The sequence below is a fragment of the Eumetopias jubatus genome, unplaced genomic scaffold (assembly GCF_037043125.1).
Source record: "Eumetopias jubatus isolate StellerSeaLion01/CBP00866 unplaced genomic scaffold, mEumJub1_p1.0 scaffold_13, whole genome shotgun sequence".
NCBI classification, from domain to species: domain Eukaryota; kingdom Metazoa; phylum Chordata; class Mammalia; order Carnivora; family Otariidae; genus Eumetopias; species Eumetopias jubatus.
This window is the reverse complement of record NW_028274819.1, coordinates 23,556,848-23,628,936: the sequence shown is the minus strand read 5'-3', so window position 1 is coordinate 23,628,936 and position 72,089 is coordinate 23,556,848. Positions and strand designations below refer to the sequence as shown.

The following is a 72,089-nucleotide window of genomic DNA, read 5'->3' as shown; positions in this document are numbered from 1 at the left end:
GACCATGGAGGTGTGGAAGAATATGAAAGAAAACAAAAAAAATCACTTGAAGGAAAAGCTAGTGAAAAATACTCACCCCTCCCAGACAGGATCACCAAGAGTTCCTTTCCCTCAGAAACAGCGATTGGGTTATCCACCTAATAACATTTACTTAAGAACTGGGGCACCTGGGTGGCTCAGTTGGTTAAGTGACTGCCTTCGGCTCAGGTCATGATCCTGGGATCCTGGGATCAAGTCCCACATTGGGCTCTCTGCTCAGCGGGGAGCCTGCATCTCCCTTTCCCTCTGCCTCTCTCCCCTGCTTGTGCTCTCTTGCTCTCTCTCGTTCAAATAAATAAATAAAATCTTTTAAAAAAGCAAACAACCAAAAAAAATTCACTTAAAAACAAAAAAAGGATGTTGATTATTGACTAGATAATGGTGGAGAAAAGTCCAAGTAAAAACTACCATGAAAACCCCATGACCATTTGCAGAAATGAAGAATATACCATTCACAGGGCACCTCGGTGGCCCAGTCATTAAGCGTCTGCCTTTGGCTCAGGTTATGATCTCAGGGTCCTGGGATCGAGCCCCGTATCAGGCTCCCTGCTCAGCGGGAAGCCTGCTTCTCCTTCTCCCACTCCCCCTGCTTGTGATCCTTCTCTCACTGTGTCTCTCTCTATCAAATAAATAAAATCTTAAAAAAAAAAAAAAGAATATACTGTTCACTTCTTTTTTCTTTTATTAAATATCACATGTATGGGTATACACTCATTGTTTAACTTTCCTTTTAATTTTTCCTCCATATTCTATTATGTATGTATTTTATTATAATTATAATTTATAATATACAATAAATAATTGAAGAATTATGACAGAAATAAAGTATGACTGTTATTTAAAAATCTGAGCTTGAAACTGAATTTTGTAATTTGTGGATGTTAGATTGTATCTCTGGGGGAGTGATTTGAGCGAGGGTTTGGTTGTACAAAGAATAGTCAAATTTATTTAGAAGGGTATTTTTATGTAAATATGAAAAGAGGGACATATTGGTTGGGAAAGTCATTGTGTGGACTCAAATATAAGTTTTCAGGCCATTAGATCTTTCCTACTTCAGTGAAAAGCAGAGGAATCCCTTCAACCACTGCAGCCAGTCCTATGGTTGTGGAGGAATTGGAAGACAGATGCTCTCTTTGTGCAGCTAAGGTGAACACATCATTCAAGCAAATCAAATAATACATCCTTCCCCCAGAATATGAATCATAAGGGAGTGAGGTAAAAGCCAAGGGTCAGTTACAGACTGTGTATAGCACATAGCTGAGAAAAATGCATAGTTGAGAGTGTCTGGGGTGCAAAGTGCAACCACATAGTGTAGGGAAGGAGAGGACTGGTGACATTATCTTCATTGGCCACGATCTGTGACCACTTGTTCCTGCCTATGCCCAGTTCCACAGCGTTTATGGCCATTAATACTATACCTGGGGCCAGTCTAATAAATTATTTTTATTCTAAATTATTTAAAAATTAGTTTGAGTAATTGGCAACTATAAAATATAGCTTGTACAGAGAACATTATATATTGGAGAGTGAATCCTTTGCAATGATGCCAGTCCTTTTAGCACATTAGAAATACTGTATTGTACAACTGAAACTAATATTACACTGTATATTCACTAACTGGAATTTAAATTAAAACTTAAAAAAAGAAATAACAGAAATTTTAAGTCAGTATTTAACTAAACTCTATAGAAGGAGGGAAAACAAAGAAGAAATTAAGTAGGAATTGAGAAGATAGCTGCAAGTTGCTAAGTGTCAAGAAAGGACCCATGGTGGAGTTTGCATAAGAATGGAATAAAGGAAGTTGATTTGGGCTCCATGCAAGTGCTGCCTAACACTAGAAAAGTTCAGAGGGCTTCCGTGCAATTACCATAACTTGCATTGCCACCATTTACATTATAGGTTTTGCTCTAGTGTGGGTCCCAAGAAAGAAGTTCATACAACTGTTCATCCAAATGGGAGTATTGTTAAGAATGAAAGCTGGCTCTGTTAATAATTACACTGTTGCAATAGCATCAACTAAGACTGTCCCTGGCAAACCAGTATACCAGGTCACCAGTTTCAATTTAGTAGTTCATCATCAGTATTTATTGGGTGCTCTTATGTCTAAATAATCGTGGGACTTGCAAAGGTTATACCTATCCTGGGAAAACATAATTTCTAACAGAGAAACCAAGCAAGTGAACAGCAGACTAATGGGAAAGGCAGAAATTGATCGAAATTATAAGAAAATTGAAATTTTTGGGGAAAAAACAAAATTTTAAAATTGACTTTTTATAACTGAAAACATATTATTAAAAAATTCACTCTTTATGGAAGAATATAGAAGGGAGGTAGCACATTTGAATGGTAAGGAGAGGGATTACAGGAGGGATTAATTGGTGAGATAGAGAGGTGAAGGCATCATTTGATCTGGACTTTGAAAGAAGTTGATGAGTATTTTGGTCATTTCCTATATCTGTCTTCCACCGCTTTTCACATGTTGCCTTTTTAAATATAGCTACATGAAAATCCATATAGGAAATCCACACAAGACACACTTTTATGCAATTTCTCACTTTTTAATCACACAGCACAGTTCTCTCTCTTGAACGCCTAAATAATTTCTGAATGACTGAATATTTCTTACAAAGCATCATGTACTCATGAAGTCATTCTAAATGCTCCTCCTAACACCTACTTGTTTGCTGCAGCTTCTTTTGCACTTCCCTAGTACCTTTTACAAGCCCTTTTCCCATGTATGTGTAATGACTAGAGTCGAAAGTTTCACACACACACATACACACACAAACTGGAAAGTGGCTTCCAAAAAAGATTATAGAAAAAAAGTGATTATTTACCTGGATTATTATGAATGAGAATAAGCTATAAAATATTTGTATCAATCAAAATGCAACAATGTATTTGTAGGAATCACATCCACATTTGTTAATCTATATAGAAGAAATATTTTAAAGTTTAAGAATAAATTGGTGCACTGCTGTGGATTCCCAAAGAAAATTGGATATAGAACTAATATTTATTTATTAATATATATAAATATATATGAAATATATATAAGTATACATATATTTATATTAGTGAGTATGAGCCATCCTCTCTTCATAATGTTAAGGGTATATAAGTGAATAAAAAGAAAAAAAACACAAAATCTTGTATTTTTCAAATAGTTTATATCCTATTGTAGGAGACAGATATTAATAAATGTGATAAATTCGATTGATATGGCAAGGGCTCTGGATAAGGAGAAACAATAGAACGGAGTGAGGGGGACTGAGAGTGTTGTCAGAAAGGGACTTTGAACCATTTAGTCACTTACGGATAAACCTCTGAGAAGTTGACGTGTGAGCAAAGACTTGAAGGAGCCAGGAGGTAGCTGGAAAGAGCAATTTTTAGAAGAGAAACTAGGCAGTGCAGAGCTCTGTGCCAGGAGCCCCGGTGGGATGTTTGAGAGCAGAAAGGAGGCCAGTGAGCTACCGCACAGCAGAAGAAGATGAGGTCAGAGAGTTTTTTAAAAGGGGGGAAACACACACACACACACACACACACACACACACACACACACACACACACACACAAGACCTTGTAGACCGTTAAAAGGATATTGGCTTTTGCCCTAAATAAAATGAAGAGCCACTGAAGGTTACTGAGCCGGGAAACATGACCCGACATACAGTCGGTAAGGTTGACTCTGTCTGTTGACTGCAGGGCTGGAGGGCAGAAGGAGGGAGACCTGATAGGAACCCTGGCCAGTGAGGGCCACCGTGCTGGCACTCTCCAGCGCATCTGTGCATCCATGTGGTTTGCACGTTTGTAGTCCAGGCCCAGAGCTTTGTGAATGGGTTCTGCAATGTCAGAATGCAGGGCCTATCTGCTGTGTTCTCTCCTTCTTTCTCCACTCCACCCCTTTCAGCTTTTCTTTTCCGTTGCTTTTCCCCTCTTTGCATCCACTTCTAACCGCGTCAGTGTCTTCTTCTCTCCTTCCTCCCAGTTCCTTCCCACAGCTTGTTTCTCTTCTTTCTTTGCCTTTCCAGGCATTTAAAAAGAGATCTGGCAAAGAGCAAGTTTCAGAGCGTCAGTATTCTCTGCTTGCCTTTCTGGCTACTTCTATTTCTTGTTTGTATGGGAATGTCTGAAATTATCTGCTCCCTTTACATGAGAGGATTTACATTTTTTAAAAAACAGTAAGACAGGGCGCCTGGGTGGCTCAGTCGTTAGGCGTCTGCCTTCAGCTCAGGTCATGATCCCAGAGTCCTGGGATCAAGCCCCGCATTGGGCTCCTTGCTCAGTGGGAAGCCTGCTTCTCCCTCTCCCACTCCCCCTGCTTGCGTTCCCGCTCTAGCTGTGTCTCTCTCTGTTAAATAAATAATAAAATCTTTAAAAAAATAAAAAATAAAAACAGTAAGACACATTATATAACTGTTGGTTTGATGCTTTCATAGCTCCATAAGGGCAATAAACCATAACGTATCGATCTTAATACCTCTCCTAATAATTGTGTGTTGACGCACTGTAGTTGCTCATTTAAGTAGATGAACACATGAAACACATATTTTATCTAATTATGCCCATCTTGTTTCAAACAACAAATTAAGGGTTTGTTCTCTACTTAAGATTATCTTGGTACTCTCAACATGGTGATCATTTCATAGATATAAAAGCATGGGGTTACCCTTATTATGTAAAACAAATTGGGAATAATTTAAAGCACATCTACTATAAAGAGATTTGAAGTTTAGGGGGGCAGAGCAAGATGGCGGAGGAGTAGGAGACCTGCATTTCGTCTGGTCTCAGGAATTCAGCTGAATAGGGATCAAACCATTCTGAACACCTACGAACTCAACAGGAGATCGAAGAGGAGAGTAGCAACAATTCTCTGAACAGAGAAGCGACCGCTTACTGGAAGGTAGGACATGCGGAGAAGTGAATCCGAGACGATATTCGGGAGGGTAGACGGCGGGGGAGGGGGCCTCTGTCGGCTGGTTCTGGTAAGTGAGAGAGCCGCGGAGCACAAAATCGGAACTTTTAGAAGTCGGCTCCGCTGAGGGACGTCGCTGCAGTGGCTAAGCGGGGGGTGGAACCCTCATGGGACAGTGTGGTCTCAGGACCCTTGGGGTCACAGAAAGACCAGGGGTGCCTGAGTGCGGCAGAGCTCCCAGGTATCAGAGTGGGGAAGCCAGCTGCAGAGACGGAGCCGAGGCACGGGCTCTCAGCTCGGGGTTGCCATAAACTGTGATCCGTGGCCCAGTCTGGCCACTACTCCTCCAGCAGGGACCCAACAAGCGGCAGAGCCGGAGAGACTCCCCTTCCTCCCTGGGAGGAGCGGCACGGGAGTGCACCACAGGGATCTGCTGGGTTTGGAGACTCCACACGAGGTTGGGTGCCAGAGATACAAACGCTCGGTCACAGGCCAGGTGAGCACGGAGTGCTTTTCTCTGGGGGCGCACATAGGAGCGGGGCCCCGAGTTCTCAGCTCCTCCGGGTGGAGATTGGGAGGCCACCATTTTCACCCTGGTCCTCCAAAGCTGTACCGAGAGCTTGCAGGGAACAAAAGCTCCTGAGAGCAAACCTGAGCAAGTTGCTTAGCTGGGACCGACAAGGGCGGGGCAATTCCGCCTCCGGCAAAGACATTTGGAAACCACGGTAACAGGCCCCTCCCCCAGAAGATCAGGAACAGCCAGCAAGCCAAGACCAAGTTTACCCATCAAGGAGAACGGGAGAACTCCAGCGCTAGGGGAATACTGCACATAGAATTCAAGGCTTTTTTTTACCATGATTCATTAGTTCATCAAAGTTAATTTTTTTAACTGTTCTTTTTTAATTTTTCTTTTTCCCTTTTTCAACCAACATCTTATCCCTTTTTTAAATTTTTTTTTTTTATTTTTCATTTTTAGAGTCATATTCTATCCCTTCATAGTAGTTAACCTTATTTTTGGCATATATATATACATATATATATATATATATAAGTTGTTCTCTCTTTAAAATTTTGAGATACAGTTTCTTCTAACAGATCAAAATATACCCTAAATCACTAGTGTATGGCATTGTTCTAGTCTCCTGACTGATCACATCCTCTCCCTTTTTTCTTTTTTTAATTGTCTTCTTTCTTTTATCAAACTTATTTTATCAATTCCTTTTATAAAATCTTTTATAATTTTCACCTTTACAGTCATCTTCCATCCCTTCATTGTATCAACCCTTATTTTGTACATATATGTCTTTCTTCCTTTAAAATTTTAGGAGGCACTTTTTTCTAACAGACCAAAATACGCCCAAAATCTAGTGTGTGGCACTGATCTATGCACTAGCCTGATCATATTTGATCATATTCTGCTTTTTTTGTATTGTTCTGTTTTTGTTTTTATCTTTTTCTTTCTTTCTTTTTTCTTTCTTTCCCTTTCTTTTCCCCTGGCTTCAGGTCTTTTCTGATTTGTATACAGTATATTTGCTGGGGACGTTGTTAACCTGTTAGCAATTTGTTCTCTCATTCATCTATTCTCCTCTGGACAAAATGACAAGACGAAAAAAATCACCTCAGCAAAGAGAACAAGAGGTGGTACCGTCAGCCAGGGACCTACTCAATACGGACATTAGTACGATGCCGGACCTAGAGTTCAGAATCATGACTTTAAAGATACTAGCTGGGCTTGAAAAAAGCGTGGAAGTTATTAGAGAAACCCTTTCTGGAGAAATAAAAGAACTAAAATCTAAGCAAGTCGAAATCAAAAAGGCTATTCATGAGGTGCAATAAAAAATGGGGACACTAACTGCTAGGACAAATGAGGCAGAAGAGAGACTCAGTGATATAGAAGACCAAATGATGGAAAATAAAGAGGCTGAGAAAAAGAGAGAGAAACAACTACAGGATCACGAGGGCAGAATTCGAGAGATAAGCGATACGATAACATGAAACAACATTAGAATAATTGGGATCCCAGAAGAAGAAGAAAGAGAGAGAGGGGCAGAAGGTATATTGGAGCAAATAATAGCAGAGAACTTCCCTAATGTGAGGAAGGAAACAGGCATCAAAATCCAGGAGGCACAGAGAACCCCTCTCAAAATCAATAATAATAGGTCAACACTCCGACATCTAATAGTAAAACTTATGAGTCTCAGAGACAAAGAGAAAATCCTGAAAGCAGCTCGGGAGAAGAGATATGCAACCTACAATGGTAGAAATATTAGATTGGCAACAGACCTATCCACAGAGACCTGGCAGGCCAGAAAGGACTGGCAAGATATCTTCAGAGGACTAAACGAGAAAAATATGCAGCCAAGAATACTATATCCAGCTAGGCTGTCATTGAAAATAGAAGGAGAGATAAAAACCTTCCAGGACAAACAAAAACTAAAGGAATTTGCAAACACAAAACCAGCCCTCCAAGAAATTTTGAAAGGGGTCCTCTAAGCAAAGAGAGAGCCTAAAAGCAGCATAGACCAGAAAGGAACACAGACAATATACAGTCACAGTCACCTTACAGGCAATACAATGGCACTAAATTCATACCTTTCAATAGTTACCCTGAATGTAAATGGGCTAAATGCCCGAATCAAAAGACACAGGCTATCAGATTGGATTAAAAAACAAGACCCATCAATATGCTGTCTGCAAGAGACTCATTTTAGACCCAAAGACACCCCCAGATTGAAATTGAGGGGGTGGAAAACCATTGACCATGCTAATGGACACCAAAAGAAAGCTGGGGTGGCAATCCTTATATCAGACGAATTAGATTTTAAAACAAAGACTGTAATAAGAGATGAGGAAGGACACTATATCCTACTGAAAGGGTCTATCCAAGAAGATCTAACAATTATAAATATCTATGCCCCGAACATGGGAGCAGCCAATTATATAAGGCAATTAATAACAAAAGCAAAGAAACACATCGGCAACAATACAATAATAGTGGGGGACTTTAACACCCCCTTCACTGAAATGGACAGATCATCTAAGCAAAAGATCAACAAGGAAATAAAGACTTTAAATGACACACTGGACCAAATGGACTTCACAGATATATTCAGAACATTCCATCCCAAAGCAACGGAATAGACATTCTTCTCTAGTGCCCATGGAACATTCTCCAGAATTGATCACATCCTAGGTCACAAATCAGGTCTCAACCAGTACCAAAAGATTGGGATCATTCCCTGCATATTTTCAGACCACAACGCTTTGAAACTAGAACTCAATCACAAGAGGAAATTCGGAAAGAACTCAAATACATGGAGGCTAAAGAGCATTCTACTAAAGAATGAATGGGTCAACCAGAAAATTAAAGAAGAATTTAAAAAATTCATGGAAACCAATGAAAATGAAAACACAACTGTTCAAAATCTTTGGGATACAGCAAAGGCAGTCCTGAGAGGAAAGTATATAGCAATACAAGCCTTTCTCAAGAAACAAGAAAGGTCTCAAATACACAACCTAACCCTACACCTAAAGGAGCTGGAGGAAGAACAGCAAATAAAGCCTAAACCCAGCAGGAGAAGAGAAATGATAAAGATCAGAGCAGAAATCAATGAACTAGAAACCAAAGAACAGTAAAACAGATCAATGAAACTAGGAGCTGGTTCTTTGAAAGAATTAACAAGATTGATAAACCCCTGGCCAGACATCAAAAAGAAAAGAGAAATGACCCAAATCAACAAAATCATGAAGGAAAGAGGAGAGATCACAACCAACACCAAAGAAATACAAACAATTATAAGAACATATTATGAGAAACTCTATGCCAGCAAATTAGATAACCTGGAAGAAATGGGTGCATTCCTAGAGATGTATCAACTACCAAAATTGAACCAGGAAGATAATAGAAAACCTGAACATACCTATAGCTACTAAGGAAATTTAAGCAGTCTTCAAAAATCTCCCAAGAAACAAAAGCCCAGGGCCAGATGGCTTCCCAGGGGAATTCTATCAGACATTTAAAGAAGAATTAATACCTATTCTCCTGAAACTGTTCCAAAAAATGGAAATGGAAGATAAACTTCCAAACTTAATTTATGAGGCAGCATTACCTTGATCCCAAAACCAGACAAAGACCCCATCAAAAAGGAGAATTACAGACCAATATCCTTGATGAACATGGATGCAAAAATTCTCACCAAAATACTAGCCAATAGGATCCAACAGTACATTAAAAGGATTATTCACCACGACCAAGTGGGATTTATCCCTGGGCTGCAAGGCTGGTTCAACATCCGCAAATAAATCAACGTGATACAACATATTAACAAAAGAAAGAACAAGAATCATATGATCCTCTCAATAGATGTAGAAAAAGCATTTGACAAACTACAGCATCCTTTCTTGATCAAAACTCTTCAGAGTATAGGGATAGAGGGTACATACTTCAATATCATAAAAGCCATCTATGAAAAACCTACAGCGAATATCATTCTCAATGGGGAAAAGCTGAGAGCCTTTCCCCTAAGGTCAGAAACGCAGCATGGATGTCCACTATCACCACTGCTATTGAACATAGTATTAGAGTCCTAGCCACAGCAATCAGACAACAAAAAGAAATCAAATCATCCAAATCGGCAAAGAGGAAGTCAAACTCTCACTCTTCGTAGATGATATGATACTGTATGTGGAAAACCCAAAAGACTCCACCCCAAAACTGCTGGAACTCATACAGGAATTCAGTAAAGTAGCAGGATATAAAATCAATGCACAGGAATCAGTGGCATTCCTATACACCAAAAACAAGACAGAAGAGAGACTAATCAAGGAGTCGATCCGATTTACAATTGCACCCAAAACCATAAGATACCTAGGCATAAATTTAACCAAAGATGCAAAGGATCTGTAATCAGAAAACTATAAAATACTCATGAAAGAAATTGAAGAAGACACAAAGAAATGGAAAAACGTTCCATGCTCATGGATTGGGAGAACCAACATTGTGAAGATGTCAATGCTACCTAGAGCCATCTATACATTCAATGCAATCCCCATCAAAATACCATCCACTTTTTTCAAAGAAATGGAACAAATAATCCTAAACTTTGTATGGAACCAGAAGAGACCCCTAATAGCCAGAGGAATCTTGAAAAAGAAAAGCAAAGCTGGCGGCATCACAATTCCGGACTTCCAGTTCTATTACAAAGCTGTCATCATCAAGACCGTATGGTACTGGCACAAAAACAGACACATAGATCAATGGAACAGAATAGAGAGCCCAGAAATGGACCCTCAACTCTATGGTCAACTTATCTTTGACAAAGCAGGAAAGAATGTCCAATGGAAAAAAGACAGTCTCTTCAACAAATGGTGTTGGGAGAATTGGACAGCCACATGCAGAAGAATGAAACTGGACCATTTCCTTACACCACACACAAAAATAGACTCCAAATGGTTGAAAGATCTAAAGGTGAGACAGGAGTCCATCAAAATCCTAACGGAGAACACAGGCAGCAACTTCTTCGACCTCAGCTGCAGCAACTTCTTCCTAGAAACATCGCCAAAGGCAAGGGAAGCAAGGGCAAAAATGAACTATTGGGATTTCATTAAGATAAAAAGCTTTTGCACAGCCAAAGAAACAGTCCACAAAACCAAAAGACAACCGACAGAATGGGAGATAATATTTGCAAATGACATATCAGATAAAGGGCTAGTATCCAAAATCTATAAAGAACTTATCAAACTCAACACCCAATGAACAAATAATCCAATCAAGAAATGGGCAGAAGACATGAACAGACATTTTTCCAAAGAATAGATACATGAAAAAGTGCTCAACATCGCTCAGCATCAGGGAAATCCAAATCAAAACCTCAATGAGATACCACCCCACACCAGTCAGAATGGCTAAAATTAACAAGTCAGGAAACGACAGATGTTGGCGGGGATGCGGAGAAAGGGGAACCCTCCTACACTGTTGGTGGGAGTGCAAGCTGGTGCAACTACTCTGGAAAACAGTATGGAGGTTCCTCAAACAGTTGAAAATAGAGCTACCATAGGATCCAGCATTGCACTACTGGGTATTCACCACAAAATACAAATGTAGGGATCCGAAGGGGTACGTGCACCCCAATGTTTATAGCAGCAATGTCCACAATAGCCAAACTGTGGAAAGAGCCAAGATGTCCATCGACAGATGAATGGATAAAGAAGAAGTGGTATATATACACAATGGAATATTATGCAGCCATCAAAAGGAATGAGTTCTTGCCATTTGCAATGATGTGGATGGAACTGGAGGGTGTTATGCTGAGTGAAATAAGTCAATCAGAGAAAGACATGTATCATATGACCTCACTGATATGAGGAATTCTTAATCTCAGGAAACAAACTGAGTGTTGCTGGAGTGGTCGGGGGTGGGAGGGATGGGGTGGCTGTGTGATAGACATTGGGTAGGGTATGTGCTATGGTGAGCACTGTGAATTGTGCAAGACTGTTGAATCACAGATCTGTACTTCTGAAACAAATAATGCAACCTATGAGCTCCAAAGCCAAGATTATATTCGTTTTTAACCAAAGGCTAGGACAGTATAGAATAACTGTTTTTGATATTTTTATAACGAGAAATGAATCACTAGCAAACACAAGTAAGATAAAAACAATTCCCTGACTCCTAAAAATACATATGTGGAAGCAGAAATAATAAACTAGCTAGAGTTTAAAAACTCAAGTCATTGTCCGCCCATTAATTTGCTCTGACTCTCTTCTTGAGGAATGGGGCTACCTTCTTTCTTGCATTAGTGCACATAAGAAATTCAGCTATTGGGGCGCCTGGGTGGCTCAGTTGTTTAAGTGACTGCCTTTGGCTCAGGTCATGATCCTGGAGTCCCGTGATTGAGTCTCGCGTCGGGCTCCCTGCTCAGTGGGGAGTCTGCTTCTCCCTCTGACCTTCCCCTCTCTCGTGCTCTCTCTCTCTCTTTCTCACTCTCTGTCTCTCAAATAAATAAATAAATAAAATCTTAAAAAAATTGAGCTATTAACAGGTCAATCATCATTGGACAAAGTCCATCATGGTAATCTCAATCCCCATGGCCATCTGTAACTAGCTGTATTTAGTAGCCATGAATCCTAGGTAATGCCAATGTTACATAACTGGAATTTCCTGGGTGTGGCATTTGGCAAAGCTCTTGCTTCCCTGATAAAAAGAGACAGACTTGTCCGTCATGGTCCTTTGATTTCACTCTCCCTACTTTTCCTGCTTGGAATCCGAGGTGATACCTAAAAGTAGCCATCATCTTGTGGCACAAGGCAATGTGCTAAGTGAGGGCTTATGGAGACTGCATCTCTGATGAAGTCATTAATCAGCTTCATCTGGGCTTCTTGTCCTGCAAGTGAAATAAACTTACGGAAACTCATTATTTAAGATTTTCCCATTATTTGCAGCTAAATGAAATGATACAACTCTCTTGCTGGTTAGTTCTTATAGTTTGTAGCTTCTGGTACTCTATTTTCCTTGTCTATAATAATAGGGTGTTTTCACTTTGCAAAAAATGCAAAGGATGCATCTTCCAAAGAGTATGATGTCCTTTATTAAAAAAAAAAAAAAAAAAAGGTCCTATCTCCATTCTTTTTACTAAGGTGAGAAGAAAGCTACAGGACCCATATTTCCAAGTTCAGCCAAAATAGTTGGCTCTTCCTTCTGTTTTTAACAAATGTAATACTAGAAAACATTCAGATGATACCTGTCTCCTATTTGCTGCCAAATGGTCCTTTGGTAAACACAAGTATCTTGGACCTTGGAGATGGTGTGCCTCATTTGGAGTTGGGAAGGGCACAGAGAGGTGAAGCTCAGCCATGGCTGTGTCTCTGGAGGACAAATCACTACAAATGGGCCCAGTATAATTTGCTTAATACAGTGATTCCCATAGGGAAACTATGATAAGGCAAGACAGGAATTAAGAGCCCATAGAGTAGGATTTGATGGAAGATACCTACACTGCAATCCTTTTATGACTTGGACCCTTTCAGTTCCTTATTTTTGGTCCTTCCTCTCTCATCAGGTCCACTGAGGTGACATTTTGCTTTTGTTTCAAGTAGGCCTTAGCTACTCTTGTACCTTAGGTGATAAATTGCTTTGTGCATGTGCTTCACATTCCTGAAGTACTTCTGTCTTAGCTTTTCTCTCTAAATAAGCAGAGTCCAGTCTCTTGACATGTAACTCTTGCAGTTTGGTGAAAGGGGAAAAAAAAAAGAAATGAACATGATTTCTAATTTTTCTGGTTTCTGATTGATATTAAATTGTGGGGTTTTTTTTGTCATTATATTTTACTTTTTGTGTCAAAGAAAGTTTCATCCAGGTAAAAAAAGAAAGTCAGGTCCTAGAAGGAGTTTTAACAAAAAATTATTCAGCTCAAAGTTATTTCTCCCTACTAAGGCATCCTGTGCTATCTGGAAGTTTAGAATGATTATAACATGAATGGCAACATGAGTGAGAACCTTAACCTTCCCATTTTATTAGGGACAGGTTAATCTGTACTGTATAAAGTCAGCATCTCCAACCACCATCCTGCTCACCTTGGAAATAGGAACTATATCAAGAAATTGACCTTTTTTATATTAGTTAAATTTTAACTATCATGCTTTGATATATAACCATGCTCTGCTATAGTTAAGAAGATGAACACTGAAAACAGGAGGTGGTCTTTGCCTCGTATTTTGGGGCCTAATACAAGTTTTATACCAAATTCCTTTATACTCCCTAAAGATTGTGGTTTTAAAAGGAGTGTAATAAGTTTTTTGAGGGAACGTCAGTCATCGTACACTTTACTGTTTTAAATTTGTAGAGTGTCTCATTTTATGTTCTGGGTTTATAGAACTGAATAATGTATGAGGTGTCAGAGCCCTTTGAGATCAGCTAGTCTAACCCCCTGAGTACCCAGATGAGAATATTGAGACATCAAGACCCACATTACCAATTTTGGTGTCATGATGCCCTCTATCAAATGGAAAACAATGTCAAGCACCAGCCCTCCTCACCATACTTACTATAAATCACTGATATGGGAGTAAACTTGACAAAAGCCTCTGAATTACTGAATTAGAGAATGATATATAGAAGGCCCCTTGGATTTTTAAAGTCGCACAGATTTACATCCTCTATATAAAAATAGCAAAATATATAAAGAAAATATTTTTAAAATATTTCTAATCCCAAATCCCTAAAATCACACGCATACATTCAATACCTGAAAATAACATACAGTACATGGTATATAGTTAAAGCAACCTGCATTTGATAGTATTATTAACCATCAATTACTTACATGTAACGTTTATTTATGTAGATAATTTTTCAAAAGGAGATATTTCTGCTTATTTTGTTAGAGATTCTCTTCCTTAATTACAGATAGTTTAGTATATTATCTATCCTTAATATATTATCCAACCTGGCTTTTATATGTGTTGCCTGAAAACGTAGCAGTCAAGTCGTTGAATACATGACCTGAGGTTAAAATGCTTAGTATATGGAAGAGTAAAGTGCGTGTGTGTATGTGTGTGTGTGTGTGTGTGTGTGTGTGTGTGTGTTTTGAGGCTTTAGGTCTTTAAAAAAAAAAAGCTCACAAATTGTGTTTTATAGTATAAGAGCTAAAAAGTCCTATTAGTGACACTTAAGTTTTTATATAGTAGCTTGCCAGTGATCATTAAGTGAATAAAGCATCCATCAGTGGTATGGAAATCAACCCTGTTCATAAATCATCCTGCTCAATCTGTTACCAGAGGTGAGCTAAATGAACATTTTAGGAACATCTATAAAAGTTTAAGACCAGGAACATGAATGATTTTCTCTATCTATTTAGTAGTCAGTACTGATAGAAATCTTACAAGAAAAATTTTGTCAATTTCTTCATCTTGCATAGGATTTGATCTAAACAAGTACATTTCTTCTTGCAAATGCCCCAACTTTAATACAGAGTAATTTTGTTTCCATAAACTTTAGACTACTTTTTATGAGTGAGAAAAGTGTTCATTTGTGGAGTAAATGGCACACGCCTGTCTCTGTGCTTGGGTTACTTTTCCTTATTCATGACTTCTACTCTACTCCTACCCCCATGCTGAGCACCCTGGTGCCCTCATACACTTTTGATTTGTGTAGAAGGCCTCAATCAGGTCCCCAGAAATTTCTGTTTTCTTCCAACCCAGAACATACTTTGTAGGATTTTAAAATTAAGCTCCTCATGATTGTCTAGTCTGGATGGTACACAGGTCTAACTTCGCAGACTATGAGAGAAAGCCCCTCTGACAGTGAGCTAGGTAGGCTTACACTTCCTACTGAGAAGTTACAAGTCTCCATTTTGTTTTGCTAGACTTTCCCGTTACAAAACGTCTGGGTTTCCTTTTTTTTTTTAATTTTTTATTGTTATGTTAATCACCATATATTACATCATTAGTTTTTGATGTAGTGTTCCATGATTCATTGTTTGTTCATAACACCCAGTGCTCCATGCAGAACGTGCCCTCCTCAATACCCATCACCAGGCTAACCCATCCCCCTACACTCCTCCCCTCTAGAACCCTCAGTTTGTTTTTCAGAGTCCATCATCTCTCATGGTTCGTCTCCCCCTCTGACTTACTGCCCTTCATCCTTCCTTTCCTGTTATCTTCTTCTTTTTCTTTTTTCTTAAAATATGTTGCATTATTTGTTTCAGAAGTACAGATCTGTGATTCAACAGTCTGTGATTCAACAGTCTTGCACAATTCACAGCGCTCACCATAGCACATACCCTACCCACTGTCTATCACCCAGCCACCCCATCCCTCCCACCCCCGACCACTCCAGCAACCCTCAGTTTGTTTCCTGAGATTAAGAATTCCTCATATCAGTGAGGTCATATGATACATGTCTTTCTCTGATTGACTTATTTCACTAAGCATAACACCCTCCAGTTCCATCCACGTCGCTGCTCTATTTTAAAGACATTCTGAATAGAAACTTGACTAGTCCCAACCATTCTTAGATCATTTGCTTAAACTTTCAGAAATGATATAATTTATTTTCATTTATTTTCACCAAGTAATCAAAACTTTTTTTTTCTTTTTTACATTTCTCTTCTCCCATTTCCCATATTCTGTACCTTTTCCTCCCCCAACAAAATCCCTCATGATCTTCACCTTTTCTGTCCACCAGGTTTCAGAAGGAAGGATGGGATATCTTGTCACCAATTCTTAGAGAGTAGAAATCACTGGGTCAGCAAAGTCCCTTCCAATTAACACTCCAAATTACGTTTGTGAGGTGTGAGCTTCAGTGCTATGTTCTCTGCTGTCAGACCTAGGAAAAATATTCCATCAAAAATAGCCTCAGAGATTCACATGACCTTGGTATCATTGAAGATGTAAATGCTTTTTAAAGTGTTTAGAAAGAAATGAAAAAATGCTTCTCTGACTAGAGCTGAAACCAGTAAATCATGATTTTATTTTATTTCACTCCCCTGTTGTGATTTTTTATTTAAATCTTGGGGTAGGAGGGAGGAAATAGCCCATTCCCAGTACAAGCAAGAAATGACAACTGTGAAAGACAGACAGACAGAAATACTCAAGCATGAGTCACCTCCATTTTATGAGAGTAGTTTGGAATCCCAATTTAAAAGTGAAATGTTTTCCTCACAAATTGGCAAAATGTTTTATGGAGTAATGAAGGGGAGTAGAATATCTTGTAGCTGTTGGATTAAATTACATTACTCTGCTGCTTTATTGCTTTGAGAAAGTATTAGCCAGCTTTCTTCTGCATGTCCTTGAAAAGCAAGCATTTTTTTCTTACTATTGGGGAAAAAAAAATTAGAGAAGGTTGTGGGTACAAACATAGAAGAATTAAAAAAAACAATATGCATGCATTTATTTAAATCTTACATATCTGCATATATTTGTAACACGTCAACAGGTCATCAGTGGACCTGCATGTGATTTTCTATGTGTTTCACTCTCGTGCCCCTCTGTGCCTTTACAAATGCTATTTTCTTTCTGATATTGCCTCTTTTCCTTTTATACCCTGTGTGTTCTTTCTCTTTCTTCGAGACTGCACTCAAGTATTTTAACATCTGTGAAAGCCTTCCGTGCCTCCCTTCAATAAATATCCTGCACATCCATTTCCTGGACTTCCATAGATTCTTAGATAAATCTCTATCAAAGATTGTTTACTGCCTACTCTAGTACTGTTTAATGTAGTCATCTCCCCACACTGACACCATGCTCCACAGGCCAGACTATATTTTAGTTTCCTTTATGTGTTCATATTTCTAGCACATAGTACACATTTAATAAATACTTTATTGGATGTCTACATAGAGACATAAAATTCAGTTGTATTATGTGATCTTTTATATGCAAGTATGTGTGTGTGTATATATATATATACATATAAAAGGCAGTAGAAAGAAGATGCTAAGATAAAGATATGAAAATACAAAAGATAACTAGAGATATGGAAGGACAAAAACAATATATATGAATAATCTTAGGTACATTATTGTTGCTTAACTGTAGCTTGTTAAAATCTATCACAACTCAGAGCAGAATGCTGTATGCAGAAACATTGCAGCATCAGGTTCATATTCTGTTTCTTAGAAACTTAAATTTCTTGACATCAAATCAAGGAACTAAATACTTGGTTTTCCCACTCAAACATACATTTTTTTCAAGTGCCTGTGCTACAATTTGTTATACTATCTATTCATTAACTTATCTGAGATAAAAACACATGTGTCTAACAATCTCCTTAGTAATCACATCAGTAGATAGTATGACAAAGAAGAAGCCTACTCAGTTACAACTGATTCACAGTTTTCCCCCTTAAATTCCACCTACTCTGTAGCTCACTGTTAATTTTATATTTGGTTGTATGCTCTGCTCTCTCAAGATGGCTTTATCCTGTTTCCTCTGATGTTAACAGTTATCAGGGCTCTTCATCTATCCCATAAGGTGCGCACACCTTGTATAGAATCCATACTACAAAGTTAATATGCAATATGTCATATGTCATTCTGAACCAGGGAAAATACCATTGTCCTTTGTTCCCATGTAGCACCTAGGCCATTTATATTAGTTGAATAATTGTCATTGTTTTTTTTCTACCTTTGCTCAAATGATTGTGAGGCAGAATATTTTAATGGAGATAGATATTTATCAATTCTAATGATTGTTCTCATCATGTCTTGATTGTAAGTCTAATTCTTTAGGATAGTTGTTTTCAGCTATTCTCTCCTATGATCTTTTTTCTGCTCATTCAGAGAATGTAGATGGAGCACCTCACCTGGCATGGGCAGCATGCGGGGATCTAAAGAAATCAATATAGGAGTGCTGTCCCTACACACCCAAGAGAGTTCTCTCCTGAGGGTCACAGGTTCACAGGCAAACAATTACGCATAAAAAGTATGATATTACCTAGGAGAGAATATCGGTGAAGACTTCCTAGAGGAATTGGTTATTTCATTATCATGGTGTTTTTACTTACAGAGCATTTTGTATCTATTAGATGATGTTCTTTCTAGTAGTGTTACCATTCATATTGTGAAGTACAAAAGCTAGTGAAAGAATGAGGAAAAGCTGAAAACTATACCATTAAAATCAGACGCTCTTTCATGTATTTAGTTTCTGACTTTATTATTTAAATGACTTCCAGGTAAATTCTAAGAGTTTTAGATAAATGGTTGAAAATTTGGAAAACTACTTTTAGAACACTGATGAAACTATTGTACTGACAGCTATTGGTACAGTTATAAGCCATCTAATAAATGTATATGTACATGTATATGCCCTTACACAGGAACATTTATGCAAAGTGTTATTGATTAGTATATAGAAAATGAAATCAACATGTGCTTAGGTAGATATATTGGCACTGGGACGCATTTTTTTTTTCAAGACCAAAGGGTAAAAGAGAAAACAAAGAATAGTATGAGCACATGTGCATATGCACACATAGAGGTCAATACCTAGAAACTTTTTATTTCTAGCCCTGGCCATGTATGAGTTTTGTTACTGATTTATAGAAATCATATTCCAATGCTGAAATGCTCTGAACTTCCTTGGCCTAAATTAGTTACTGTCTGATAATAATTTAATCATACCATGGGTTATCTGTGCAGTTTAATTTTGCCTCATATTGTTGATTAAAATCAATGTTAAAGAGATCTAAGGCCAAGGAAAATCTCTTACTGATGTTCTTTCCCAATATTTAAGAGAAGTGGATAGCAAGCTAAAACAATATAGAAAGATTACTAAAATATACAAGTCATATGGTCTCAGAAAGAGTCAAATTTTCAGGATATATTGAGTGTGTTCTACAAGATACCTGTGTTCTATTCATAAATGTGATGATGATGTGGGACTCGATCCCAGGACTCCAGCATCATGCCCTGAGCTGAAGGCAGTCGCTCAACCAACTGAGCCACCCAGGCGCCCTCTTTCAAACTAGTTTTAACAGTTTAGTTTTAACTTGAACTGGTTTCTTACTGGCTAAAGAGTTAAATAAAATCTTTGAAATATATTCAATTTGTGTTTTGATAAGAGTCATTATTTACCTTTTAAAAATATATATGACCACAAACAGTTAATATTTAAGATCTGTTATGAAATATATACATTTCTTCAACCTTCAACAAATTATGAACAGCTACTATGTACCACAAACTTTTAAAATTTTATGCTTTCATGGTGCTTATTTTCTAATGAGAGAGACAGACAATAAAATGTGAATATATAATATATTTTCATTTAGTAATAAGTTCAGTGAGGGAAAGTAAAGGAGGGCATAAGAAGATAGCAAGTGTCAGTAAATATTATGAAAGACTTTGGAGTGAAAAAAAAAAGACTACGAAGAGTGCTATCTGGTGTATTCTTCCAAGTAATCTCTTCCTTTCATTGCCTTTTGGCTAATTTACAACTCTAAAAGGTAGAAAACTGATAATGATAAAAATTGCATTCATAAAAATGCAAATAAATTGTATGTGGCAGAATGCTATTGATCACTGCCCTGTGGATACACTGGTTTGGCATCTATTTATAAATTTATTTCAGAATTCCTTATTGCATATATTATGTATGATTATTTAAATTTTCCTTTGAACTACTTATAACATTTTGCTGGTTCCTCCCCTAATTAATGAATTAAATGTAATTTTGACATGATATTATATGTTATATTTTCAGGAAAGTTTTGATTTTACCTTTTTTTTTTTTTTTTTAAGGGTAATGGAGAGAGGAAGCCATGGTTTGAGGATATAGCTGAGCAAAGGTTTGCAAGAAATGGGTGTGGACTATGAATATCTAGGGAAAGAACATTTAAGGAAGAAGGGAAAAAGTAGAGAGACTCTAAAGTGGAAAAAATTAGTTTTGTTTGAGGAGGCATCAAGAAAGAGTCAGTTGGATGAGATGTAAGCCATAAAAAACAGAGGTAGGAGGTGGCTTGAGAGAGCTGAGCAGCGGGGAGGCCAAGTCAGCCATTGGATGCCCACATAAAGAATTGACATTTTCTACCTGCGATAGGATGGACCAAGAAAGAATTAGATTTTACTTGCCTTTGAAAAAGATCACTGAGGATGCTGTGCTGGAAATAAATTTCAGATAAGAATAATGGAAGAAAAAAGCCCCCTAGGGAGACTATGTTTGTATTTGCAAGAATCCTGGTTGTGTCTTAGAGTAGGGTGGTAACAAATGGAAAGAGGTGTTCTGATTTATGGTACCTTTTGAAAGAAGAGACAACAGTGTTAAAAAAATTGGATGTGGTATGAGAGGGAAAGAACAAAATGTGAGTGTTTCCTAAATGTCTACACTGAGTCACTAGGTGAATGATGGTGATCTTTATTGATTAAGAGAAGACCTATGAGGGAAAAAAAAAAAAAAGTTGGAAGGTGACTTCAAGAGCTGTTCTGGCTCTGTTCAGCTTGGTATATGTGTTAGACTTCTAAGGATAGATGATGGGTAAGTAAATAGACACCTGGGTCTGGAGCCCTGGACAATGACACCCAGGTTAGAGAGGGAAAAAATGTGGTAATCGATAGCATATACAAGAAGCGTAATGCCACGGAAATGAAAGAGCTGACTCAGGGAGTGAATATAGACAGCAAGAGAAAAGGGCAAAAGATCCTGAGAAGGAGCTGACAGTATAGAAGGAGGACAGACAGGAGCATGTAGTGTCCAGACTGCTGAGTGAAGGGGGAGGAAATCAATTGTGTTGTCATTGCTGAGAGGTCCAAACACATTAGCAAGATGAAAATTCTTGGCTGCAATAGCAAGAGCTCTCTCTCCTGCTTCTCAGTAGTTAGTGTTATTGGGATGAAAGTATAATGTGACTGACTATTGAAAGCAATTGGGTAGGTCAATAGACAACACTTTCAGTGAGTTCTGCTACAAAGGGAACCAGATAAAGAGAGGAGCTGGGTCGGGGGGTGAGAATTAAGAGTGTTTTTCTCCCTTAGATGAGAAATATTGCAGCATGTTTATATGATGACAAGAATAGTCACCGTGGACACACTGATGCTACAGAAGGGATGGGAAGATAACTGAATGATAAACTGGAGAGATGGGAGTGGTGGTGGTTTGAGTGGGTGTTTAAAACTGAGATTGTATGAACAACAGTGCTGTCTCCTGTGGGAGCAGGTGGCTGATGAAAGGTGGAGGTAAATATCATTAAAAGTGGTCAACCGAAGGAACTGAATAACCAAAGTGTTGGATGGATGATAGAGTTGAAATTATTTGCCTTTAAAATCACAATCAAAATAGTGCTGGAGAGAGAAATATTGAACTGGGGGTGCCTGGGTGGCTCAGTTGGTTAAACATCTGCCTTCTGCTCAGGTCATGGTCTCAGGGTCTTGGGATCAAGCTCCACGTCCAGCTCACTGCTCAGTGGGGAGCCTGCTTTTCCCTCTCCCTCTGTGCTCACATGCTCTCTCTCTCTCTCAAATAAATAAATAAAATCTTTTTTTAAAAAAGTAAACTGTATAGAGGGGGGGATGATTTGCTGATTACTAGATACCCACAAAAGCGTTCAGCATCTCAGTGGTATAGTGTGCAGTTATGTCTTTTAGGAAGGAAATGGCATTTTGAAGAATAAGGAAGACACCTACTTCACCCCAGTCTCCTTGGTAAGAGAAATGTTGGAATAATCCCCACTGGAGGTATTTGCAGCTAGGTTTCAGAAGGAACAAAAGGGAGCATGCAGAGTTTGGGGATAGTGTACAGTTCATGGACGATGGCTCACATACATTCCAGAGGGCATAGCAGAAGGGTTTGAAAAATGCAGAGGGCGGAGTCCCACATGTATTTAGTTTAGTGGCTGGTGGCATAGGAATAAAGACCTGTTTGCTGAAGGACAGTTACTTGTAGAGTGAACATATGCCTGCTTCCATTTGTCCTTGTTGGTCCAATTTAATTCTTAATATTGTTTCCTCAACTTTCCAAAGTGGCCTTATTTGGAAGACAAAGTTCAAGATCACTCTACTTACAAATGAGTTAGGTAAATAGGAATAAAGACCTAATGGGATTTGTGCTGTATATATATATATGTGGTAGTTTTAGTGTTTCAGTTTTAGTTTCAGTTTTAGTGTTACATGAGACAACAGTACTGGTGATCTGTAGTCCTAAGAACTTCAACACCCTTGCACACAGTAAACATTTTAATATTACTTATTCTTAAATAACTAAAACTAAAACCACTATGTGGTAACATGGACTGATTTAGGGAAAAATACACAGCCAGCTAGCTAAGGCCAAATAATCCCAGACCTACTGATTTTTTAAATGCTTTTGGACCAACGGTATCACATCATACCTTGGGGTCTCACATTCCTGCCTTCCCAGTGTGAGACCTATCACATGCAGACCACTTTTTCCCTGTGTTCTGGACACAGCTACGGAAGCTGTTAGACAGTTCCCAGCTTCCTAATTCACTAACTCTGAATCAGTAGTTCTGAGTGATGTTTCCTGAACACCCAGGCTGTTTAAGATCAGTCTTTTTGGCAGGTCACACCTTTCCCCTTAGGCAAAAAATGAAATGTCCTCCACTTTTGGGCTCTCTTTCTCATCTCATGTGGCAGGGGGCTCTGTGGCGATCTGTGGCTTTTTACACAAGTCCTGGTAGAATTCTGACTCCAAGAAACGGGGATAAGAGTTGTTCTCCATCAAGCTGTAGACCCTTTTCTGGGCAGTTGTAAAGCAGCTGCTTGTAACTTCTTGTATATTTTGGGCAATCAGAGTTTTGGTTTGAAAGTCTATGTTTATCTCTTTTGGAGCTTCTTTTTCTATGAAATCAGTATATATATTCCTTGCTTTGGAGGACAGTTTTTGGGGTGACTTGGTTTTTTTGAAGTCTTCACAGGTCAGCCAGAATTCAATATTTTCTTCACAAAACTCAGATTTTAAAAAAGCCCTGAATGCAGCAAGACCATATTTACTGGCTAGCAGCTCATCAAGTGCTTCTGACCACAGTTGTGCTTCCTCAGGAAGGCTTGATGAAGGTTTGCTGTTTGCTTTTCTTGACATTTTTGGGCTTCCCAGGAGAGGATGAATTTTGCAAGAAGTAGCTCGAACAGGTCTTCCAATCTTTTAATAGGGTACGCTTCATTTTTTCCCGCTTCTCCTCGCTCTTGGGACTGGCCAAATAAGTGGTAATCAGCTCTAATTAATAGATTTCTTTTTATAATTGGTCCTGTAAGTAGTTGGTTTGCAGTGATCAAGCAGGCAGTGCCAACACCAGGGAAGAGGCGGTCCCAGCAAAAGCACATGGAGTACTGGGGTGTCTCATGTGCTGCAATAGATAATATGGGCAGATTTGGTGGGAGCATATGAGGTAGTATTACTAGGATTTAGTGAAAAGTGGACAATTAAATTAATATTAGCTTTTAAAATGATTTGTCTGTTAGATTCATTTTCAGGAAGTGTTTTCTTATTTATTCTACTTTATAAATGCTGATTATAATGGTTTGAGCAGTATCTCCCCAAACTCATGTCTACCTACAACCTTAGAATGTGGTTTTATTTGGACATTCAATCCTTACATATGCGCTTTGTTAAGAAGAGGTCTTACTGGATTTGATGGGCCCTAAACCTACCACAGGGTCTTTGTAAGAGAAACCGGCGGGGGGCGGGGGGGGGGGCGGGGATTCAGAGACAGAGACATATAGAAAAGAAAGCCATGTAAAGACATAAAGAGAGAAGAAAGCCATGTGAAGACAGAGGCAGAGATTTAGCTTGATGTTAGAAGCCAAGGAATGTAGGAATATCTGGGAGCTGCCAGAAGCCAGGAAAAGGCAAGTAAATATTTTTCCCTAGAGCCTTCAGAGGGAACATGGCCTTAGAGATGCCTTGATTTCGTACTTCCAGTCTCCAGAATTGTGAGAGAACAAATTTCTGTTGTTTGAAACCACCCAGTTTATGGTAATTTGTTATGACAGCCCTAGGAAACTAGCACAGAGACCAAGAACTATTTTTTAAAACCGGATTATTTGCATTTATATCCCTTTTTAGACATCCTTTTTGTTTCAAGGAGAAAGATAATGATCTTATTTTCATATCTTTAAAGAAATTGCCAAACTATTATTGTGAATGTCGTTTCCTTATCATTTTGCTTTTCTTCAGGAAAAATGATGTAGGCTACAAACATGGCATATGGCTAGGTGAATTCAATATATTAATTAGGTTTCTTTCAGAGGCATATTTAAAAGTAAAGAAACTAGGAGTGCCTGGGTGGCTCAGTTGGTTAAAGTGTCTGCCTTCAGCTCAGGCCCTGATCCCAGGGTCCTGGGATCGAGCCCTGTGTTGGGCTCGCTGCTTGCAGGGAGCCTGCTTCTCCCTCTCCTCCCTGATCTTGCTCTCTCTTGTTACCTCACTCTCTTAAATAAATAAATAAAATATTTAAAAGAAAACAGTAAAGAGACTTATAGTCATTAATTCTTATAGAATAGACACTACTGTGGAATTTTAGGTAAACTAAAAGCTAAATACTATAGAATAGTAATATTTTGTTACTCCACACATTAAACAGAATTATAGTATTATAAGCCAGTAAGTTTTGAAGCTCTAGTCCTAAATTAAAAGCTATTCCTTGACAGGAATAAGTGAGGATAACAGAGAGGCTTCCTTTAATTATAAGAATATTTGCTTCTAAAAATCATATCATACTCACTTATCAGGGGGTTGAGTTCTTGGGGCTATAATCAAGTACATTCAAGAGCTAAGGCAATTTAGTATGCTACGTGTCAGTCAAATCAGGAGAAAACACAGAAATTTAAAATATGCCAATGCTAGAGGTGACATAATGTAGTTGTCAAGAAAAATTAGATTCCTGATGTGTTTCAGTCCCTTTAGCATGCAACCACATGTGTCTGAATTCAAAGGATATGACAAATTACTGAGGGTGGTAAGATTAAGCAAAATGGAGAAATAATTAATGATATATGAAATGTCAGGAAAGTCACCTTGCTAAAGTACCAGCAAGTTGGGGGTTAGCTTCAAAAGTATAAGAGAGGAAACGTACCTCTACAGGGCATTCCAGTGCTTCCTTGGGTAGCAATGACTTATTGATAGGGTGTTATTAATAGGACATGGTGTGAAAATAATTCTTAGAATGTAACTAATATAACTACATTTTTTTTGGTCCCTTAACTCTATTCTGAGCTTTCTAATGTGCAGCCATGAATAGAAAACAAAAAATCTGATGGTTAAAATTGTGATTTCTTGTTAGGTAGTAAATTTCTATAGCCTGGCAAATTTATTTATGGGAATATATATTTTATAAACTGGCATATTCCTTTAAAAATTATAATTAAATTTACAACAATTATAAATAAAATTGAATAGACTCGATTCAACAATTACGAATGACCAACAAACTACAACTCATTTTGGATTGTAACAAACCCAAAATAAATATTACCCAATAATTCTATTGAAAATGTATTGGATAGTAAACCATGCGGCACAGTTAGAGGAAGAAGTGATGAAGGGAACAGGGGAACAATGGCGAAATTGAGAACTAATAAGATTCATCATATGCTCTGTATTCTCCAATTTTTTCTCCTCTAACACTCAATTAACTGGTATTTTAAGGAAGTTTTCTCACACTCTTAAGAAAAACACCGCCATATTTTTGTGTCTAGGCATCCTTTCACACTCAAAGATGCAAATGAATTGTATTCTAAATTAGAAGAAAGTCTTACAGCACTTCATCTTGGCATATGTTGATACATTAAACAAACCACATATTATTTTATAAATATCAACTTCCTCAATAGTACAACTCTACAAACTTTTTCTATGTTTTCCTTTACTTTTTATTCACTATTTAATTAATGCACCAAATATTTCTTGAGCACTCACTAAGTACATTGCATTCTTCTAGGCTGATGGAATACTAATAACGATTTCTGCCCTCTGTATCCTGGATCCCTGAGTCACTCTATGGGGAAGGCCCCATTGGAGGGCAGCCTGATCTGCCTCAGACATGACCAAGAAATAAACATTATTGTGATATTTCAGGATAGTTTACTATAACAATGTAGTATATCTTACTCTGGTTAATATAGGGATGAAAAAGAATTTGTAATTCTACAATTTTATAACCATCCAAATTTTCATTTAAATATTAGAAGGTAATAAAGATGCCCTAAGGCATACTAGATGTTTGAATGTTTGGCAAACAGGAATCTGTTTTGAAAATACTCTTGAATGAAGTTTTATTTTTTTAATTTATTTATTTTTAAAGATTTTATTTATTTGTCAGAAGGAGAGAGCACAAGCAGGGGGAGCGGCAGGCAGAGGGAGAAGCAGGCTCCCCACCGAGCAATGAGCCCGATGCAGGACTCGATCCCAGGACCCTGTGATCATGATCATAGCTGAAGGCAGACACTTAACCGACTGAGCCACCCAGATGTTCCTTCTCCTTTATTTTTTTATCTGATTAACTCAGAAAAACACTGGGACATGGTCATCAAGGACTGATTATTAAAACCAGAACAATCAGTCTTTAAATTTTTGAAATTGGAAAATGGGGGGAAAATTATCTGTTGCATGTGATTCTTGGATGGGAAAAAAAATCACTGAGTATATAGGCTATCTAAGAATTAACAAAAATAATTTAATGCTAAATAAAGGGTAGCTGAAAATATGATAATGGAGTAAGAATATGTTAAGAATATGTTGTTACCAGTGGAATCCCTGTTCCCAGGTATTTTCAGGGTCTTACTGTATCCATGCCCTTCCAGTGGCTTTGTGGTTCAGCATTTCCTTCCTCATTGACCCAATAAATTAACTTTATTTTATATTTTGTGAGTGTTCTTCCTACTTAACTATCTGTCTCCTCCTCCTTTTCCTCTTCTTCGTTATTGACATTTAAGGTATTTGAAGTATCTATTGTAGAGATGCATTTTAGTTTATTAATCTTCACTATTTTTCAAGGGTGGGAGTTTCTTTATTTCATTGATAATATAAATAATATAGATAATACCAATGCTTTTTCCTCTCATTTCTTTTTGTTTATTTTGTTCTATTGCTTTTTTCCCAGCTCCTTTATTTCAGTGCATAAGTTATTTTAAAAAAATAAATTAGAAAAACCTATTATTTCTGATCATAAGCCATTTATTTATGTCTAACTCATTTAGCTGTGTCCTATAATATATTGACATGTTTATTATCATTTAACATATGTATCATTCTATGTATTTCTTAATTTCTTTTATAATTTCCTGTATAATTAAGTTAAATCATAATTGTTGGTTTATAACACAGGTTTTTAGGTCTCTTTTGACTTACTATTTGCATTTTTTTCTATTTATACACTTTTTTAAATTTTGTCAGAGATTAATGTAAGATCTTTTAACATGTTCCATGAATATGCAAAAGGGTGCATATTATCAAGTGTAGAATTCTAAATAAAAATAAAATCTCAATGCTATATTGCTATTCAGATCTTTACGCTTCTCCAATTACTTTTCTTTTTCTTCTTTATCCACTAGTTTCTGAGAACGTTAAAAATTTCAAACGATTTCAAAGTTCTGGGGGTGCCTGGGTGGCTCAGTCAGTTAAGCCTCTGCCTTCGGCTTAGGTCATGATCTCAGGGTCCTGGGATCGAGCTGTGCATTGGACTTCCTGCTCAGCAAAGAGTCTGCTTCTCCCTCTCCCTCTGCCCCTCACCCCCACGCTTGTGCTCTCTCTCCCTCCACTTTTTCTCTCTCTCAAATGAATGAATAAAATCTTTAAAAAAAAATAAAACTATTTCAAAGTTCTTAGTCTATCTATATTTCCCTGGAGCTTTGTCTGTTGATGCTTCATATATATATATAATAATGTTATTTGCATTTCTTTTTATGATGGTTTTTTTTGTTCAGTTGTTCTTTTATTGGTTTCTATTTCATTCTTTCCTGATTTTTTTCTTTTATCTGAATGAAACAATATGACATGATACAATTAGAAACCCAACTTTGTTTCATGTTTTCCATCTTTATCCTATTTTCTAAAATTTCAGTTTTTTTCAAATTTCTGTTTATTTATCTTTTGATAAAACTGTTGAAATTTTTAAAATTAATTTGAAAGACTGTTGTTTTATACTTCATGATTTTTTTCTATATTTACGTCAGTACTAGTGTATCAAAACTCACTTTGAACATTGGTTTCTGTTTCTTTGTTTTTTGTTGTTTCCTTTGTTTTTGTCTATTAAGTTTTCTTCTGTCTTAAGAGCTATATTATTTTTCTATCAGTTACTCTCTTAATACTTGTAGTCATTTTACCCACTGATTTGTTTAATACAAACTTATATTGTACAATAATATAGTTACTAGAATATTCTCTCATTTCACCTCTAAGTATCATTCTGAAATCGTGTTAAAATTTTATTTTCTGAGTTTCTATGGACATACTTCCTTGTTTTGGAACAAGCAGTTTTTGGACAACAATACACTTTCATAAATTATTTGACTGACCTTTAATCCTATACCGTTTTTCACATCTGAATTTAATCATCTATTTTTAAAACTTCATTCAAGGGATGCCCCCTGCTTGTGCACTCATGCTCTCTCTCTCTGATAAATAAACAAACAAACTTAAAAATAAATAAAGGAGAAGTTCTAAGAAGAGAATGGGTGGATGCTGGTAAGATAATCCTCAGATGTCTGCTCTATGGCTTTTCCTTTTCTTCTATAGAAATTAAATTGGGTGAATCAGATATTATTCTTTGTATAAAAGCATTTTGAAATAGCTATATCTACAAACCTCTTATTCTCATTCTAACTCATTCCTTCTTTCAAACTGAATACCTATGAAAAGTATGTTTTCCAAAATATTTTAAATAGTGGTCTTATTTTTTCTAGTTTTCATTGTTCTACAATCATTGAACCGATGTTGCCCTCTAACCTGGGGGTTAATAAGCATAGGAACTTCCTCACCAGGATGTTTACTTAGGGTTGGTCACCCTTAGGAAATTTGTCCTGCTCCCAGAGTCCTTATGACTCTGGAATTATGCAGTTAACACTTTCAAAGATGAAACAGTGCTTTCTCTCAAATTCTCTTCAATCTCAATAGCTCTAGAAGCTCCATGGTCTCAAGTCCAAAAAAGGTATGACACTCAGAAGCTTCAGTCTCTTTGGTATGGCCCGTGACCTCATCAGCCTCAGAAATGAAGCAAAATGAATGAAATGACAACAAAATTTAAACATAAGATCAATTCAAATCCAAACTCAGATTTACACAATAATTTGTTGGATTGGTGTATTTCTGAAACTGAATGCTCACTTTATTTATCGTTATTCAACATGAGAATTCTAAAGAGAACTGTAACACACTTATCAAATGAGAGAGCAATCATGAAAAAATTACAAAAAGTCCAATAATAATTTTTCAAAAATTATGTCTTTCTCTAAGCAAATTTGCTTTATAGTATTGATTATGCAAAACTAAATTTTAAAACACAAAAATTTTTTGGAAAACACAACTTGATTATGTAGAACTAAGTTTCAAACAAAAACTTTTAAAAAAATGAAAACGAAATCCTGCTTTTATCTCAATCAACAAACTGAAATATCTTAAAAGCAGCTAGACATAGATGGGAGGCTATGATGTCTCACAGTGAACTGAAAGCTGTGGTGGATTTTCCTCCCAGTCTGCCCAGTTTAGGTAGCTTCCTTTCATTCCCCCAGTCTTGATTCATGGTCCTTCAGAATCCAATGCTCTTACAGGGTAAGAAAAATCCTTCTAAAAGAAAAAAAAAAGTGAACATTTTTTAGAATCTATGTGGCTATGCTTCTAAAATATATATTATTAAAATATGCTAGAAAGAGTGGAAGAGTAAAATACATCCTAGAGAAGTAGTAAGAATGAAAAAAAAAAACCCACATTTCACACATCTCTTTTGTCTCTGTAGAGGAAAAATTTACCATTCACATTTGCTTTATCTCCAGGTTTGTCACAATTTCATTTCTGTGCTTGTTTTCCCAAACTATAATGAGGACCCATAGTACCAGCCCCTCCCACCCTGTTTAAAACAAACACATGTGATAATTGTCTTTCTCTGCTTATTTCACTTAGCATAATCCCCTCCAGTTCCATCCATGTCAATGCAAATGGTGGGTATTCATCCTTTCTGATGGCTAATATTCCAGTGTATACATGGACCACATCTTCTTCATCCATTCATCTGTTGAAGGGCATCTCAGCTCCTTCCATAGTTTGGCTATTGTGGACATTGCTGCTATGAACATTGGGGTAAAATTCACTACATCTGTATCTTTGGGGTAAATACCTAATAGTGTAATTGCTGGGTCATAGGGTAGCTCTCTTTTAAAAGACAATTATCATATGGTTTCACTCATATGTGGAACATAAGGAATAAATAGCGTGGAGGACCACAGGGAAGGGAGGGAAAACTGAAGGGGGAGACATCAGAGAGGAAGACAAACCGTGAGAGACTCTGGACCCTGGGAAACAAACTGAGAGTTTCAGGGGGGGAGGGGGAGGGGGTAGCCGGGTGATGGGTATTGAGGAGGGAACGTGCTGTGATGAGTACTGGGTGTTATACTTAATAAATCATTGAACACTACATCAAAAACTATGTACTATACAGTGGCTACCTGAACATAATAAAGAAAAAAAAAAAACACACATGAACACACCCAGAGACAACTAGGAATTTATTTACCATATCAGCATCTGCAAACACACTGGCCAGTTACAGATATCCCAGACTGTCAGAGTTGACAAGCGAGCTCTGTAGTTAGGGCTGAGGGATGGGCTGCAGGTGGGGGCAATACTAAAAAGGGAATAACATGTGGGTCACTATAAAGCTTACAGATAGGGGTTTTGCCTATTTCCTTCACAGGAACAATCACTATGTGTTCTTCATTTATCAACTTAATGGCTCATTGTGCCACCATCCCACTAGAAATGTTTAAGCTCCAGGAGGATGAGGACCACAGTGCTTCCTGCACGGCCGTGGTCCCAAAGGAAGGCAGTCAGTAAATCATCTTTGAACTCACGTCTCTCAGTATATCTCTCATAAGATGCCCTCATTCCCACAGTTTCTTTTAGTTTCTCTTAAATGCCATTTTTAATATAATGTATAGGACAGTTTTATAGTTTTACGGAATTATCATGAAGGTAGTACAGAGAGTTTGTGCATACCCCACCCCCAGTTTCTTCTATTATTATCTGGCACTAATATGGTCCAACTGTCACAATTGATGGACCAATATTGATACATTGTTATCAATTTAAGTCACTATTCTATTAAAATTTCCTCAGTTTCCCCCTCATGTCCTTTTTCTGTTCTCAGGATCCCATCCAGGGTAATACTGTATTAATAGTCATACCTACCAAGACTCCTCTTGGCTGACACATTTTGTCAGAATTTCCATGAGATTTTTGAGGAATACTGCTCAGATATTTTAGTTTGATGTTTTTGTCATGGTTAGTCTGAGACTATGGGATTTTGGGGAGGAAGACCACAGAGGTAAGTGCCATATTCTTCACATCACATCAGGAGTGCATACTATCAGTATAACATATGGGTGCAGATTTAAACCCGATCCCCTGGGTTAAGTTAGTGTTACTCATGTTTTTCCACTGTAGGTTATCTCTATTTTTTTCCCCTTCTCTCTCCGTACTGTAATCTTTAGAAGGAGGTCACTACACACAGTCTGCCCTTAAATAATGGAGAGTTATGCTTCACTTCCTTAAAAGCAAAGTATTGATATAAATTATTCAGAATTCTTCTGCATCAGATATTCATCGTTACTTATTTATATATCTAATCATTTATACCTACCACTATGAACTAATGGAATTTTTTTCACTTTGGGTTTACATGCCAATCATATATTTTTTTTCTTCCTGTCTCTGGAACTTTATATAGCCTCTTGCTTTTGCCTAAATATCCTGCCCACCCTCCCCAATAAACATATATTTCTGAATTCTCTGATTTTGTCTTTCATCTCCTCAGAGAGATACTGTCTTGATCATAGGATTGCTAAAGAGGCTAAGCTTCAAAATGAATTTGAATTTCAAAATTTTAGAGTCAAAACTGTTATTTGAGCCATATTGCACTAAGATATGTAGACCTGAAAAAAGTTTGGACCTTTTAGACTAACTGATATATAGGGCAACGGATAAATTCACAAAAGGCTAAGGGAGTCACATATAACTTAAGCAAATGTATACTTTTCCTAAAACAATTATATTAACTAAATGAGCAATATAATTTGTGATTTTGAAATGCTCTGATATGTATATAGGCATTCCTAGGATAATAAATAAAATATTATAATTAATAATTGTTTATATCGAGATAAATACTTTGGATACTTAAATGAGACCTTTAGTCTGGGGCCATATAAATATTCTCCAAACTTACTTTACTTTTCTTACTGAAAAAAAAAAAATCCCGCCTTATATTGAATTCTTAGTATCATTTTAACCAGCAACAGTCTCTGGATCTGCTATCATTTTTAGAAGCCCATTGTTGGCTTCTTTTTGTGCTCTAAATAAGGTGTGATTAACATCCTTATACCTACATTTTATGCAAAGCTTATACCTTTGTTTCAGAATTTCTTAAAAATGCAATTTCTTGGACAAAAGTTTATTTATACTTATGTTCACCATTGCCAAATTTTCAACCAGAAGTTTTCATTCCTATCCACATTGTTGATAATGTCCTCCACATTGAATTATAATACTTATCTGAACTCTTCAAAGTAAACACATTTTGGGGGTTTCATTCCAGCTTACAATGCCCTCCTTCCCTATTTTCTTACCATGACTGGTCTCCTGTCAGGTATGATGGTACAGTTAACTAAACCCAGTATTGACACTGGGCACAAGCTGGGCAAATGAAATTATCAATCTTGGATATTTGTAATTAGGATGAGGAATTTCTAATTTAATTTGGTATAGTTTCTTGAGGAAAGATGGGTAGCCTTCTTTTACCTGCTGTGTATAAGAAGAGCAAGGCATGCTCATGTTCTGGAAGAAACACTGGGAGAACTGCAGAGAGAAATAGGTAGAGTCAAAGGTTGAAGAGTATAGCCAACTTTTCAGTTTTCATTTTTAATCCCCTGCTGAAGTTCTATTGCCCTCCTATTGTTAAACACTAGGTATCAGCCTCTAACTCCTTAAAATAAATTCCTCTTTTCTGTTTCCTTGTCATCAAGTTGGTTTGGATACTTGCATCCAGAGAATCCCATTGAACATAGACAACTAGTTCCTGCTAGACCTGGACTGAATTTGTAGATTCAAAACCCTTATAAACAGCCCAAGCCATCTTGGCTTATGTTTAAAATTCTGCCTTCTGAATATTATTATGTACTCTTATGGGTATTTTAAGACATGATTTTTGATCCTGGATGAAGAGCTATTTCTATTTCTGATTCTCTTTAGTTGCACTCTCCAGTTGACCTTGCCTTTCTCTTAATGGCTCCTTCCCCAAGCATGTGTGTCTAAAATACAGTAGACATGAAAAGAAATCTCATTTTCACATGACTGGCAAAAACAAAGCTTTATGTAAATGTAGTTGCATTTTCATAATAGTAAAGTGCTGTAAGAAGTAGGGTTATTTTTAGGAAAAGAAAAAATAAATGGAGAAAAGAAAAGATAAATGAGAGAATTCCTGAAAGAAAGCAAGCTATGGGAATTAGCCTTTCCCATCAAAGGATTTTAAGTCCTTGACTTTCATGATGTTCTTTTAATTTACACTTTTTTTCTTTTTTTTTGTAAATTGAGTCTCTCTTATTGAGTTAAAAATTGAGAAAGAACTGATTAATTTGTTGGTGGGTAAACATATGACATTGGAAAGAATAAAATAGTATTTATTTGATAATTTACATTTTTCTATAATCAGTTTCATATTCCCAAAAAAGAATACAACTATCTATGATAATATTGAAAAGCAAAAAAAATACCTATTTAGTAACTTAGATGTCATTAGAAGACAATCATCCATGTTTATTTAAAATGCTCTTTATATATTTACACAATACTTTGAATTCATTAGAGAAATTAAATGATTTAATAAAACTAGTGGGTCAGTTTGAGTAAATGACAAGAATTTCTTATTCAAACATATGGTATCAGTTGTCCAAGATTCTCAACCAATTTTGGAAGTTTTCAATATGGGTAGGCTATATAGTTAAATTAATATGGAAATAAAAATTAAATGACTTGTGGTTTACTTGAAATGTTCTAGCCAAATTGATCCCATGACATAGACCTTAAATCTTGTTCCATTCCTTTCCAAATATAAGTGCTTATTCAGTCATTTATCCACTGAATAACTGCTTATTGAACATTTCATGCAAAGCACTGTGCTGGTCAATTTAAGGGGCAAAAATTCTGAAATCCACTTATTTGGATGCATGTTTATAAACAGTTATAATGCAGAAAAGAAACTAAGAGTGTCCTAAGGAATCTGCAGATACACAGTTTTAAGAAGTAAGAGGAAGAATGACAGAGTTGAGAGAAGACGGAGGCAAGTTTAGAGATAGCCTTAAAAGTATGAATGAGATTTACAGGTAGATATATGTTAAGACAGGAATTCCTGGGAGAATCAATGCATGCAATTCAAGGATGACCCCAAGAGCATTCTGTGACTAGTTCATATAGTGATTACAAAGGATGCAAGAAGGAAAAAAATAATGCATTTAAACAGGGAATCTTTCATCCTAAGAACATTCCTCAATTTATGACTCAAGTTTGAATAAATGTTTTAGACTAAGGGTTGATAAAGTATGGCCCAATCAAATCTGCCCTGCTGCCTGCTTTTGTAAATAAAGTTTTATTGGAACACAATGCTGTCGATTAATTTACATATTGTTCATGGCTTGTTTGGCACTATAATGCCAAAGTTGAATGGTTGTGACAGACAAAATGGCCTGCAAGACTTAAAATATTTATAAACTGGCCTTTTACAGGGACACCTGGGTGGCTCAGTCAGTTAAATGTCTGCCTTTGGCTCAGGTCAGGATCCCAGGGTCCTGGGATCGAGTCCCAAATCATGATCCTTGCTCAGCAGGGAGTCTGCTTCTCCCTTTCCCTCTGCCTGCTGCTCCCCCTGCTTGTGCTCTCTCTCTCTCTCTCTCTCTCTGACAAATAAATAAATAAAATCTTAAATAAAATAAAATAATAAATTGGCCTTTTAAAGAAAAAGGTTGCTGAACACCATCCTGGATTTCTGTGCAAATATTAATGAGGGGCTTGGTATTAGTTGGCAAAATAGCTACATGGTATGCTAAAGTTATGGCGTATTGTATTCACTATAATAGTATCATAGGTCCCTTGGCAAATTTCTTACTTTTTCAGCACCAAATGCAAAGGATGATTTAGAAGAAGAATCACATAATTGTATTCTAATGCATTCTCAGTCATATTTGAAGTCTGAAAAGATGTCTTTTCACACACACACACATATATATACACACATACAAATGTATTTATCTGTATTTACTTGATTCTACCTTTGAAATAGACAATTTTTTTGGATCCTTAAAATGCCTAACATCAGTTCTGACATATTTTATATTTTATAGATATTTATATTTGTGTGTATTTTATATTTTTAAACCATATATGACACATTTCTTTATTATTAAGTGAAAGAGGTGATGTATAGACATAGTGTGTACTTATATTTCTTTTTTTTTAAGATTTTATTTATTTGACAGAGAGAGACACAGCAGGAGAGGGAACACAAGCAGGGGGAGTGGGAGAGGGAGAAGCAGTCTCCCCATTGAGCAGGGAGCCTGATGTGGGGCTCGATCCCAGGACCCTGGGATCATGACCCTAGCCGAAGGCAGACACTTAACTGAATCACCCAGGCGCCCCGTACTTATATTTCTTAATCTATTTAAAGACAATTCAAAGAAATTTAACACATATATACTACTCTTGTCTTTTAATTTTTATACTAGCTTTATAAGTGATTAATCCATTACCTTTACTATATATTTATCTTTCTAGTGAGATTTTTTCTTTCATATGTCTTGTTACCAATAAATTCTCTTTTGTTTCAACTTAAAGAAGTCTCTTCAACATTTCTTTTTAGGCCTGTTTAGTGGTGATGAACTCCTTTAGCTTTTGCTTGTCTGGAAAACTTTTTATTGTTCCTTCAATTCTGAATGATAATTTTGATGGGTAGAATATTCTTGTTGGGATTTTTTTTTCTTTAATCACTTCGAATATATTGTGCCATTCTCTCTGGCCTGCAAAATTTCTCCTGAAAAATATTCTAGTTGTCTTATGGGGGTTCCATTATATGTAACAAAAGCTTGTTTTTCTCTTGTTGCTTTTAATATTCTCTCTTTGTCATTAACTTTTGACATTTTCATTATAATGTATTTGGATGTGGGTCTTTTTGGGTTCATCTTATTTGGAACTATCTGAACTTCCTGGGTCTGAAGATCTGTTTTCTGCTTCAGGGAAGTTTTCAGCCATTATTTCTTCAAACAAGATTTCTGCTCTTTTCTCTTTCTCTTCTCCTTCTGAGAGTCCTATGATGCAAATGTTAGTGTATTTGATATTGTCCTTTACCTCCCTTAAGCTCTTCACTTTCTTTCATTCTCTTTTTTTGTTTTTTGTTTTTTTGTTTTTGTTTTTTGGGGTGAATTCCACTGCTCTGGGTGAGTTCCAGTGCTGTGGCTTCAGGCTGACTGATCCTTTCTTGTGTAAGTCTGATGTTGACCCCCTCTAGTGTATTTTTCAGTTTAGTTATATTCTTCAGCTCTGACTTCTGTTTGGTACTTTCTTATATTTTCCATCTCTGTGTTGTTTTCACTGTGATCATCCATTCTTTTCCTCAGTTCAATGAGTATCTTTCTAACTTTGAAATCTTTATCAGGTAAATTATTTATTTCTGTTTCATTAAGCTCTTTTTCTGAGGTTTTATCTTTTTTTTTTTTCTTCTTGGAATATATTCCTCTGTTTCTGCATTTTGTTTGACTTTTTATGTTGGTCTCCATACAATAGATGAAACAACCATCTCTCCCAGTTTGTGTGGGAGGTGAACCTTGTTATTCAACCCAGCACCAACTCTTTGCTTTCTCTCAAACATTTGTGCTTATCCAAGCGGCCTCTTATATTTGTAATGGTTCCCAATAATTGAGAGTGTGCCAAGACCTGTCAATGTCCCTAAGGGGAGGATCTCAGCACCTAGATTCAAGCTTTTTGGATGCCAGACCCTCAGGCAACAGCTTTTAAAAGTATGCTAATATATACAGTCCCATGAGACCGCAAGCATATGCTCTGCTGGCCAGGTGATCTGGTGGTATCCTCTGGGCAGCAGTTACAAAAATTGGGCCTCATTCCCATGAAAACTGAGCTTCTGGGTCTCTTGCTTCTTGCTCTTTCCTAGAAGGTGGCAGCTGCTTATGAGATCTTCATCTGTTGGTTATGGGTCTATGGGACACATGAGCATACGTCCCATTGGCTGCCAGAGCCAGATGATGTAGATGTGTTCCTTGGGTGGCAGCCACAAAGATTGTGGCACCAGACACATGTCAAAGCTCCCTTCTGGGAGATACTGGTGCTCTGAAGCAAAGCAAAGGGAGAACACAACGAGTGTGAAAATGGCAAACATCAAAGAATTAATACCAATCCTTCTCAATTCTTCCAAAAAATAGAAGAGGAGGGAACTCTTCTAAACTCATTCTATGAGGCCAGTGTTACCCTGATACCAAAACAAGACAAGGGTACTACAAGAAAAGAAAACCAGAGGCCAATATCCCTGATGAACATAGATACAAAAATGCTGAACAAAATTTTAGTAAACTGAACTCAACAATACATTAAAAGTATCATACACCATCATCTAGTGGGATTTATTCCAAGGATGCAAGGGTAATTCAACATCTATATATCAGTGTGATATACCACATTAACAAAATGAAGAATAAAAATCATATGATCATCTCAATAAATGCAGAAAAAAGCATTTGACAAAATTCGACATCCATTTATAATAAAAACTCTCAACAAAGTGGGTATAGAGGGAACTTACCTCAACATAATATATTAGAAGTCCATAGCTAACATCATACTTAATAGTAAAAAGCTGAAAGCCTTTCATCTAAGATCAGGAACACAACAAGGATGCCACTGTTACTACTTTTATTCAACCTAGGATTGGAAGTCCTAGGAAAGAAAAAAAGCATCCAAATTCAAAAGGAAGAAATAAAACTGTCACTCATTGTCAATGACATGATATTATATATAGAAAACCCTAAAGGCACCATCAAAAAAAAACCAAAAAAAAATGAAAACTATTGGAACTAATAAATTCAGTAAAATTGCAGGATACAAAAGCAATATGCAAAATCTGTTGCATTTCTATATACCAATAACAAACCACCTGCAAAAGAAATAAAACAATTCCATATATAATTGCATCCAAAAGGATAAAATACCTAAGAATAAACTTAACCAAGATGGTGAAAGACCTGCATATTGAAAACTATAAGAGTCTAATGAAAGAGATTGAAAATACAAATAAATAGCAAGATATTCTGTGCTCATGAATAGGAATGATCAATATTATTAAAATACCCATAGTACCCAAGGCAATTTATAGATTCAGTGCAGTTCCTATCAGAATTCCAAAGGCATTTTTGCAAAGCAATAGATACATCCTAAAATTTGTATGGCACCACACACACACACACACACACACACACACACACACACACACAACTTAAATAGCCAAAGCAATCTTGTGAAAGAACAAAACTGGAGATACAATGCTCCCTGATTTTAAACTATATTGCAAAGCAATAGTAATTAAAACAGTATAGCATTATTATAAAAAGAAAGACATATTATAAAAAGAAAGACATAGGTCAATAGAACAGAATAGAGAGCCTAGAAATAAAGACATGCATATATGGTTAACTAATTTATGACAAAGGAGCCAAGAATATACAATGGGGGCAGGACTGGCTCTTCAATAAAACTGGACCACTCTCTTACACCATACACAAAAATTAACTCAAAGTAAATTAAAGACTTGAATGTAAGACTTGAAAACATAAAACTACAAGAAAATATAGGCAGTAATCTCCTTGACATAGGTTTTGGAGATGATTTTTTGAATCTGACACCACAAGCAAAAGAAACAAAAGCAAAAATAACTGGGACTACATCATACTAAAACATTTCTGCACAGTGAAGGAAGCTATCAACAAAATGAAAAGACAACCTACTGAATGAGAAGAAATATTTGCAAATCACATATCTGAATAGGGGCTAATATCCAAAATATATGCAGAACTCATCCAATTCAATAGCAAAAAAAAAAAAAATCAATCTGATTTAAAAATGAACAGAAAATCTGAATAGACTTTTATCCAAAGAAGTTGTACGGATGGCCAACAGGTATATGAAAATATATTCTACATCATTACTCATCAGGGAAATGAAAGTCTAAACCACAGTGAGCTATTACCTCATACTAGTCAGAATGACTGTTATCAAAAAGACAAAAAATAGTGAAGATGTGGAGAAAAGGTAACCCTTGTGCACTGTAGGTGGGAATGTAAATTGGTGCAGCCACTGTGGAAAAACTGCAGAGGCTCTTCAGAAAGTTTTAAAAAATACAACTATGTTATGATCCAGCAATTCTCCTTCTGGGTACTTATCTAAAGAAAACGAAAACACTGATTTAAAAAGATATATGCACTACTGTGTTTATTGCAGTGTTATTTACATAGCCAAGTTATGGAAACAATCTAAGTGTTCATCAGTGGATAAGTGGATAAAGCTGTGGTGTATGCATGCACACAGGCGCATGCATGCACGCGCGCACACACACACACACACACACACACAGGAATTTTATTTAAGAAATCTTGCCACTTGCAACAAAATGGATGGACCTTGAGAATATTATGCTAAGTGAAATCAGTCAGACATAAAGACAAATACCATATGATCTCTCTTCTATGTAGAATCCAAAACAAGCAGGTTCATAGATACAGAGAACAGATTGGAGGTTGCTAGAGGTGGGGGTGGAGTGTGGGAGAAATGTTAAAGAGTTATTAAAAAGAAAAAATATGTACATATAATGGAAAAAAGATTGTAAATAATCTTATTAAGAAATGTAAATATCTTAAAATTATGACTGACATTTTATTAAGAAATGAAAAAAAATTTGAATAAATGATGACTGAACAATATTTATGGATGGAAAGTTTCAGCCATATAAAGAGGTAAACAATTCTAAAGCCAGCTATGACTTACTTTATAGAACTTGACAACACATTTCTCAAGTTCATCTGAAAAAAATAAATGATATGAATACCCAAAGAAACTTGCAGAAAAATAAGGAGATTCTTCTTCAACAGGTAAGAAAACACACTAATGATTAAAAAAATTTAAATCTAAAAGATCTATAACCTTTTTATTTTCTAAATGTATCAGAAGCTAAAATATATTTCATAATTAAAAAAATAATAAGGGAATTAATGAGTAATTTAGAGAAAAGATGGAATCTAGAAAATAGAAATAAAAGATCTTGGAATGAATAAATACTAATAGATATATCAATACTGACACTAGGGAATAGGAATAGTAGCCAAAAACCCTTTATGAAGTGGGTTATCAAATATGTAATATTAATTTTTTGCATGGCTTTGCAAAAAAAAATCATGAAAAGTCTTCTGTAAAATATGCCATAAGGACCCATACAAATAAGCCACAAGGACAGAAGCCTGAAGACCTGAGGAATAGACAGTGTCTCAGCCATGTTTCAGTACAGAAAATTGAAACCAGTGCAGATATTTCTAGCAGAAAGGAATTTGAGAGGTATTTTCAAAATTTTTGGAATAGCTAGGGAAGTGAGAATCAAGGAGCCACAATAGTATTCTTGCCTAGAGAGTGGCCAGGATTCAAATTTTGCTCTCCTAGAAACCTTGCTGTTAATGTCCCAAGTGCTACACATCCATGAAGCTGGTGAGTAAACAACAGAATGTGGAAAGTGGGCCACTGCCAACATCCACACGCACTGGAGGCCACTAGTCTGGTTCCCCAGCAGGAAGGTGGCATCAACCTCCATGTCCATCTTTTAGAACTCGTGCTTTCTAACTAAATGGAACAACCGAATTCACTTTAAGGGACTAGGGAAAAATGCAGATTTTTATCTTCCCAACCACTCTGAACAGGAGAGTAAAATAGAGATTGAAAAAGCCTTTGTAAGCATGTAAGACTAAGAAGTTGCTGAAGAAGAAATATGAATGGTACATTCTTATGAGAAAAAAATGTTTAATTTTACTTCTCATTAAAGAAATATAAATTAAAGCCAAAATAAAAATAATTTTCACCTAATATTTAACACTGAATTCTGAGAAGAGTCCAGTGAGATGAGAATTCCCATGCACTACAAAAGAAGAGTAAATCAATAACAACGTATTGGATGGCAATTTGGCAGTAGGTATCTAGAGCCTTAAAAATGACTTCTTCCTTTAATAGAGCAATCTACTTCTAGAAATCTAGCTCAGGAAATAATGTGGTCTCCACCTTATGATCAGGAATACTGGTTGTGGGAGCTTTTTTTTTTTAAAGTATGAAAAATAAGAAAATAACTAGTGCCCAACAAAAAGGGAATAGTTAAATAAGCTATATTACTTCTATATAATCGCTTATAATAAATCTTTGTAATGACACTGGAAAATGTTCATGCTAAGTTAAATCAAATGGGGCACAAAAATATAAAATATGGAGCTGTTTATTGACAAAGAAAGAATAATATTATTGTCTGCTTCTGTTCTCTAACACTTTTTATTGACTTTTTATAAATGTCAGTATCAAAAAATAATGTTTTTTTAACTCATCAATGTGCCTACCATTGTTCATAGCATGGAGATATATCTTATTTTATTTAAACATCGATAGGTTAATATATTGAGGAAAAGGAAAGTTTTGTGTACCAATAAAATCATTAATTGGATCTAAAGCAAAGCATTTATTTAATAGGGATATGAACAGAAACATGATAAAAAAGCTAGTTCATAATCAGCATAGACTTTGTTAATTCTTGTCTTTTTCTCAGGTATTGGTGTTTGCAAATTCTACAGGTTACTGTAATAGTAAATTGTTACTTGCTTTTTCATTAAATCACTAGGTTCAATGACCATTTTAGAAAAAGCTGTATGATAGTATTTTAATTTTATTTATGGACTTTTCCAGAAAGCTTAGACTTTCCTTATTTTTTCTTCCCCAGCTTTATTGAGGTATAATTGATAAATAAAATTATAAGATACGTTTAAAGTGTATGGTGTGATAATATGATTTGATACACAGTAAAAGGATTCCCTTCCACCCCTCATTGAGTTAACATGTCTTCACCTATTTACATTTATTTATTTATTTGTTTATTTATTGGTGAGAACATTTTTCTATTTAGACTTTTCTAGCTACTTTTTGTAAACCTGATTTTTTTTTTCCCCAGATAGAATGCTAGTGGTATGCTAGGGTCATGTGGCTGACATCATTTGGGGGTAACATACTGCTGTTCTATCAGCAACTTACACATAAAGCTTAAATTAGATTTCCCTGTCCACGAAGTGATGAGCAGAAAGACAAACCACCAATTCAGCGTTGTGTTTGCATGCTCATATCTGAAAGGAATATAAATGAAGCAAATAATTAAATGACTACAAAAAGAATCGAATAAAAGCTCCTTTCTTCTTCTGACATTAAAATCATTGTAAAAAAAACCAGCATTCTGAAATTTCTGTTTGCAGCTTTGTGAAGAGGGTTTGGGGCCTTTTCAGGCTTCCAGCTTAGAGAAGATAAGCAAAAGCAAACAAGCAAACAAGATAAATAAATCAAAATAAACAAATGAAAAACTCCTGAGTAAATCATGAGACTCCAAGTTGGGTAAAGTCTTTTTTCTCCCAAAGGAATCTTTACTTCCCACGTGTATTTTATAAATGAAATTTAAAGATTTCTGGCCGTTGAAATATAAGGAGCAAGAGCATTTCATCTTTTAATCCCAGCACTCGAAAGACTCTTGCATGTACCAGACATCAAACACACATTTATGGGCTTAATGAATAAATTATTGTTCTGAATCAAGGAATGATGAATGAATGATGGCTGTGTTTTCTTATGAAGATGCAAAATGTGGATGCATGTGTCAAAGCAAACACTACATTGGACAAAGTTAAATAGGCAAGGTAGGCTTTATTCAAGAATATTGCAATAACGGAAAGGGTTCAGAACTCAGTCTGCCTCAGTTCCATTGAAACAAAAGGTGAGAGACTTGTTTTCTCTCCCCTCTCTCCCTCTCTCTCTTTCTCTCTGTCTGTCTTTCTCTGTCTTCTCTCTCCCTCTGTCTCCCCCCCCCCCCCTTGGCACTAGGGTGAGCTAGTATAAAGAATAGGGGAGGTTAACTAGTGGAATGTGTCTACCACATTGAATTTTTCCTGAGTTTGCAAATGATTTTCTCTATGAGTAGGTGGCTTGCTCTCTCACAGAAATTAGGCTCCTACTTTCTTAACAGAGATGTGTGATACAGGTTCTAATCTTCCTTGCTGATTACATTTCAAAGGAATTGCTCCCAAATTCTTGATAAAGACAGTCCTGGGTCACAGTACTGGCAAGATAATTTTTAAAAATCTGCATATACCTCAAAGGGGGAGAGAAAGAATTTACCAGTTTTCTAAAGTAAATGCTATACAAAAAGGGAAGATTTTTGGTCGGGAAGAAGACTGTCTAAAGTTTAGTCAAGCTGAGGAGAATGTTAAGGGTTTCTTTGTCACATGCATCTTCTTAATTTGATAGAAATTGATTACAAGGGAATCCCAGAATGGGAGACTTGTGAGCCTGCCCTTCTGGCTTACACCCTAGGTATGACACAACTAATTGTTAGTGTTAACTACGTGGATTCCATGAACCACCCTATGGCCAGAAGAGATATGAGACAATCATTAAGGAAGTCAGCACCTACGTTAAGAAAATTGGCTACAACCCTGACACAGTAGCATTTGTGCCATGTTCTGGTTGGAATGGTGACACATGCTAGAGCCAAGTGCTAACGTAACCTTGGTTCGAGGGATGGAAAGTCACCCATAAAGATGGCAAAGCCAGTGCAACCACGCTGCTTGAAGCTCTGGATTGCATTCTGTTGCCAACTGGTCCAACTGACAAGCCCTTGTGTCTGCCCCTCTAAGACATCTACAGAATGGGTGGTATTGATACTGTCCCTGTGGGCCATGTAGAGACTGGTATTCTTAAACCCAGCATGGTGGTCATGTTTTCTCCAGTGTTACAACTGAAGTAAAGTCTATTGAAATACACCATGACATCTTGAGGGAGGCTCTTCCTAGGGACAGTGTGGGCTTCAATGTCAAGAATGTATCTGTCAAAGATGTTCGTTGTGACAGTGTGGCTGGTGACAGCAAAAATGACCCACCAATGGAAGCAGATGGTTTCATGCCTCAGGTGATTATCCTGAATCATCCAGGCCAAATCAGTGCTGGATAGGCACCTGTGCTAAATTGCACACAGCTCACATTGCTTGCAAGTGTGCTGAGCTGAAGGAGAAGATTGATCATTGCTCTGGAAACAAGCTGGAAGATGGCCCCAAGTTCTTGAACTCTGGTGATGCTGCCATCATTGGTATGGGTCCGGGAAAGCCTATGCATGTTGAGAGTTTCTCTGACTATCCTCCTCTGGGCCGTTTTGCCATTTCTGACGTGAGCCAGACGGTTGCTGTGGGTGTCGTCAAAGCAGCAGACAAGAAGTCAGCTGGAGCTGGCAAGGTCACCCAAGTCTGCCCAGAAAGCTCAGGGGGCTAAATGAATATTATGCCCAATGGCTGCCACCCCAGCCTTAATCAGTAGTGGAAGTACAGTCTCAGAACTGTTTGTGTCAATTAACCATTTAAGTTTAATAGTACACGACTGGTTAATGTTAACAGTGCATCATAAAACCTTCAGAAGGAAAGGAGAATGTTCTGTGGGCCATTTGGGTTTTTTTGTGTGTGTATATGGTGGTTTTAAGTTATTAGTTTTCAAAATCAGTACTTTTTAATGGAAACAATTTGGCCAAAAATCTGTTACAGAATTTTGAGACCCATTAAAACAAAAGTTTAATGAGAAAAAAATATATAACTATTAACAAATCACTTATGTATTATTTAATAGAAAAAGAAGCTTTGTGCGTGAAGTATTTCTGTCTTTAATCAGCTGGTATTAAATACTAATCCCTTAATCTTTGATTTATTTATTTATTTTTAATCCCATCACTTCTGTTGGATGATAGCCATGCTGGATTGCAGCCCCTGCTGAGTCTCCATGCTACAAAACCTTTCCTCCAATTTGAAGCCTGAGGCATCAGAGGTAAGTGAGAAGTGGGTTGTCATTTATGTCAAAACTGTTCATCTTTGTTACATTTCACACATTGTCAGTTCATGTCTCAGCTTTTCTTATCATGCTTTTTGCATGGCTCTTCTGCTTTTCTTTTTAACAGGAACCAACTTGTTCCTGCATCTTCTTCTTGGCCATAAGCAGACATGCTTAAATATATAGTGGATGAAGGTGAATCCAAAATTTCTGGTCATCCCAGATTGGTTACACATTGTGTAGGATATAAGAAAAGTACTTGAAGGACAATATACTTTCTAAGTTGATGACAGTTCATTGTATCGATGAGATTTCTATTTGAGTTGACTAGAATGTTCTTTGGACGTGTGAAATTAACTTAATTAGCATATGGTTTTGTTTTAAAACTATAATTGATAGAAATTTAAAATGTGTGTTCATTTTGAAATAAAATGAGCACACTTTTTAAATTTATGACACAACATATTGTCATTGAGTAAGGTTTATTTTTGGAAAGGAGGGTCCTAAAGCCTCCGTTTCATCTTCTGTATAATAGAAATAATGTTTTGATGATAAATGCTGTATTAGAACAGAGTGGATGCCTTGTATCAGGAAAATGCAAGAGATATGAGAAAGAGACCATAATGAAATTTTAGAAAGATGAGGATTTTTATTTAAATGTAAAGTTTTCACAGTGATACCTTTAAAAAATTAAGAATATGAATTTTGAAATGCACTTAAATCATTAGTCAAGTGGCACTGCGTTTCTTGGATGATTATAGCTGCTACATCAGAGGAAAAACAGCTTGCCTCCCTCAGATAAATCTATGTGCTCTCTCCATTCCATGAAGACAATTGCTTCTGGCTTTGTTGCAAATGATCCTATGTTACTTGTCTCTTATAATTCTAAAACATAAATAATGTTTTCCTTTAATATAACTACCAACATATAACCCTAATTAAATTGACTTGCAGGTATAAAGTTGAACTTGAGTATTTATAGAAAGATTTTCAGGAGGCACCCAAGTGGCTCAGTCAGTTAAATGTCTGCCTTCAGCTCGGGTCATAATCCCAGGGTCCTGGGATGGAGCCCCATGTCAGGCTCTCTGCTCAGTGGGGAGCCTACTTCTCCCTCTCCCTCTTCCTCTGCCTGCCACTCCACCTGCTTGTGCTCTCTCTCTATCTCTGTCAAATAAATAAATAAATAAATAAATAAATAAAATCTTTAAAAAAGAGTTTATAGAAAGATTTTCAGGATAGTTCTACATGGATAATGGAACCTAATTGGAGATAAGCATTACCAACTGTAACAAAAAATGGGAATTTTGGTAGAGTCACAGGTACCACAATGTGGCCGTAATTTCCTCAACACATATCCTTACACTGGGTCAGAGAAAATTCATGCCTCCTAACATAGCCAAAAAGCATCTACCTGATAGGAATTCAAATAAGAACTAGACTATTGTACTACATTGAAATCAAATTTCTATCAAATCAATTGCAAACCAAGTTGAAGTTATTTAGAATCTTTAATTCGCTCTATAGAAAAATTCATTCAATTTTGTTCATTTTTTATTCAACCAACAAACACAGCACTGAGAGTTCAAACAGAATTAAGATATCATTGGGGCGCCTGGGTGGCTCAGTTGATTAAGTGTCTGCCCTCCACGCAGGTCATGATCCCAGGGTCCTAGGGTCAAGCCCCCATGTCCATGTCAGGCTCTCTGCTCAGTGGGGAGCCTGCTTCTCCCTCTCCCTTTGCCTGATGCTCCACCTGCTTGTTCTCTCTCTCTCTGTCAAATAAATAAATAAAATCTTTGAAAAAAAAGAATTAAGATATCAGCATATGAAATTAGAAAGTTCTACATTTGAATTATAGCTCTGTATTCTATAAATTATGCTAGTGTTTTTGTGATAATTAGATGACCATTCATTGTCCACTGTTATCTGCTGAGATGTTTTATTTGAATATGAATAAATCAAGGCTTATATGTGTCTGACTCTAACATACAGTTCAGTCTTTGGTATGTCCTGTGTTTTCCTCGGTAGCTGGAATCTATTCTACTCTGCCTTGGCACCTGGTATTCCCAGTATTGTGATAACCCTTTATCATTTTCATGCTGTCTTTTGGAACACATAAATTATTCTACTCTCTCCACAACTTGCTAGAGTCATAGGGGAACTTCAATAAGATCAAACCAGGACCACGCAGCCATGCCATCTAGGGGGTTCTTGCTTCCTTCCTGGGCTTTACCTGCGAGAGGCAGCAAAAATCCTGTCCTTGGATTTTAAAAACACTAGTTTCAATCATTACCTTACTCTAAGCTTGAGTCAGGATGGGAAAGGGCATGGGGAGAGTAGATGTAGCTTGGGGGACAGTTCCTTTTTAGAAACCCGTTAGCATTTATTCACTCCGTATTTCTTCAAGTCCTAGAGGAAGAACTAGTAGAAGGAGAACTAGTAGTTCTTCACTCGTCCTCCAAGTTGTAGTATAAACAGTGAAAAACTGAGGAGCATAACCCATTAATAATTGTGTTTATGACTGTGTCACAGGTGGCACAGAATTAATTAAAGAATCATTTTAACTCCTTACTCATGAATTCTTTTGGTGGCAAACTCACCAAAGACCAGGAGATACTGGTTAACCTAATTTCTGCAGCTTGTGATCAATCTGATGGTTACAAAGTGATTCTTAAAAAAAAAATTTAGCTTCTCATTAAAGACAGTACTGAGCAAAATTAGTTGCTACTTTGAGCAATTACTGCAACCTAGAATAATATTCTTAATTTCAATAAGATTTTTTTTTAGTTTGTTTAAAACAAAACATGGACGTTTTAACTTCTCTCTCTCTCTCTCTAAGAAATGAACAACCCACAGTAATTTTCAATAACTTGTAAAGTTTAGTTTTACTGAGCATTCTTCTGAATCTTAGAAGATTTGGCTTTTTGGTATTTGACTAAATGAATTCTTTCAAGTAGCAAATAGTCTTCCCCTGACACTAGGGCAGAAACATAGACATTTATGTTAGAATAGCCAGGAAAAAAAGAGGTAAGTTTAAAAAAAAAAAAAAAAAGGAAGATGGTTATAGAGAATTATAGAGTCGAAGTTGTCTATGGCATTATTCCGTTCTGTTAGAGGTTGTTTTAAGTTAATTATGCCACTGATTAGATAGCCAAGTGGCAGAACAACAACCATCACCTCACCCCATACCTACTCCATCTACTTTGTTGGGTCACTTTATCCATACCCTTCACTGCACACTCCTACTTATTCACTGAGTCACCTCAAACGTTGCATTTTTTTTAACACAAAGCACATATTACAAAATTTAATATGATTAAAAATTCAGGGTGACAAGATTTTGAATTGACATTCTCCTCATCTCCAACCCTCCCAAAAGCTAACCAACTAGACATAAATTCTTAGGAATACAGGACACAGTTATTTTTAAAACACCTAATACTTTGACATTTCTAATTTTAAAGTTGAAAGATAATTTGCTCCTAAAATACTCATCAATATGTCTCTTTTTCTATGCATCACTACTTGCAGCATTTGATGATGTTATTCTGACTTGATTTTGAATGCCCAGTCTTCTTTCTTTTTATCTTCTGCTTGTATTATCATTTTTATACTATATGATTTATTTCCCAGGGTTGCATACACATTTTGACATAAAAAAGATCAGAAAAACAATAATCAAATCAAAAATCTTTTGAATCTTGGAACATGACTCAGCATATTTTCCAAAACCTTAAGGGTTTTATTATATTAGATTTTGGAAGTCAGTTTGTGAGATAAGAAAGTAATTATTGGTATACCTGTGTATTTCTTCTTCCATTTATATAGGACCCTCGAAGCCATCCTGAAGGTGCTTAGTAGTTTGAAGTATGATGAAAGACATAGGGAACAGCATCTTTTTATGTGCAGGGATATCCTTGTCATAAAGCTGTACAGACTTTGGAAAGTCAAGGTTAAAGCTAATTTAGTGAACATTAGGGAGTGTAGCTTTCGTTAAGTCTTGAATTTTCATTCATATTGTTTTACAAGCGGGACAGATAGCTCTGTGACAATCAGGCAAGCAAAACGTATGTGGTTTTGAGTGAGCTACTTATCAGAAGACAGTAAACATTTGTTTTATGAAGGACACATTTGCTGTCAAACTAACATTTAAAAAGAATAAGTTTAAGAATGTCTCTTTTTTTCAACAAAGATGTGAACAGCATCTAATTTCTTTCAACCCAAGGGTCTGATTTATCAGCATTGCCCTCAATTAGTTGTTGCTGTTGCTGTTGTTTTTCTTTAATAGTTTTGTTTGGTACAGCTTTCCAACAGCATTTAGAGAACTCTAACAAAGACAGTGTATCTAGAAGAGTCATTTGAGGACATGTCCACTGTTGCAAAGTAAGGCAAAGCTTTCATATATTTGCTGCTAACAATTAGTACTTATCCTGGAAAGACCACAAAACCAATTTGCTAGCCTGATATTTATACAAAATTTCGACTCCTGTAAGGAACACACCTTGCATTGTTTATATTCCTTGGTTCTATCCTCACCCTCCCCACAAAATGCTCCCAAGTCAACTTCAGAATAATTCTGCAAGAAAAGAGTTATATGGGGATTCTATAAGCCCCATGATATCCATCCATTAAAAAAAAAAAATGCATGCTATTTATACTTCTTTCATGTTAAAGGAAATGGACTGAAAATAAAAACATTGAGTATTTGTGAGATTTGCTTTCCTGAATTATGTAAACTGTCAGCTTCAATTTTTATTTGTTCTTAAGACACAATTTGGAAAGTACTCAAGGCCTATAATTTTCTTCTAGAACACCTTTCTTTAAACACATTGTATTTATTTCATTTTATTTTTGTGGAGATAAGATGCAAGGTAAAATGAAGAATGGTAAAAAACAATTTTCAAGAAAAAAAAATACTTGAAATAATTCTTGAATAAAAAGAATTACATGTAATCAAAGTTTCATAATGATAATATAAATTAATTTTCATTTATAACATATCCAAAGTAAAGAAATTTACTTTTAAAATGTAAATTGGGGTGCCTGGGTGGCTCAGTTAGTTAAGTATCAGACTCTTGATTTCACCTCAGGTCAGGATCTTAGGGTCCTGGGATCAAGCCCTGAGTTGGGCTCTGCACTCAGTGGGGAGTCTGCTTGAGGACTTTCTCTTCCTCTGCCCCTTCCCCTCCCCTGCTCATGCATGCACATGCGCTCTAGCTCTCTCTCTCGCTCTCTCTAAAATAAATAAATAAATAAAATGTAAATTAAATCTGATTTAAATCTTTCAGAAGACAGAAATATTAAATTTGAGCAATAAAACTTTTGGACATTGCTGGCCATTGACACATTAAAAAGGCACAGTATAAAAATTTTAAGTGTTTTCAATAAGGAATTATAAGTATATACTTCTCACTTTCCAAATAAATGTGACACTGAAAAATTTCTCATATAAGATGTAAAACAGTCTACTTATTACAGATTTGGTTAGAGTTACAGTTTATATGATGCATTTTAAAACATTTTGTTTCTGGTAAGCTTTATTTCTTTCCACACCCATATGCTATAGGACATAGGCTAAGATATATGTCCTACTTGATTCTCATTTTCATATCCAAATTATTGCTACCACCACCTCCCCCTCATTCCTCAAATAAATGAATAATGATTTATTTGAATCCCATGGCATAAAATTATCGTCAACTTACCCAGTCACTCTCTTTCGATCACTGAAAATTTTGTGAAATTTTGAAATCAGTGAAATCAAAATTGTGAAATCAGTGAAAATACATGTTTCACTGTCTTTACCTCAATCACTACTTTTATCCTTATTCTTGTGGAGCTCACTATCCATATAATCCACCCACTTTCTCTGAATTTTTATTAATGTTTTTACCTACAATCTGATTTTCATTTTTACCATATAATCCACCCACTTTCTCTGAGTTTTTATTAATGTTTTTACCTACAATCTGATTTTCATTTTTACCCTAGTGACTACTCCCACAAGAGTATTCTCCAAATATTGCCATTACCAACAACCATGCCATTTCCACTCTCGGAATTTTTCATTATCTTATTCTTTGACCATGCCCTATTTTTGAGGCTCGCTTCCTCAAATACACCAGTCTCATACTGTGACTCCACTACTCTCCTTTTGTGCCACTGTGATGTGTCCTCCCTCTTATCTCCACTTCTCTTCTTACCTAATTTAGAATCCAGTGTTTATCACTTTACCCCCTTCTTCACCAACCTTGCTCTACCCTATTGTTGCACTGCCTAACCAAATACCTGTGAAATTCATGTATGTCTCCACATGTACATCCAAACAGTTGAATATAGCTGGAGGGAAAAAATTATGGAAAACCTACTGATTGACATCTCTTTATTTAAGACCAGAGTACATCTGAGACCCAACTACATTTTCCTGGTTTACTTACTGTTTCTGTTATTCCCAAGAACTTTCCCAAACCTTCTATCTCCCCCTTAATCCATTCTAAATCTGTTTTTCTGTGTGTTCATTCCCTTGATAAACTCTTCTAAGACTATCTTCCCTTCTTCCCATTACCTAAATCTAACAACTCACCAGAATTCATACCCATATAATTTTTCTACATTGCTTTTTTTTCTTGTAGTGCACTAAAAAGCTATTCAATACAGTGGCAAAAAGAAGTGATGACAGCAGTTATTCTTGTCTTGCTCCTAATTTTAAAAAAGGCAAAAGGCTGTGTCTAATGTATCTCCTTTGAGATTTTTATCTTCTATAAATATCGTTAATTCCATTAAGGGAATCATTTGAGGGTGACTTATAATCGTATCTGACTGATTGATTTCCTTCTCCGAACCTCAGTCAAGTGCTACTTGAGTCAATCATGATCATTGTTTCCTAACATATTCACTTCATTCGTTCACATATGTCCTGCTTTTGTTTATTTATCCAGCTACTTAATTATTTTATCTGTTTGGATCAGTGAGAACATAAGAGCTACTACAAGTATTATGGAGATAAGGATTGCATATAGGAACTAGAGGTTACACATTTTGTGTGTAGAGTTGGGTGAGAGAATGTCTGGATGGCTGTGGCCAAGAGATCAGAAACCTCTTGCTGTGGTTTTGATCTGAAGCAATGGAGAGGAGAAAGAAAACAGACAATTGGGGAAATCTGAGACTCTATTACTATAAATATAAAAGGCGGTAATGGCCAGGTCTACTTAGCTTCCAGCGTTTGTAGAAGTTTCTATATCTTTGCAAGTTGACAAGTCATTCACCACTTCTGACCGCAACATCTGACAGCTACAAACAGTTTAGAATAATAATGGCCTCAATTTCATGACCGCCCTCACACTTTAGGCAGGTACCTCTTGTGAGTAAACTAAGCAAGATCCACATTGGGAAGGGGATTCTGGAAAATACTGGCAAAAGTGATGATGCTAGGTTGAAGCAAAAATTTATTATAATGTATCTCTTTGCCAATGCAACATTCACACATGTACCTCATAAATATGTGTAATTTCTGAGTAAAGACACTGATTAAACAAATTTTCAGTTTAACTGAGTGGAAAGAATTCTGTCACATAAAACTGAAGACATGCCAACACTCTCCCCAAAAAGGGAAGTGCAAAGATCCATAGAATCTCCAGATGATACTCGTTCTTTTTTAGTTAAGTTACACTTTCCCTTTGATGTCCTCTAATTTAAACATTAGTTTGAGATTTAACTTCTAAGAACACATATTAGAGTTAAGAGAAGAGAAAAATAATTGGTTAATATATACAAATAATATCAAAGCAAAGAAGAAAATGCATAAATAATATAACAGTTAATAAAGCGGTAGCAGACAGTAATTACAAGTTTCTTATTCCAATATCAATTCTATATCTGTAATCTGGTTATGGTGTCTCACCTATTAGGGCAACTCAAACTACACTAGTATTTGTCTCTCTTGTATTTGGTTACTGTAGTTTTCAACTCACTAGAAGCATAAGACATGGGATACTTAGAGTAGTCCCAGAAAAATCTCATGGTTGCAGTCATATTCTAAGCTTATTCTTTCTCCTTGTGCAGTAACAACCTAATTTCCCCATCACAGATAGGATTAATCATCACAGCCCAGCAATCCTTTTCTTTGTGCTGTTTCTGCTTCCAATCAGAAGGACTACTGGTTTTACTTGTTTGAAGTATTTCTTCCTTAGATTATAATAGGTAATAAGCAAAGCAAATGTGATTTCCCTTGTTTTGTTTCCTGTAATTATGTATCATGGCTACGGTACAAAGGATACTGCTGTATATCAGAGCATATACCATATCTGGCAGAATAGTACTACAATACCTCAAGGTGTTGTCATTCAGCTGGTGCCATGACAGTCTTCCAGAAGGCTATAGCATCTTTTTTATCAAGACAACTACTTCAGAGTTATGGGTAAAAATACTAATATCTGTGAACAAGTTGAGCCAGAGAACCTTGTTTTTGAATTTCTGTAAAATTAATTTCCCGGAGATACGCTTTGGAGTCTGGAATATCATGACAAAAATAAGGCATTCTGTTAGCTCTCCAGATGATAGTTTGGGCAGAAGCATTAGTAATGCTGAACATGAGTTTATACCCACATATATTCCTATTCCAGGAAGTACAAATAGTTCCCCTTCAGCCAGGTGGCTACATGGTCCCCTGGGAAATGATGCTGTATCAGGGACTCAGGGTTATTCTCTGCTGATGATAAATTGTCACTGAAGACTGTGGTCTGATTGACTATATAGTTGGTAGTAAGTCATATGCCATGTAGCTTAGCCCATGATAGTTTCCGCACTTGACACAGTGAGTCGATAGGTTAAAGGCAAGGGTGGCTGGGGAAAGAGGCTCACTGGCATCAGCAGAAATCAGTCATTTTGTCTACATGATTTTTGACTACCTCCTGTACTGAAGATATTGTTGGTGAATACATTTACATTAGATGTAAATATCCTCACACTTTATGCCCATTCAGGGAGTTTCAACCAACATCTCTTCCCTACACCTTGATGCTTTTCATCTTTATTCTTTTGCATTTTTTAATCTCCAGACCAACCACTAGACACTACTCACGAATCAATGTGTATCAGTATCTCTAGCCACTTCCCTTTAAGGATCAGTGAACAACCATGTACTTTCCTTAAAGTTCTTCCCCTGGGACGTGTTCTCTTCACTACCCTCTTTCAGGGCTGCTCCCCAGTGGGGCTACCATGCTGTATCCATTCACTTTTGAAAGGTGCAAATGTTTTATTGCGTCTCACAAGGGCCTGCCAAACTCTCCATTCCAACATCTCTACCGTCACAGACACCTTACGCACCATGCAACTGGCTGAGTCATATGGCTGAAGTGACAGGGCAGCTTTTACAGCAACCTGAATTTGTTGAAAACCTCCTTTTTCTCTTGGCCCTTTTCAAGTGATTCAGTAAATGTACTTAAGGAGCATGCAACAATGAAATATATGTTGCCTCTGAAACCCAAAGATGCCCATTAATGTCTATGTTTCTTTTGTTAGTGGTAGGGGATGTCACATGTATCAGTTTGTCCTTTCATTTGGAAAGACTGCCCTACTGTGCTCGAGACTACTAGACCCTTGGCATTGCAGGGAAATGGCAAGTCCTTTAATTGTGTAGAGTTTTCTTTCCATGCTTTGGCACTCATGTGTGTTTCACCAATGTCTAATCAGTATGGTATCATTTACATAGAAGACCAACACTTTGTCCTCTGGAATGAAAGATGGTCAGTGTTCCTATAGACTACATTATGACGAAATGCTGGAGAGTTGATATGTCCCTACACTAAGGCAGTAAGCTCATAGACAGGTGAGAGAAAACTGAGTCCAGTGGTCTTTACTAAGAGGTAAAACTAAGCCACTCATAAGATCCTTGGTTGAATACCAGATGCAGTTGGTAGAAAAACGAATTCTGGAATAGCAGATGGAATAGAATAAACATCTGATTAAGTTCGTGATAATCCACTATTGGTCTCCAAAATGCATCTGTTTTTGTACAGACCACATAGAGGTATTAAGGAAGGATATAATAAAGACCCCTATCTTTGTAACTTCTGAGTTTAAGGGATATTCGGCTCTGAAATTCCTCCATAATGTATTATTGCTACCTTGCTACATTGGTTAGTAGACCAATATATGTTGATTTCCACAGTACATTCTAGAACCTGGAAAATAAGCATAGATGGGGCGCCAGGGTGGCTCAGTCAGTTAAGCAGCTGCCTTCGGCTCAGGTCATGATCCCAGCGTCCTGGGATCGAGCCCTGCATCTGGCTCCCCGCTTGGCGGGAAGTCTGCTTCTCCCTCTTCCTCCGCCTCTCCCCCAGCTTATGAACTCTCTCTCTCTTTCTCTGTCAAATAAATAAATAAATAAAATCTTAAAAAAAAAAAGAAAAGAAGCATAGAATGGACAATGATATAACAAGTTTCTTCCTCAAGAGAACCTATTTTTCCTCCTGCATTCACAGGGCCCTAGATCTTTGAATTTGTTAAATCTGGGAATTTTGTGAGGGATCATGATCTCCAGTTGTAGTGATTCAAGTTCACCAGATCTGCAAATGTTGCAGGATTTCTTTTCCTTTAGTGCCCATAGTTCTTGGTCATGCCGCTTAGAAGAATGAAGAGGTAGACTAGAAGAGTGGTAGGCAGCAAAGCAAAGTTTATTGAGCAATAAAAGCTCCCATAGAGGGAGGGGACCCAAGAGGGTTGCTACCAGAGTCTAAGTCTAGGGTTTTTATGGGCTTGGTGGCAGACTGTTTTAATCTGATTAATTCTCCATGTACCTGTCACCCAATCAGTTTTTTTGGCCACGTGCTCATCTACCTATCGGATAGTTCACATGGGAAAGGGTGCAGGGCTCCTTTCAGAGTGGTGTAGAATCCTCCTAAGGGTGGTTTCTTCTTAGGGTGGTGCCCCTTGTCCTGACTGCCTTTCTTCCAACTATCCTTCATTACCAGTATTATCTTTTCACTTATATACATCAAGTAAGACTTTAGTATACTGCCCATTTTTTTCAGACTTAGAAATTACTAATAACCAAATATTTTTATTGGTCAAACCATTCTGAGAATGGCCCATTATGGTAACTATGCTCATCTTCTTTCTGTTTAGAGGCTAATGTGTGGCCCCTAGCATTCTGGGATCTCATCATCCCCATTAATGTCAGGGAGACCATTTTGATGGCAGCGTTTTCTGCTGATTCCTGGGCTACAAATTACAGACACAATAGGGCCTCTCAGGGATGCTGTTTCTCCCTGATCAATACATTTCTAGAAACCTCTAGGAGAAAGGTATCCTCTGGACCTTTATGTAGAAAATAATGTAAGGAAGTAGGTTAGCAGAGAATCCATAATAAATCTGTTCCAGCATTTCAATCTCCCAAAGCCTTTTAATATTATTTTTTTCCTATAAAATACTAAGAAGTTTTGACATCTCAACATCATTCAGCATATTCTACCATTGGGGTGCAGTCTTCAGAGAATCAACTGTTGGAGTCACTTCCAGCTACTCAGAATAACACACAAACCTGGACTGTCTTGTTACCATACTCCTGATAATAAATTTAACTCCAGCCAAAATTATGTTCCTTCCAAAGTGGTACAATGCCCTTAAGGTCCATTAAATATATATTCTCTGAGGTTCCTGCTTATATCATTTGGAAGAATCTCGCAGATCTTTTAGTGTTTTTGATATCTCCTCCTGGATCATATTTGTTCTTTTTCTTTTTTTTTTTTTGTATTCAATTTGTTATTGTTATGTTAATCACCATACATTACATCATTAGTTTTTGATGTGGTGTTCCATGATTCATTGTTTGTGCATAACACCCAGTGCTCCATGCAGAACGTGCCCTCTTTAATACCCATCACCAGGCTAACCCATCCCCCCACCCCCTCCCCTCTAGAACCCTCAGTTTGTTTTTCAGAGTCCATTGTCTCTCATGGTTCGTCTCCCCTTCTGATTCCCCCCCCTTCATTCTTCCCCTCCTGCTATCTTCTTCTTTTTTTTTTTTAAACATATATTGCATTATTTGTTTCAGAGGTACAGATCTGTGATTCAGCAGTCTTGTACAATTCACAGCGCTCACCATAGCACTCCCTCTTGGATCATATTTGAATCTGGTGATAGACCTAGAAGGCACTAGAGCTAATATGAGTGGGTCTTTAGGGAGATCAGCATTGTACTGCAGGGCAGCTATCTCATGAGAAATTATTTTAGGTATTTAAACAAGAAGGGGCTATCCTCCTTAGACAAGGGAGAAACTTATGCCCTGCTTTCACTTGTAAGAGAGAAAGCCTTACTGGAAATTTTGGGGTCAAGGTTTCATCAGAACCTCCCAATATCTCGCTGTCCCGACTAGTAATTTTGAAAGCAGTGACTTAAATTTAGTCTGTGATTTCAGTTTTTCTTTATGATCCAGTCACCTGAAACAGTTTGAGGCTTGGTTTTCAGAAATTTCAACCTTGTAGCTACAAGAGATCCGTGTTCATTTTTTTGTTTATATCTGGATTCTGTATAGTTTGTTTATTTAAAAGAAAAACTTTATAGAGGTTGACAGTCTTCCAGTAAGAGCTCATCCTTTGCTATAGAGAAGGAAAGGTGACTGATCATTTTAAATCAAATAGAGAACCCAGTTGAGAATGGGTAGCCGATTTGGTAAGGATCAGTCTAATTCTGTTTTGTTTTGTTTTGTTTTTTTCTCCAGTTCTTAGAGCATAAGCCTCCAGGGCTTCTGACCAAGAATCTAGTTTATTTAGTATGGCCTCTCCTTCTGGCCTATCCTGAACTTTAATCTCTTTTATCTTCCTAGCAGGGCAATACTATCAAAATCTGTCTTTCCTTTTTCACATGCTTTCACTGAACTTCACATTCTATCTCCCTTCCTGTATAGCTGCAAATTTCAGTCAATGCCCTGAGGGGAGAATTGCCGTGTGTCAGGCCCAGTTAATCCACTCTTCTCTTTTCTCTCAGATGTTTACCACTGATGTTCTCATTAAAAAAAAAAAAAAAAAAAAAAATCCTGATCAGGTCAGCAGAACTCCATCCAGCTGGTTTCCCTGTGCTCCTGAAGTAGCCCTCTTCCAAGGGCCATACCCAGATTCCCAACCCAGATTCCCAACCTGTTGAGTGATGCCAGAATCAGAAAAAAATCTTCAGGCAAAATGCTCCATGATTATCCCTTTCTGTAATCTTGTTCTGTCTAACCCATCGTTTGACAGCTCTCTGATGAATTTATATAGATTTTTGTTGTTGCATGTTTTGATATCATTTTATAAGTTTACTTTTTTTGGAAGAATTATTTGCCTACTGCAAGCCACTTTAGGAAAAAAACAAGCTTTATATTCATCTTTGATTTTTTTTTTTAGTGTTCCATGCATGATTCATTGTTTGCATATAACACCCAGTGCTCCACGCAGAATGTGCCCTCCTTAATACCCATCACCAGGCTAACCCATCCCCCCACCCCCTCCCCTCTAGAACCCTCAGTTTGTTTCTCAGAGTCCATAGTCTCTCATGGTTCGTCTCCCCCTCCAATTTCTCCCTCTTCATTTCTCCCTTCCTACTATCTTCTTTTTTTTTTTTTTAAACATATAATGTATTATTCTTTTCTGGTTCCATACAAATTTTAGGATTATTTGTTCCATTTCTTTGAAAAAAGTTGATGGTATTTTGATAGGGATTGCATTAAATGTGTAGATTGCTCTAGGTAGCATTAATATCTTCAGAATATTTGTTCTTCCAATCCATGAGCATGGAACGTTTTTCCATTTCTTTGTGTCTTCCTCAATTTCTTTCATCAGTATTTTATAGTTTTCTTTTGGTCAATACTTTCAGCATATTTTCTCCAAGTAGAGTATATATTCATATCCCACTACGATTACATGAAAGTGCCCATTTTTCCCTCAACATAGTCATCTAGGATATTATTAAAAAATTGTTTACTATTTGCCAAACAAAAGAGTGGAAAATTGTCTTATAATTATTTTCATTCATTTTTCATGTATTCAAATGAAATTGAACACCTTTTAATATTATTTACTTTTCAATTTTTTCTCCCCTTCTTCCTTCCTTTTTGTCCTAACTCTCTCCCTCTCCCTTCTTTCTTTTTTTCTCTTTCTTTCTTTCTTTTCTTTTCTTTTCTTTTCTTTTCTTTTCTTTTCTTTTCTTTTCTTTTCTTCTCTTTTCTTTCTTTCCCTTTTGTATTTCCATTTCTTTGAAAGCTTATGTTCTTTACCCAAAATTCTTCATTTTGATTGTTGGTTTGTTTCTTTTGATTTGGGTTTAATTTTTGCTTTTTAATATCAATATGCTAGAGTTTTCTTTATATTACATATGTTAACAGTTTTCCATATTGTTTATTTTTTAAAAATTATTTATTTATTTGACAGAGAGAGAGAGACAGCTAGAGAAGGAACACAAGCAGAAGGAGTGGGAGAGGGAGAAGCAGGCTTCCCGCTGAGCAGGGAGCCCGATGCGGGGCTTGATCCCAGGACCCTGGGATCATGACCCGAGCCAAAGGCAGATGCTTAATGACTCAGCCACCCAGTCACCCCCACATTGTTTATTTTTATTTTAGATTTCCTCCTCTCTCTCTTTAGATGTTGAATTTATCAGTGGTATCCTTTCACTCAGAAAATTGAATTTTTATGTTTTTTAAATCTGCCATTTTTTTCAATTATAGCTTGAAGTTTTTATGTCCCTTAATTCATCAATAATATTTTGTTACTGTGAGCTGCATTATATATTTTCACCTACTACGTAATGATTTCTAAAGTAGAGAATCATTATGTGTAGATACGATCAATATTTCATTGACATTACATGGGTGTTGCACAAAAGCAATGTAAATTGAAACAAAGAAAAGTGTTTTTTTAAGATTTTATTTATTAATTTTGAGAGAGAGAGAGAGAGCACAAGCAGGGGGAAAGGGAGAGGGAGAAGCAGACTCCCCACTGAGCTGGGAGCCCTTTGCGGGGCTCAATCCCAGGACCCTAGGATCATGACCTGAGCTGAAGGCAGATGCTTAACCATCTGAGCCATCCAGGTGCCCCAAGAAATGTTCTGTTATTTTATTTACTTATTTACTTATTTCTTTATTTCTTTATTTCTTTATTGGTTTAGAGAACTGAGTGTATGCAAGAAATCACACTAGTGTATGTATGTGTTACTGCAAAGAAGTATATGGTCCAAAGATGTCGTATTTTCCTACATCAACTTAACACATGCTATTCTCATGAAATGAAATTAATCAATAAAAAGCACCCACCAATTACGATCTTTCTGAAAGATATCTTACTCACTGATCACTTGGAAATGGAATCTGGCAGTCTCTCATCATCAGTTTTCCTAGAAATAATTGGTAAGGGATTACATTGAAAATAATATCAATGAAAGATAAATTTCAAGGAAGTGCTTCTCTATACTGAGCCAATATTTTAGATCTAGATTTGTATTTTGACTCATTTCTTTTTTTTAACTTAGAAATGTATGAGCTCATATATGGCAACATCAGCGTATATTAAGGTAGGCTCTGTACGGTTAAAGCAGCTTAGACTTAATTTAGGATAACATATCTGCTTTTACCTGATTGTTTTAGAGAGACCTCCCTTGAATCTTGAATTGGAGTTGGCCATATGCTTTTAGTAAACATGATGGAAGCAGCGGCAGAAAGATTGTTTGCACCTTGGGGTTTGCTCTCTGTTGCTGGTTTTAGAAAACTCCACATGAACACACCAAACTAGCCAGAATTATAATGGGACATACGTGGTCAAGTTACCTCTTCACTTAGCTGGCATTGAGCCAGCTGCCAGACCTTGCATGAGGCTACTTTGACCAGGCCGAGCCAACCTGGCCTAGAGGAAAAAAAATCCCAGACCTAGTGAGCAATTATAAATGTTTGTTAAGTCACTAAGTTCTGGGTGAGCTGGTTTGCATCAAAAGCTGATACAGTGTTCTTACCAGGCAAATGCTTACTATGTTTCAGACACTATGCAATGTGCACATAGCATTAGAAAAATAGTTCATATATGTTAGGTTTTGCCTTGTTTAAGGTTTCTTTCCTTTGAAAGAAAAAAGCCATTTTGCTCTGCATGTAATATTCATGTTAATCTCCAAAGCTGGTATGTTTCCTCTTACACTCAAAAATGGGCTCACTTCATACTTCCTGATAAAATAGAAAATACCTCACAGAAACTTGTTTTAGTATACTTCATTAAAAACACCTTTGTACTTTTCATCCCTTCCACATATGATTAGGTGACAACCTCTGGTTAGATACATACACTGCATAATCACATTTATGGGATCTTTAGAAAAAATTAGTAGTGATTGTCTTCATGTATTAGTACTTAAGTGTTTTTTAATGTTTTAATTTTTAAATAAGACTTTTTCATCACACACATAATTAAACTCTTAGAATTTTGAAAAACAAAAGAGGTGGTCATTGATTACAAGTGACAATTTAAAATTACACAAAGTCCCACATAAAGTAACTCTAACACCTATACTGAGAATAATAATTTATATTTGATCCCTAAAGTACCCTTCGTTTGAAATTCTGGTGAGGTGCTTGGAGCAAGGACAAGACTCTAATTGTCACAAAGTTTCAGATATCTCAGGTTTCACTTGTTTGTTTATGAATAGTAAAACTCTTTTTCAGCACTTAAAAAAACAAAGTACATTTATTGACATATCTAGTGGCTTTATAAGAAAAGCAAATAGCAACCTTCCCATTCCTTCTTCCATGATCTTTTTCACCTTTGTGTTATCCCTCTCAAGGACCACACTCTTCCATCACTGTCAATGACCAACCTTATGGCATGCTGCTTACAGATTAATTTGCCAAGCCATATGTCTGATTTCCATAGCCTAAGTATTGCTACATCATATGCCCTGGCAATAAACTGCATTCATTGAGTCAGGAGCATTAGTTTAATGTGTGAAAGATGCAGCAGTTTGTCTGGAAATTCCAGCTGGCTTAATGCAAACATCAGCACCAGGCAGATGATTTTTGATCCACATAGATGAAAGTAATTCTCTTTTTATTATACTTATTTATGCTTTTCTTCCATATGTTATCGCTTTGTTACTACCATTCTTTGTTCTCTGTTTGTTTGGGTTTTTTTGATAATCATAGCATGGCAAAACCTTTTATCTAGTGAAATTATAAGCTGTTACCTCTGATAGAAAGTCACTATTTTGATGGGCTGATAAAACTGGAAAAACGTGTGAAATTTCTGACTTAAACTCTTGTCCAATGGCTTTGAATATTGAGATTTTCATGATAAACTCAATAATTCAATGGATTTGGAGCTTTATAAGCATTACTATTAAACACTGTTCTCCAGTACTAATTATTCGCTTTCCTTCTCAAATTATTTTCAACATAAGGCCATTTATTCCATGGGGATATGGTGGAAACCCCAGAAAATTCATTACTAGGCTACTCACTATTTGTCATCCTCAGAAATACTGAGATTCAGAGCTGGGAAATTTTTGTCCCAGTGACATTGTCCTGTGCATTGCAGAATGCTTAGAAGCTCCCCTAACATTTTTCCATTGCATGCCAGAGGCACCAACGACCCAGCGTGATAAATAAAAACGTCTGACTTACTGCTGATTGTCCTTTAGCAGAACAACGAAATCACCTGAGTTGAGAGCTTGTGGTCCATTGGGTTAAAAGCTGGTTTAAGTGTTGGTGAAAGAAAGTAATATTAAATGGGAAAGGGGTCGAGGAACACTGAAGAAAAGCAGAAAGGCTGTATCCTTTCAGCTGAGTATAAAAATGTGAAAATGCACTGGGGATTGCTGTTGGATTTAACTAGTCACACTTAATCTGTACATGAGATTTAAAGGTACGTGTTTGTACATGTATTCAAGATCCCTTTTGAGAGCCAGCTTTTTTCTTTCTTTCTTTCCTTTCTTTCTTTCTCTTTCTTTCTTTCTTTCTTTCTTTCTTTCTTTCTTTCTTTCTTTCTTTCTTTCTTTCTTTCTTTCTTTCTTTCTTTCTTTCTTTCTTTCTTTCTTTCTTTCTTTCTTTCTTTCTTTCTTTCTTTCTTTCTTTCTTTCTTTCTTTCTTTCTTTCTTTCTTTCTTTCTTTCTTTCTTTCTTTCTTTCTTTCTTTCTTCTTTCTTTCTTTCTTTCTTTCTTTCTTTTTCTTTCTTTCTTTCTCTCTCTCTCTTTCCTTCCTTCCTTCCTTCTTTTCTTCCTTCCTTCCCTCTTCCTTCCTTCCTTCCTTCCCTCTTCCTTCCTTCCTTTCCTTCCTTCCTTCCTTTCTGTCTTGTCCATTTTATTTCACACATCCTGTGCCCATATTCATTTAGGTAAATAGCTTCTGCCTACTCGTAAATCCCAGGTCCCACTGGGTGTCCTGTTGCTACTCATTACAGTCTCTCCTTTATCTTCTCTGAATGACTCTGTCTTTATAATCTGCTTCCAACTTTACTACCATCAATAGCTGAGGAATCTGCAGTTGTATCCCCCAGTAGCTGGATTCCTAGGACCTGCCATCAGAATTTCCCTGAATGCCTATTAAAAATTCCAGTAAATAGTACTTGCAAATCAGCTAAGGTTTTCTCAGTCTTATACAAAGTTTCATGTGAAACTGTTTGCAGGGGCCACGATGTGCTTTATTACAAGCGACTGATGCAACCAAGCCAAGAATTCATTGTCTAATGATTTTTACCAGATACATAGATGTTCTTTGGAAAGCCCAAAAGTAAATATGCCTCCCCACGAAGCTGCCACATATCTCTGGACATGTTTGATGCCAGGTGCCAGCTTTCACTAATCCATCAGATTGCTATGTACTTCATTCATTCGTGGATGCCTATGTCCGAAAGCATAACATATTAGGTGTTTTTGGAAAATGCTGTTCTAGGTATGAAATCAACTTTCCGCTGCAATAATTTCTAAATGTCTCCTCCCTTATTTATTTATTTATTTATTTATTTATTTATTCATTTCCTCAGTTTCTGACTTACTCCAAACTTATTTATTTAATCTTTCCATGTTTCAGGCACTCTTGAATACTGTAGAGTTAAATGTGGAACCAAAAAGACATGCACCTTGCTGTCATAAAACTTTCAAGGAAGATATAAGTAAAAGTGTCAGACAAGTAGATGAGGGCAGAATAAACAAAATTGGGGGAAGGGAGAGCACTTCTTTTCCTTTCTTCCCTTTGTTGATATCTTAGTTGAAAACAAAATTGATGTCTAAGCTTGGCAAGAAGATAAATAGAGTGTAGCCGAATAAAGAAACCACAAAACATCATTCTGTCTCCCAAGGAATAGTGTACCCAAAGGCTTGAAAGTTCTAAAGGGCATGACACATTTTTTTTTTAAATGGAAGAACTTCTGTATGGCTAGAGTTTAAAGTGCATAGAAGGAAGTGTGAGAAGGAGTGCATGGAAAAGGGTCAACCACTAAATTATGGAGACCTTTATATTTTATGGAGGAGAATTTGGATTTTATCTTGAAGAAGACGGTGAGCCATGTAACTGAAATGGGGACAGAATATTTTAGAACTCTAACTCTGACTGTTATTGATGGTGGATTGTGGAGTGTGTGAAACTGGAAGCAGGAAAACCACTAAAAATACTGTTTTAGTGTTCCTCATTATAGAGCAGTTCCAAAAATTTTCTTGCACGAAGTTCACATTTTCACAAATTATGTTCACCCCCTGCCTGAGGTAAATGCTGTTTTCACCCAACTATAGACAAGTTTAGGACATCCTCATTTTTAAACGTATTAATTTTTTAAAGGTATAACGTTTGCAGGGGTGTGAGGTCTTTTTTCACAGCCCTGTCTTTTCTTCCCATCTGTGGGAAGCTCCACCATATATGACTTCTCGCCCATCTGTTGCCTCCCATGTTATGTCTTCTCCTTGCTATGAATGGAAAGGGTCAGCTATGTAAGCAAGGGGTCATATTCTGGACTTCTGTGCTAGACAGCACATTTCCCTCAGCTTTAATCCAAGTTCCCAAATACCAGATTCAAGAGAAATGAAAGTGGCATTTCCCTTTCACATGATTTCTCCAGGTTTTCAATCAGTCTCATTTATTACTTGTTTCAAAACTCAGATGGTGTACTTTCAGACATTAAGTACTCAAATAGTTGACTTTACTTTCATTCACAAACACACACACACAAATAAACAGTTCTTTTAAATTAATCACCTGGCTGAAAAGCTGTACTTACATCAACCATTCTCACCAATCCCAGACTATACAATAGGGAAAAAAAAAAAAGTCACCAGACTCATTTCTTATTAGTTTTGTAAATGTACATGAAATGTACATGGAGTGTATTATAAAATATAAAATGTTTGTGAATCCTTAAAATACGCAGATTTGTGGACTATGTTTTCCTTAGTCATTTTCATGGAAACTTTTGAGTTTAATGTTCAATATGAACAGTCCAGTTTTTTTCAAGTTGGAACAAAGTCACTTTTACTATCCAAATAAAATGGTAGGACCCTCACATAAATGCACTTAATCCTGAAAATGTAATTATGAGAACTTAATGAGAAGAAAGTCAAATTAATTGATTTACTATTTCTTTTTTTTCCCCTGATGTCCTTGAGAGGGTTTATTTTGATATCGATGACATTCAGTAAGACTAATTACTACAATTTTAAGCTGTTATTCATTTTTTTAAAGCAAAAACATTGCTATTTAAATTCACTTTTTTTTTCTGTTTGGAATACATGACCAACATCCTAAACTTCTTATATGTGAACTGAAGCTTTATCTGTACTTATTTTCCTACATTACCACTTGATAGATTCATCTTCTAGAATGCTATGGTTCTTCTGTAAAAGGTATTGGTGAATAGCATTGGAGAAAATTGTGTTTCCTTTTATTCTTACAGCTACAGTCTTCCTTGCTGTGATTACTTGCTCCCCTATGAATTAGGGGGCCATCATATGCCTCTCAAACATTTTTTGCTGTAACAAAAATATATAACATATGTGCTAAAGTCACAATGCAAACTTTCAAGTATCATGATCATCCTTAAGTTTCATAATAGAGACGTCATGGTTGTGCTATTCTTCTGCTCCTGGGCACTTTTCCTTGTTTTAAAACAAGTTGTCTACTTTCAGATGCTCAGTGTTCCACGTTCTCATTACATTTGTCATGAACTATGATGAATCCAGCAGAACTTTTCAGTTTGACCATTCATCATCTCATTCGAGATAAAAAGAGCATCCCTAGAATGTTTGGATCTCTTTCCTCTGCCAGGAATAAATACCCTTTTCCAGATCTTGTGTTCCAGGCTTGTGTTTACTCATTTTTTTTCCATGTCTCAACATAAATGTTAACTCCTTTGTGAATTTGTACTAGAGCTTTAGCCTTATGCTTACTTATGGTTTTTCTTCTGCAGTTTCTACCTTGGTCTAATTAATGATAATGCTTTCACAATACAATGCAATGACTTCATTGCAAGTCTGTCTTTTCTAGATAGTTAACTTTGTAGAGTATGGATAGTTCTGTATTCTGTTTTGAATTCAAAAGTCTTGGTATATAAAATATGTAGACACTGTTTATTAGGGGGAAAAAAAAAAGTACCTAGCCTTCTGTTACTTTATACCAGATGTCTGGTATCAGGCATTGTATGCCTCAAAATGAATGTGCTACCATTCTCAGGGATATTTATATTTGAAACCATAGCTCTAACCATATTTAATGTTGCAATCTAGTCTTAGAAATAGCATTCTTAATGATTGTCTTGTAACCTTTACAGATTATTTTAAATGTCTACATTAAACTTGGAGTGACTTTATAATTGATCCTTGTGAACAGGTCTCACTGACAGTAAATCCTTCCCTTCGTATTTAATCCTTTGTATTAAAGCTTTTAAAAATGTTGTTTTGGGGCACCTGGGTGGCTCAGTCAGTTAAGCCTCCAACTCTTGATTTCAGCTCAGGTCATGATCTCAGGCTCCAGAGATGGGTCCTGGGTTGGACTCTGTGCTCAGTGGGGAGTCTGCTTGACATTCTCTCTCTCCCTCTCCTTCTCCCTCAGTCCTTCCCTCTCACTCTAGAATAAATACATCTTTTTAAAAAATGAAAAAAAAATGCTGTTTTATCATTTAACACTGAGTAACAAACATTCCCCAAATCAGATGTTATCATTAAAGGCAAATGCTGGCAGAACCTGTTTGTTTGTTTTTTTCCTCCAGTGTTGTCACTGAAATAACTAATTATTCTATCAGTTAGGATTGGTATAAATAAGCAGTTCTCAATCCCTGTACATTATGCATCATATGCAGTGTGTTGAGGGGAGGGTTCACTCTCTCCAGACCTCTGATAGACCAGAACCCACTTCATCATCTGTTGCTGTGCCGAGATCATAGGTCCTCATGTGAAGCTACCTCAATCGCAACCCTAGTTCTGTTGCTTATAGGAGGTCTGAACAAGGAAATCACTTAACTTCTTGTGCAATTATCTGACAATCAAGTGGGGACACAAATAGTACATCTCTTGTGTAAGTGTTGTAAGAACTAAACTAGGAGGGGCACCTGGGTGGCTCAGTTGGTTGAGTATCTGAGTCTTGATTTTGGCTCAGGTCATGATCTCAGGGTCATGGGATCAAGCCCTGTGCTGGGCTCCTCACTCAGCAGGGACTCTGCTTTAAGAGTCACTCTTTCCTTCTCCTTCTGCTCCTCCCCCAACTTCTGTGCTCACGCTCTCTCTCTAAAATAAATAAATAAATGAATGAGTGAATGAATGAATAAATAAATAAAATCTTTATTTATTTATTTTTTTTTTAAGATTTTATTTATTTATTCATGAAAGACAGAGAGAGAGAGAGGGGCAGAGGGAGAAGCAGGCTCCCCGTGGAGCAGGGAGCCCGACACGGGACTCGATCCCAGGATCCTGGGATCATGACCTGAGCCGAAGGCAGCTGCTTAACCAACTGAGCCACCCAGGCGCCCCTAAATAAAATCTTTAAAAAAAAAAAGAATTAAACAAGGAAATGGATGCAATCTGCCTAAATAGTAGTTAATTGTTTGCAAACCCTTACCTCTGTCATGACCATTATTTTTGTATATTTTATTATTTTCATTATTATTATTAAATTAATATTTTACATAGAGAAGATGAAGCCAAAAGGTTGGAAACCACTGGACAAAATCATTATTTAATCTGTTCTTTTCTAGAGTAAACAATCCTACTTGAATTTGTACAGTGAGAGGCATATTTCACATAATTAAATGTATGGTTTAGAATTTTAAAATATATTTTTATAATAACACTCATGAAAATATATATTATATTTACAAAATAGAAAATGAATATTTTAAAATAAAATTAACATAGTATTCATTTCTATTGCTTTTTAAAATATTTTACAATGGTTCAGTCTACTTTCCATGCATATAAATAATTGACTATTTTTATTTTAATAAATTAGAATCATATATAGTGATTTTGCCTCTTGTATAAGTTTTTGGAGAATTTATTTTTAATTTTTCAAATGTTTGCTTATACTTTCATCATACGGCTACAATATAATCTATTGAGGTTGAGGTAGTTGAGTTGTTTTTAAACATTTTATTACTACAAAGATTATGAGAGTGAGCATACCCGTACATGAATGATGGTGTATTTTTATTTTTTGCTTATTTTTTTAAATTTTTGCTTCTGTTAAAGTAGAGGAAAATCATATTCAAAAGATTTTTTCTTTTTTTATTTCATTTCATTTATTTATTTATTTATTTATTTTTAAAGATTTTATTTATTTATTTGAAAGAGAGTTCCTGCTCTCAGTGAGAGCAGGAACACAAGCAGGGGGAGTGGGAGAGGGAGAAGCAGGCTTCCCGCTGACAGGGAGCCCGATGCGGGGCTCGATCCCAGGACCCTGAGATCATGACCTGAGCTGAAGGCAGACGCTTAATGACTGAGCCACCCAGGCTCCCCTATTTCATTTTTTTTTAAATTAACATATAATGTATTATTTGTTTCAGGGATACAGGTCTGTGATTAAAAGGTTTTTTGGGGGGTCAGTTTTATATTGCTAAATTGCTCTTCAAAATATTGTGTATTTTATGCTCCTGTTTTAAATATTATAAGATGGGCATGACTTTATTTTCATGCACCATCCAACATTTGATGCTACAAAAAAAAAAAAAAAGAGGAGGGGGTTCTTTGGATCCTATAGATGGAAAGAACAATTTAAAATAATAGCAAATTAATTAAATAGAGAGAGTGTCAATAAGCATGCTGCAGCAAGTATGATGCAACAGTTTTATCACAGAACAGGTTATATGTGAAATAGCTATTACCTTAGTGGAGAAAACTATAGTCAAGAGCTTTATTAGAAGGGGTAAATTGAGAAAAGGGTCAAATTGTCCTCTGTCAGAAGGTCTAGAACATTGAAGTATCAGGTACCAAACAGAATAAGGTTGAGGTAAAGATCAGGAAATGTTGGTGTTAACTGGGAGTTTACATGCAGAAAAAAGTGGCCCCATCTTTTTCTTCTTCAGCTTTGCACACCAATAGCGGGGTGGTTGTCCATTAGGTAGAGGATAAGAAGGGCCATCTCTAGAAAACCTGACTCGACCAGAGAAAGTACCTCTTTATGATGATATTGAGTATCCCAGTGAAATGGTTGCCTCCCTGAACAAGCGTTTAAGTAATGATGGCACCCTTCAATTGACATAGCTCCAAGTAACTTAGTCCTCATCCTTAAGTTTAAAATGTTAGTAGATAATCAAAATAAAGACCCACAGAGAAAAATTCACTATCAGTGAGGTTCATATCAGGAAAGGAGAAACTGAAAAATGGGTTATGCATGTTCTACAAAGCACTGGAATGGCCAAAAGGAAACACTGATGTCATACAGGGAACAGTGATAGAAAGAGCTACCACTTCAAGCGCTGGAGTAAAAAGAAAGATGTTGAGGTTATGAGTACCTAGAATTTTGGAGGAGGCACTCTGAAGACTGAAGAGAGGCTGTTCCCAGTGAGTGTAAACTCAAGAGCTCAGGGCTGCTTAAAACTGGGACTCAGGTCTCCAAAGAGAAGCGCTGTCTAGCTGCTGGGAAGGAGCAGAATGCAGATGGGTCTAATGTGTGAAAACAAAACAAAACAATAAAGGAAACCTGGACCAACTGTAGTTTCTAGAGTGAGGAGACGTTGCCAAGGTGATGCTGAAACAAACATCCAAGGACCAAGGACAGTTTTAGTTTCTTCTTTTGTGCTCAGGTCCAGTTCCCTCTAGCGTCCCATAGTGGTGGGACAAAGAACAAACCAGAATAATCAGAAAAGAGTGTAAAGGGGAGGTTCTGGAGCAGAGGGGAAGAGGGGAAGCCTAATAACTGGTACAAGATGGAACATGGCAGAAAGAAAAGTAATCCAGAAGGATAAGGAAAAAAAAAAAAGGAACTGGAAGATGCTGAAACAGAGCAAGGAAAAGGCTTTCAAAATGCCTTCATAGAGCAAAAAGAGTTTTTATATATACATAAATAAGATGCTAATAAAATTAGTGAAGGGGAGCAGAATTTGCCACCGTAAAATATGTCTCTTTGGCATTAGGATTATTTTACGCTGATTATTTTTAAGACACACCAGACACAGGAAAAGCTCTGTATCCCCAGTCTCGCTTTTTGTATCAGGAAGAGCAGGATGACAATCAGTAGAAACTCTTATCAGTGGAGAAGGCAATGATCTAAATCTGCATAACAACCTTACCCATGTTTACAGTGCTTTTCCTAATAGCCTCCCATAACTGCCCCCCCATCTTCTTTTGTCTTTAGATGGAGATGATATTTAAGGTGGTGGCTTGGGACACTTAAGGGAGTTACTTGGTTTTCCTGGGTCTCTCCTATATAACCATGAGGTATATTTTTGTCCTGCTAATCTGTTTTTCTCCTGCTAATCTGTCTTTTATTACTTGGGGGGGCGGGTCTCAGCCAGGGAGAACCTGGAAGGGTACAGAGAATATAATTTTTTTTCCTGCTACATTAGTATGTATAAATAGGATATCTATCCCAAAATGCATTAAATGTTTGTTTATTTTTAATGATTAAGTTGAAGAAGTTTCCCAGAAAGAATAATGAAGCAACAGAAGGAAAAGAACAAAAGGCAAGCAAGCAAATAAACAAACAAAATCATAGGACTTAGAACATAAATCCAAGAAATCCAAAATTAAATTGTGATAATAAGGAAATTAGGCGTTGAAATTATCAAAGAAATAAGAAGAGAAAATGTCCCCAAATAAATTATCTGTTCTTAGTGAGTTTCTGAAAAATGACTAGTTTCTTCCATTTT

At 36.6% G+C, this 72,089-nt stretch overlaps 2 pseudogenes; one reads left to right on the top strand and one right to left on the bottom strand.

Annotated features, from left to right (window-relative positions):
• Positions 1 to 22,975: 22,975 nt before the first annotated feature.
• LOC114215166 (regulator of G protein signaling 2-like) lies at positions 22,976 to 41,519 on the bottom strand (annotated as a pseudogene).
• Positions 41,520 to 44,220: 2,701 nt separating this feature from the next.
• Positions 44,221 to 45,262, top strand: LOC114215167 (elongation factor 1-alpha 1 pseudogene; annotated as a pseudogene).
• The last annotated feature ends 26,827 nt before the right edge of the window (positions 45,263 to 72,089 follow it).